Consider the following 72,089-nt stretch of genomic DNA (forward strand, 5'->3'; position numbering starts at 1 on the left):
ATGGATACACACGTTTAATGGAGATATCTTTCCTCTGGATCTTATGAAGTTAAAGAAATAGATTTTAAATCTTATGATTTGAAATCTCAGAAATAATTTTAAATTATTTTTTGTTGAAACAAGAAAGATTTGAAATAAATGTATTTAAAATTTTATATTTGGATGATAAATGAAAATGAAATGAAACTTAAGGATATACTAATATAGAATTTTATTTACAAATGTGTTAATTGAAAATTATAAAAATGATGAGATCAATTATGTAATTTATTTTGAGGTCCTACGAAATCCGACCATTTTAGCCAAAAAGTTTTAAGTAAAAATAAGATTCGAAATAATTTTGGATTCTAAAATTATTCTATTTTCTATCATAACAAACAATGAAATTCATTTGAAATCTATTATAAATTTAAATTACTAAAAAAATTTGAAAAAGTGCCTTTGGCACCAACGTTGAGTTGAGTTTGATGAGTTAAAATAACCAATCGACTCTTTAGGGGAACCAATAATTTTACTACCTCCTTATTCAGGTTAACTTAGTGTGACACCTCTAATTATTCTCTCGTATGATAGGGTACAATCCAACAAAGAAAAGGAAAAGGAAAGAAAGAAATGAAAAACTCAAACCAAACACCTATTCCAAACGAATCATTAAGGCAGCGTTTGGGAGAAGGAAAGAAAAGGACTAGTCTTTTCCATGTTTTGGACAAAAAATAAGGGGAGGGAAATGAATATAGTTAAGCCCCTTATTCTTTCTTCCTCTGAATCCTCTCTTATTCCTTCTTATTCATTCTCTTTCTTCTTAAAAGGTGTGATATCATTATTATTATTATTTTAAATTAAGAAATTTATTAATATTATAATTGTTATTATTAATATTGTTATTATTTTAATATTATATTTCAAAATAGAGTTGTACGATATCATGTTCGTCCTTTAACTACATTCGAAAAAAAAAAACATTTGTTTATCATATCTCATTTCGTTTCAATACTATTATGTTGGTCGTCATTTTTTAAATCGATTGTTAACGATACGTAATTTTTCGATATTATACTTACAACATCAATTTTAAAAAAATACATGTAATTTTTTGCACACGTAACGCATCAATTAATTTTTTGGCATGGAAAGCTTGAGTACAAACGTTCAAAATTAACATCGTATTTACAAAAGCCAATAAAATATGTTTTTCAATAAAAATTCCAGATTTCGGTAAATAAAATATGAATATTTGTATATTAGATTTACAATACGAATTTTAAAAAATACATTTGTACGAATTAAAAAAAAAGAAATAATAAATTTATTTAAATCAATTGTTAACAATACGCAATTTTCCGATATTGCACTACAACATCAATTTAAAGAAAATACATGTAATTTCTCTCGCACGTAGCGCATCAATTAATTTTTTGGCACGGAAAACTTGCATATAAAATGTTCAAAAGTAACACCGTATTTACAAAAGCTAATGAAAAATGTTTTCAATAAACATTTCAAATGTTGATAAATAAAATATAAATACTTGTGTATTTGATTTACAATAAGAATTAAAAAAAAAATACATTTGTATGAATTAAAAAAATAATAAAAATTTTATAAATCGATGGTTAACGAGCCAAAAATTTCTGATATTGCACTTACAATATCAATTTTACATGTAATTTCTTTCGCATGTAACACATCAATTAATTTTTTGGCACAAAAAATTTGCGTACAAAATATTGAAAATTGACATCGTATTTACGAAATCTAATGAAATATGTTTTTCAATAAAAAAAATTCAAATTTTGGTAAATAAGATACAAATATTTGTATATTGAATTTACAATATGAATTTTTTTAAAAATACATTTGTATTAATTTAAAAAATAATAATAATGTCATATTCCTTTCCACTTATTCTTTGCCCTAAACAAAGTTTATATAATCTCGCGTAATTTTGTTGCTTGTTTCTTTCCTCAAACAATATAAACATACCATAGCAATCAAGGATTTATAATCATTTCATTTTCATAATCTTCTCTTCTCCTTGTCCATTTGATTCTCCCAAACAACCGTCGTATCTAAAAACATCGACACAGAATGTTTTAAAATAAAGGGACCCTATTCTGTATTTTCCATTTGATTTCAAAGGGGACGTAACATTAACGTGGGAACTTCCCTACCTACCACACACCTTTCTCGGCCGTTCTTCCCATTTCCCCTTCCTGTTTGGCCGTTACCGTCGCCACTGGTCAATGATCATTCCTACTGCCTTCCACGCCCTCAAATCCTCAAGGTCAATATCTTGGTCTCCGGTACTCTCTCTCTCTTTCTCTCTCGCCATAGAAATGGCGCTTCTCTGACAACAAAAAAACTACTGAAAACAATTGAATGGAAGGTAGTTTTCATACTCACTGTGTGTGATCATTCTTGGTTGCTGCTTTGCTTCTTTTTGTTGTTTAGACGGGTAGGCTTCAGCAAACCTTGGCGGGATGTCTGGAGCTGAGTGGGATATCTCTGCATTCTGGGAAGGTTTCGAAAGTGAAGTTATGTCCCGAGTTTGCTGGCAGAGGGAGGTATTTTGATTTCAAATCCAACTTCATTCCTGCATCGATCGATTATGCCGAAGACTCGCCTCTTTGCACCACGCTTTCTAAGGATGGGTTTAAAATTCGAACTGTTGAGCATTTGCTTTCTGCCATGGAGGCCATGGGGGTTGACAATTGTAGGATCGAGATAACGAATGAAGATGCCAAAGACAGTGAAGTCGAGGTACGTGTGACCAGGGCAGTGAGTTCATTTTATCATCGTATTTGCGAAAATCTAGCTTGTCCCATATTGATTGATTTCCCTGAATGCCGGAAACACGATAACCTGTTCAGTTCTATTATCATTTGGTTATATATATTTGTACGTACTTATGTTACGAATATTTAAAGAACCAGCTTTCACCAAGAAAAGTGAAATACTGAAGAAGGGGTAAGCAAAAGCAGCCCACCAAAAGGTGCCTCCGAAAACCAATTAACCATATAAGAAGGGCACTTTCTACGACCTCTCAACATCATTTAAAATTCTCCTCTCTCTCTAGTTAAGACCCCTGTATGGGTGGCCATAACCGAGGGGAGGGTGGAAAAGTACGTTCTCCATTATAAACCAACAGTTTGGTTTTGAGCCAATTGAGCGTCAAAATTTCAAAAAAGAAAGAACGAAAAAAAAAAAAATCCCAAATCACATTGGCAAACTGATTAAGCGGGATAATGAGGCTAATTGGTCTAAACACCATTTCCCACTTGATTAAGCGGGAAGCCCCACCCTCCATACTTCTCCAGGAAATCTCTCCTAAGCTTCTCCATGATAACAGGTAACAACTAAGGGATAATGAGGTGGTGAACTTCCAGAAACTCTACAATAGCTTTATTAGGAATGGGGAGAAATTGAAATGAGGCGACCATTTAGTTAATTGGTCCAAAAGTCCAACTACCTATTGAATGGGGTCTGGTGTCAGCAATACTAGGCAAAGGATCCTCTCTTTGCTCACTAAATGAGTATATAGATTCTCTTTATTTCATTCACCAATGCAAATTTTCTATTACTAAAAATAGGTATGTAGATTCCATCTTGAAAAAGACATTGTTAAGGCTATAGTTCTTTTATTAATGACTAAGCTCAGGTCTGTTATGCCATTGTATGGGCTTTGGAAAAAATGATCTTCTTGAATATTGAGATGGTATAAGAGCCTTGAGGCTTTTTTTTTTTTCCTTTTTCTAGTTGGCCTTCATTGTCAATCAGGTCTACTCCTCATCTGCGAACATTTTCTTCACACCCATTGAACACAGTGCCCATTTTTTTATTGGAGGCTTCAACTTCTTTTTCACTTGTGTTGCACATCCCATTCGGGGGGTATTTCTTTCTTTGTCACCTTTTTTTCTTTGCATTATGACCTAGCCGTCAAACCAACATTATGTCAGACTCTACCAAAGTCACCAAAGAAGCTCTGCTGGAGGAAACCAATAAAAGTACAGCCATGGGAGATATTCAAAATATTCATCCTAGTTATCAGTTGGATGGAAAAAATTATCTCAAATGGTCTCAACTTGTTCGTACTTTTCTAAAAGGCAAAGAAAAGTTGGATCATATAACTGGGACTGGACCCAAATTGGGCGACCCAAAGTTTGATGCATGGGATAAAGAACTCAATGATTATGTCATGGTTGTGAAATTCGATGACACCTACAACTAGTGATACATGCATGTTTCTTTCAACTGCCAAAGCTATATGGGAAAGAATGAAGGAAACTTATTCAAAAGTGAAGGATGCTGCACAAATATATGACGTCAAGACTCGTATTTTAGGAACAAAACAAGGGAGTCGGACAGTGACAAAATATTCAACCATGCTTCAAAGCTCGTGGCAAGAATTGGATCATTTCCAATGTGTTGAAACAAAATATACCGAATATTTTTTAAAAAATTGATTGAAAAAGATGGAATTTACATGTTTCTTGCAGGTCTTAATGTTGAATGGATGCTGTTCGAATACAAGTTTTGAGTAAAGATCTTTCCTCTCTCAATGAGACTACTGGCATAGTCAGAAATGAAGAATCTCGTTGCAGAATTATGCTGGAATAAAGCCATGAAGTAGGAGGTATCAAAAGGAATGATCAAGCCACCCATGTTGAATCTAACAATTGGGAAGGAGGGAAATCAGGAAATAAGAACCAAGTGGTTTGCTCTTATTGCCAAAAACCGGGGCATACCAAGGATAAATGTTGGAAGTTGCATGGCAAGCCTACCAATTATCAAAATTTAAATCCAAAATTTGGGCCAAATGAAGGTTACATAAATAAAGAGTCTGGACTAGCTCATATTTCAACAACTCAGAAAAGTGAAAGGATTGATGAGCCATTTGAAAGAGGAGAGTTGAACTCCAATGAGATTGAAAAGTTAAGGAGTCTCCTAGAAACCTTGCAAAAGACTCCTAGTCAATCTTCTCAAGCTAAACTCTCTGCTTGGATTATTGACTCTGGTGTAACTGACCATATGACACATAGTAGTCCTAAATTTATAACCTATAGTCCCTGCTCAAGCAATAAGAAAATATCTAAAACAGATGGAACCTTAGTAACGGTGGCTGGACAAGGAGACATCAAATTGTTTTCAAACATTACTTTAAAGAATGTGCTTCATATACCACGTTTGACTGTTGACGTAATATCAGTAAAGAATTTGATCAAAGACTTGGGATGCAAAGTAATTTTTTCTCATTCTTCTTGTAGGTTTGGACCAAAGCAATGGGAAGATGATTGGACTTGCTAAAGAAAAAAAATGGACTTAACCTTGAAGACCCTGGTCAAATAGTGTTAGGAAAGATGCTCAAGTTTCCTTCACCTCACAAACTCAACTTTCTTCAAATCTACTTTGGTTATCCATTACTGACAAGGACATCCATCATTTAAATTTTGTTTCCTAATTTGTTCCAAAAGCTCAATTTTGAGTCGATTCAATGTGATATTTGTGAGTTTGCTAAACACAAGTGTGTACCTTTTCATGGCAATACCAAAAGATTATCCTTGCTTTCCTCTCTTAATTATAGTGATGTTTAGGGCCCTTCTATTGTTACAAAAGTTTCTAAATTTCGTTGGTTTATTGTTTTCATTGATGATTGTACTTGAGTTTCATGGGTTTATCTTTTGAAACAAAAGTCTGATGTTAGTTCTGTCATTCAAACCTTTTTCCATGTGATAAAAAATCAATTTGGAGTCCAACCCAAATGATTTTGTTTTGACAGTGCTTGAGATTACTTCAATAAAACCTTAACTTTTTTCTTTCAGAAACAAGGAGTCATCCATGAATCTTCTTGTGTAGAAACCCCACAACAGAATGAAGTGGCTAAAAGGAAAATAGGCCATATTCTTTTATGACTTGTGCACTTTTCTTTCGAAGATCTAGGCCACAAGTTCTTTATCCCATGCATCAAACATTGAGAAGATCTAGGGATATTTATCCACCTTCTAAAAGGAACTTTGTCATAGGCGATGTTACCTTTTTATGAAGATACTAGCTTCTTTGCTTCACTTTTATCTTCAAGAGGAGGAAATACTATTGGAAGATAAGGATTTGTCCATTCCAAACCTCACGTCCTTCATCTTTTCTTGCCATCAACTTTATTGAAACCTATTGGCATTGCCTCCGACCCATCTTCACCTTTAACTCCCATTAACATCTCATCAGAGCCATCCAACCCTCCCATTACAGTTTATTCAAGGAACGATGACCAAACTAAGTCCAAGAATCTGAACATACCTTTGGAATTGAAATTAATGAGAAAACAGTAAGTGATGAATCTAACATCATACTACCTATGAATGATGAGTTAAATATGGATTTGCATATTCCTTTGAGGAAGGAAAGGCAAAATTGTACTCAATATCCTTTGTCACACTTTGCATCCTATGACAAACTCTCAAGTAAGTATAGAAGTTTTGTGGTTAGTCTTACTCATCTAAATACTCCAAAGACGTATGCAGAAGCAGTGCAACATGAAGAAGGGAGACAAGCAATGAATCATGAAATGGAACCCTTGAAAAAAAAAACATGGGAGTTAGTCACAATGACTATAGACAAGAAAGCAGTAGGTTGTCGATGGGTATATATTGTGAAGTATAAGGAGACGGAACACTAAAAGGTACAAAGAACGGTTGGTCGCTAAGGGATATACTCAAACCTACGGGGTTGATTACCTTGAAACATTTGCATTTGTTGCTAAGATGAACGTGGTATGTTGCAGTAAATCGTGGATGGGACATGTTACAATATGATGTAAAAAATGCTTCTCTGCTTAGATGGAGATTCCACCTGGATATGAGCAAACAGGAAATATGGTTTGTAAAATTAAAAGACGTTGTATGGATTAAAACAATCTCCTAGAGCTTGGTGGTTTGGTAGATTTCCCTGAGTCATGAGGATGAGGATGATGGGCTACAAAAGTCAATGAGATCATACATTGTTTATAAAACATTTGGTTGTGGGGTAAGTTATGACACTAATTGTTTATGTTGATGATATTATTGTCACAAGAAATGATAGTGACGAAGGAGATCAGCTAAGAAAATGTTTGCTTAGTGAATTTGAAGTTAAAGAACTTGGAAAGTTATTTTTTTTTAATTTTTATTTAGGGAACAAGGATGTAAAGAAACAGAAACAACTTAAAGGCCGGGCTGAGACCCCCCCCCCCCCCCCCCCCAAAAAAAAAAAAAAAGCTAATGAATAAGAGCCTTCCAATTGTTAAAAATCATGGAAAGACCATAATTACAAAAGAAATTTGGTTTAATTTGTACACCACCAAGAGGCTGCATGAAGAACAACTGTCCAAAAAAATTAAAGGATGCACTCTTATCGTAAACGATTATGCTATTTCTTTCATTCCATAAGCACCAAAGTAAGGAGCGGGTGGCACATTTCCATAAAATTTTGTCTCTACCACCATGGCCTTGACAAACTGATCCTTCTATCATTCAACCATCAACTTTATTAGGAAGGCAACCAGTCATCTTGAAGATATTGAATAGAAGAGACCAACCTTTCTATTAGATATTATATTAAATTTACCTTCACTCACTAGTTTAAGCTTTTAGGTTGAATTGGCGATTTAAGATGGTAGGAGAGTAGGTTGCTGTAGGTTGTCCCAGGTTTGAGCCCCTACGTTTTTCTTTCCTCCCCATTTAATATTGATTTACACTTGTTAGACCTTTCTTCATATTTCAAGCCCACAAGTAAGGGGGAGTGTTAGATATTATACTAAATTTACGTTCGTTTACTAACTTAAGCTTTTGGGTTGAATTGGCGGTTTAAGACTTTCTTAGCAAAATCGCAATGCAAAAAGAGGTAATCTAGAGAATCATCACCATTCCCACGTAAACAGGAAATATAGGGGGGAACAAGCCATCTTTTGAAGCTTCCTTTGGAGCTTGTCATGCGTGTTTAGACTCCTATAGGCAAGGGACCATTGGAAGAATTTCACCTTTTTAGGGATTTTGGATTTTCACACAATACTAACCAAAGGAAAGGTAGGCCTAGAGGATCTTCTAGCAATAGTCAGAAAAACCGACTTCATCATAAAGCTCTATGTGGCATCATTCTTCCATTAAATACGGTTGGGATGTCAAAAGGGCTTCAAGAGTTCAAGACCTTAGGGATAGTCACCATGTCTCCCAGCTCTCTATCAAAAACTCGTCTTCTAAGCCCCAGATTCTAGGATTGGTTGGCAGTACACCAACAGTCAGCAATCATGACCTTATTGGATGATAAAGCATAAATTCTAGGGAATCTTGAGGCCAGGGGTTGAGAATCACACCATTTGTCCTTCCAAAATTTTAACCTCATCTCGTTGCCGACAACATACTCCGTATGAAGAATAAACTGATCTCCAAACTTGATGATAGTGGGCTGTGACCCATATTCTCGACTTCTTTCCTTAGGTTGTTTAGAGAACCAACCAAAGTTGTCAACCCCATAAATAGCTTTAGTAATAAGTCTCCAAAGCTTGTTCTCCTCTTGAGTATACCTCCGAAGCCACTTCATCAAGAGAGCAATGTTCTTTTGACGAAGAGAGCCAATGCCAAAGGCCACCAAGCGAGATGGGGGAAGAAGTCAAGCTTCAGTTAACATGGTTGGAGATTGGCTTGTGCGCACCCCTATTCTAGAAAGTCTCTTATGATCTTTTCCAATTGGTTGATCATATATAGCTCAGAGCTTGAAGAAGAGAGAAAAGGTAGCATTATTGTAACATTCTAGAACTACTTGTCTTGTTTCTGGTGAAATGGAAATTTTCTCTCTTCTCTCTTCTCTCTTCTCTCTCCTTTCCCACCCTTCCTTCCTTTTGTCCTTAACCACACTCCAACCCGTTTTTCCTCTTCCGACGTTCTCTCCTTCTTCTCCAGTGAGCTCCCTAGAGCCTGTTCTTCTCGTCCATCCCTCTTAAGTGGCAATTTGGTTTTTGGAGAAAATGGAGGTAGAAAGCTGCAAAGTAGTGAACACCCTTTACTGTATTTGGTTCGACAAAGAATACTTCCATATTGAAGATGTGGAAGCTTTGAAGATCTTGGTGTTATCAGACACTCAACTTAGACGGCTGTAGAAGGAGATTTCAAAATTCTTGCATGGCCCTAAGAATGGTTTTCTTCTTCGAAATGATTGTGATGTGTTTGGAAGTACAAGGCTCTTAAAATTTATGTCAAAAGTTGGTTGGGTTATAAGGTGTGTAGCTTAGAAGAGGAACAAAGAAAATGCTTCATCCATATTTGGTTGGGTGTCTCTTGACAAGGTTGGAAATCCTTTCACAAAATGTTGGAAAGTTTCTTGATGAAGCACAATTATTTGAATTTGTACAAAAAGCATCTCCAGACCTCCTCGCAGCTTCCTTCTAAGTCACTAAGGGCAAATTATGTTGAAATGGTGGAGCTTAATGGATCCTCTATTTAGGAGTTGGTAAAATAGAGCAGTTCTTCCTCTGCTCTGACCTTAGAAATTCAGAGTGTAACTCAACATTGGGTGATAAAAGATCCAGAAGTTCTACTTCAATAATCTATGGATTATTTTCGTTTGATGACGGTAAGGAAATTAGAAAAAACTTGGAGGATCTTTTTCAATAAAAAAATTATTTAATCCATTGTTTGCAGAGAATGCTTTGATTAAATTGGCAGAAGGTTCTCTAGAGGAGTTTGTTGGAAAAGAAAAGTAATGACAAGTAGGTTCTTTTCATCTAAAGTTTGAGAAAAGGAGTCAAAGTAAATATAGCAGACCATAAGTTATTGGAGGTTACGGAGGATGGATTAAAATAAAACTCCCTCTTGATTACGGGAGCAATAGAGTTCAAGGTCGTAGGAGATCATTTTGGAGGTCTAGAAAATATCGCTACTGAAGCTCAATCTACTAAATGTTTTCGAACCAAAGATTCAAGTAAAAAAAAACCAATGTGGTTTCACACGGTGAAAATAGAAATAACAGATTTCAATCGAGGGAATCTTACACTTTGGTGATTTTGAAACAGTGGAGCCTTTTCCATTAACCGAGGGTCGTCTATCAATGGAGGATTTTTCAAACCCATTTGACTTGTAGAGAGTAAACCAGGCTTTGAAAGATGGAGTCATTGAAGATTCATTCTTCTCGGAGGGGATGGAATATCCAAGATCAATCTAAAAAGTTCCTTCATGTACCAAGAAACCCTAGATCCTTTACTTGTGAGCCCTCCCTTTCGTCCTTCCTTTGCCTAGTCGGTACACAAATGCCAAGTCGAAGAAAAAAGCCCATCCTATTAAATTAGAGTCCTTCAGAAGGGCATCTTGCCTTTAGCATAAAAAAGGTCGACTGGGAATGAACTTTCCACTTCTTCAACTAAAAGTTCTTCTTAGCATGTCCTTTTGTTCATTCTATGTTAAATCTCACATCGAAAAGTGTACACAACGTACAAAGGGAACCACGCTGCGGGAGCCAGTTTCCCCTCGAATTTCTTGCTCTAGGAATGCGAGGAAGGGAAGTTGCTCTTTCTAAGCTTGTTGAAAGGCTTTCTATTGTTGAAAGATGTGGGAAGGAGAGGATGAGCTAAGCGACGTTCCAACCCCGACTGTGGAGGAGGTTATAGACGTGGCAGAACTCTCTCTTAAGTACATCTTTCGGATTGGAAGAAGGATCAAAGGAGCTTGACCATGAATGGAGCTGTTGACGAGTCATCACTCTGTCGAGACGAATCAAATTCTGCTTCTTCGAAGCTGTGCTTTACCTAGTTTTAAAGGGGGCCAAATCGGGCTTGAAGCTTTGGAACAGGGAGCTCAAGTACTTGATTTTTTAGATGGAAAATGTGCTCATTTTCAATCTATCAATTCATTCCAGCAGCCTTAGAGGCTAATTTAGATTTATTGGTAGTTAGTTGCACCTAAATTCAAGCCCCACTCCTCTTTCTAAGTCAATTTCTCATCATCCTCACTCTACCCAGTTTAAGTACTCTTAGTTATCTATGCCTAACTCGAAGGTTAAATTTTTTAGGGGCTCTTCGAGCAAAACTCCTCTCAATCACTCCAGCAAGAAGGGCGAGTCTTCTTTCGACTCTCCTTTCAGCGTCGGTATTGTGGAAGTGGAGCATTTAGGTAGGTCAACTGTGCTTGAGAGACAAACATTTTGAGCCTTTAGAAACAGATCTCAATGCCCTGTTTCAATCTTGTGAAATACCAGATCATTTAAAGTCAATAGTTGCTGATTGTGGACTTAATCTAATTTGATTCTTCGGCCTTTAAATGTATTTCTCCCGGATGTTGGACCAACTTGATAGAACACCAAGTAGTTGTGTTCTAATTTTGATTGTAAATACTTCAAAGATTATAAAGTAGAATTGTTGAACAAACAATTCTGAATTAAAACATACAGAAAACTAAGAACACGAAAGTAAAAAACTAACATTACCCTCTCTGCCTATCTTCTCTCTCAAGGAAGAGTTCAGAGAAACTACCCACAAACTGATCACCTCTCTCTTTCCCACTCCCCTTCTATTTAATTGCTCCTATCATCTAACTAACTGTAACTTCCCCTCACTAACTTTCTCTTTCTCCTTCACTAACTGATCACCCTCACCCTCAATAACACAGTGCACTATCTTTCTTCTTTCTTCTACTATATTGCAACACAATTGGAGGTCTAACACAAATTCAGTCTTTCTTGAATTTCTCTTTGTGGGTGGCAAGTGCAGCCTCTATGCTGACGCTGATGTTTCGAAAGACTTTTTCAAGCTTCCTCTGGATTTTGGATTACTATGGCAAGACAGTTACAAGGCAGCCGGTTGCATCTTCTTGCATGTTTTTAGATTCCAATGGATTCCTTATGAGAGAGATTTTTCGTTATGCTTTGTATTTAGATTTCTACTGTGGTTCTGTTTAGCTTCTGTTTAGCTTGATTATTTTCTGTTTAGAATTCGTTTTTTAGCTTGTCATCTCCTTTGTTGCCTAAGTTTAGCTTTTGTTGTAGTTGTTGACTGAATTATTCTCTTTTCTCTTGCTCCTAATATAACATTCTTGTACTTTGAGCTTTAGTCTCATTTATTAAAGATTAATAAAAAGGCTTATCTCCATCTCAAGAAAAAAGAGAGAGAGAAAAGTAGCAGGGGATGGTATTAAGGACAGATTGAGCAAGCATATGTCTGCCACCTTTGGAAAGGGAGGCACCTCTCCACTTCTCCTCCTTCCTTTTAAGCTTCTCTTCAATCAAAAACCGGGCTTCCTTGTCAGAATTTTTACCACCAATATGGAAACCCAATTAGTGGAAGAACTTGGAAAGTTGAAATATTTCCTTAGAATCGAAGTTGCCTATTCTAAACAGGGCATTTTCTTATCACAATTGAAATACATAATTGACTTACTTTTTGAAACAGGAAGGTTTAGTAGCAAACCAATGGGAACACAATTGATGAAAATCATAGATTATGTGCAGCCGAAGAGAGTCTTCCAGTAAATAAGGAAACATACCAAAGGTTAGTTGACAAACTAATATATCTCTCTCAACAAGACCATATATTGCTTATGCTATTGGAGTGGTAAGTCAATTCATGCATAATCCAAAGGAAGTTCACCTTGAAGCAGTGTCTCAGATACCTCATTATTTGAAGAACTCCGTTGGGAGAGTATTATTTAAGAAAGACGAGAAACTCAATTTAGTAGTTTATACAAACGTGGATTATGCAAGTTCAATTGATGATAGAAAATCGACTTCTGGCTATTGTACTTTCCTGGGTGGGAATTTGGTTACATGGAGTAAAAAGCAAAATGTAGTTGTGAGATCAAGTTTAGTAGCAGAAATTCGAGCAATGGCCTTGGGCATTTGTGAATTACTCCCGAATAAAAGTTATCCTGGAAGGCTTAAGTTTTCCATGGGAAGGAACTATGAAATTTATGGTGATAACAAGTCTGTTAATAGTATCGCTCATAAATCCAATTCAACATGATAGTACCAAGCACATAGAAATGGATAGACACTTTATAAAAGAGAAGCTGGACAGTGGTTTGATTTGTACTCCTTTTGTGTCGACAAATAATCAAATATCAGATATCCTCTCCTAAGGATTGAGCAACAAATTTTTTGAGCATTTACTTATCAAAATGGGGAATGGAAAACATTCATTCACCAGATATGAATGGTAAATATCCTCTCCAAAGTAATGTCAAATTATCATTGATAGCTGTCTTTTTTGTATTTTATTTCCTTATTTGTAATTAGCTCTTAATTGGTATGATAGACCCCTATCATTAAGCAATACAGCAGAAGAGGAAAGAAAGTCAGCAAATAGATAAGTTTGTTAACAGAGTCTGTTATAAAAGTTAGTTAGAGGAAAAAGCTTAAATAGTACCTTAGCCTGAAGGAATAGATAGTGAAATTTTATGAAAAGTATTCCTTTGTTCATTCTTGAGAGATAGAATAACAAGGAGAGGGAAGTTAGTTTCTGCATTAGAGTTCTATGATCAATAAAGCAATCTTACTTGATTGATTACAAGATCGGGTCCCATCATATTGGTATCAGAGACTGTTCATCCTGGGCAAGCAGCGGAAAATTGCAAGGAAGGTCAAGGAGAGATTTGAAGCTGTTGAACAAGAAATTATGAACATCAAAATAGAGTTGCAACGATTGTCGAAACTCAAAGCAAAGATCACAAAACATATGGATAAGGTCGATCTGCAGAATGAGAAGAATCAGCAACAACAACTAATTCTGAAATACATTGAAGGCATGACGAAGGAGCAATTGTCGACTCAAGAATCAGAAGGATCAACTAGTAAAATGAAAACAAAGGTAGCAGAACTGATCGATGAACCAAAATTTAGCGAAAAGGAAGACAAAGAGAAGAGTAGCGATCTGAATAAATTCAAAAAAATAGAAATGCCGATCTTCAATGGCAACAACCCAGATGCGTGGCTTTTTCGGGCGGATAGATATTTTCAAATTCACAAATTGACAGATTTCGAGAAGAAGATTGTTGCGACGATCAGTTTTGAAGGGCCGACACTGAATTGGTACAGAGCGCAAGAAGAACGGGAAAAATTCACGAATTGGTCAAACTTAAAGGAACGACTACTTGTACGATTTCGATCTATGAGAGAAGGATCCATATGCGGCTAGTTCTTAAGAATTCGGCAAGAATCAACAGTAGAGGAGTATCGCTCAAGAAAAGATGAAGAGCAGTGCAGATCAAAAGCGAAGAGAAGTAGAATACGTGGTGGGAGATATGGTCCTATTAAAAATAAGACCCCACAGGCAAGTTTAATTGCGAAAAAGAAGGAATGAGAAACTGTCCCCTAAGTTTTTTGGGCGCTATAAAATCCTGGAAAGAATTGGTTCAGTAGCCTATAAGCAGGAACTACCGGAGACAGCATCCGTCCACCCTGTATTCCATGTTTCATAGCTCAAAAAGATGTTGGGAGAACGCCAAGTAGAGTCGGTAGAAATGCCCTACATGACTGAGAACTACGAATGACGTGCAGTCCCTGAAGAAGCCTATGGCTATCTAAAGAATAAAGTTGCAGGATGGGATGCATTTCATCAAATGGAAAGGGCTACCTAGGAATGAAGCAACATGGGAAGACTATGAGCAGATCCAACGACGATTCCCCGAGTTTTACTATGAGGACAAGGTGAATTTGGAGAAGGGGTGTAATGATAGACCCCCTATCATTAAGCAATACAGCGGAAGAGGAAAGAAAGTCAGCAAATAGATAAGTTTGTTAATAGAGTCTGTTATAAAAGTTAGTTAGAAGGAAAAGCTTAAATAGTACCTTAGCCTTAGCCTGAACGAATAGATAGTGAAGTTTTATGAAAAGTATTCCTTCGTTCATTCTTGAGAGAAAGAAAAACAAGGAGAGGAGTGTTACTTTCTGTATTAGAGTTCTATGATCAATAAAGCAATCTTACTTGATTGATTACGAGATCGGTTCCCATCACTTTGGAAAATATCCTCTCCGAAGTGATGTCAAATTATAATTGATAGCTGTCTTTTTTATATTTTATTTCCTTATTTGTAATTAGCTCTTAATTGGTAATTGTTTCCTTGTATATTTTTTCCTTCCAAATTTGTTTTTCCTTGTAATCTCTATTTAAGCTTAGTCTTGTACCCTATTCCAATTAATTAAAAGAAGAATCATCTTCTTGAATATTGAGAAGTTCTTTTATTAAATTGAATCAAAGTATGGTGAGAAACATTTGAGCGACTGATTTTTGAACGACTTTTGGTGAACAAAGAGGTTGTAGGCTGATTTTCTGAAGCTCAGTTACAATATATAATTCTTGGAACGCCCCTCTTTCATTTGGTATCTTAGACTTAGGAAGATCAGGAAGATTATATGGAACTATTCCCAAGGAAGTTTTAAGTAGGTTAGGCTCCATTCGTTGGGCCTTCACCTATAGATTATAATTTAGTTGATTTGTATTTGTTGCTCTCTCTCTCTCATATGATTAATTTTGCTGGCTTGAAAGTGGAACACTTCTTAATTTTCTAGCCTTGGAAGCTTTAATCCCTAGGCATTGGTTGTTTCTTGTACATTCCTTTTGGATTGATAGTTTAGTACTTGGTCTGTTATCCAAAAGTTGGCATGTTTTCCCCCTAATTTAAAGGAAAATTGCATCAGATGACAAAAATTTTTACAAAAAACGCAGTCCATTGCACCTCTTTTTTGCATATTGCAAATATGACAAATATGATAAGTAATTAGATATATCAGACGGTTATCCAAGGGCTATCAGAGGGCTATCCAATTTTAAATTTGCTACTTTTGCAATTTAGAAAATGTAGCCCTATTATCATAATTTTTTTTGCTATTTTTGCAAACCCCCTAATTTAAATACCAGTTTTCTAGTTTCTGTGTGGAAAGTTAGTCTCCATGTATAATAAACTTGAGGAACTATTTTTTTAGCTTGAATATCAATTTTGTGACATACCTTTAGTTGAAGAATGGTTTAGTACTTGGTTTTGTTATCTAAAAACTGGTCACATTCCACCCTAATTTAAATACCAATTTTCTAATTTTTGTGTGGGAAGTTAGTCTTCATGTACAATAAACTCGAGCTATTATTTTTTTACCTTGAATATCAATTTTGTGTCATACCCTTAGTTGAAGAATGTTGCTGAAATATATATTCAGGTTCCAATTTTTGATGGATCTGCGGGTAAATGGGTGGATGCAATAGAGGAGATTGGTCTTAAGTTGGCTATAGACCAGTGTGGCAACTTCTGTGAAAAAATGGCACCACATGTAAATCAACCTGTCCATGTGTGGAGGAATGACTGTTTTCTTATTGCTTTTCCAGCCACAGCAGTTCGTATAACTTACGGAATCAACTTTCCTCAGGTACAAATATATTTTAAAGAATGGTTATTTACTGCATGCGAGGTGACTTGAAAATGTGGCTCCTTTTTATTTATTTATTTATGTGACAATTTCTCTGTTCTGTTAGCATCATATGACAAGAGTCGTTCTCCAGGAAACTTATTTCTGCACTATGTTTGATTCTTTGACATGACCACTAAGAGCCTCACTGAGATTAAGAAAGATCATTAAAAAATGATGAAGTTTAGAAATTATTACTATTTTGCATATGGAAGTTGTACTGCCAATTTCTGAAGGAGCCTATGCCAATCGTCATCTATACTTCTTTGAATTAGTCCGAAGTCTTGTGTTACTTAAAAATGGATTTCCATTTATTAAAAGTAAGTCAGAGATTGGGATTACTGTTATTTCTTTTTGCCAAATGTTTTTGGCCGCAGGTTTACCGATGAGAAGTTAGGTAGAACTAGCATATGGCAATTACTTTCATACTATCGGTTAAATCTCTTATTATCCATTGGTATTGAGTGATTTATGAATATTTTCTTACGTGCTAGGTGCCTGAAATTGGCTGCCAGTGGTTTTTTACTGCCCCTTTGGACAACAAGTTCTATGCTGAGCAAATAGCCCCATCAAGAACCTTTTGCATTTATGAGGAGGTTGGTGTAAGTTTGTTATTGAATAATTTTGTTTGGTGAATCTGTCGATATTTCATCATACAAGAAGTGGTTATTAGCTAAATGATTGTTGGCCTGTAAGCTGTAGCAGACATGTTGGCACATCTATTTACGGTATACTATTGGGGTGGTGGGGGGGGGGGGGGGGGACTTGGGGGTGGGTCTTTAGAATGTTATACGAAGACCAACCTGGTGACTAAATTAAGACAAAAGCTTGTGGAACAAGGATTTTTCTTTTGGGGGTGGGTTAAGAATTTATGCACTTTACTGAAGGAGAAGAATGGAAGTAAAGAAGAAGAGGAGCCGAAGCCGGACAATTCCACCACTGCCAATGGTTTGCAAACCATTTGAATTTCAATCACCTGATGGATTGTCTTATTTGAGTCTACGCTGATGGGATCTACAGTCTTTTCCATTTGGTCGCACTCACTCTCTTGAGCAAGCCTAAAAATCATTCTCGAGTATCTCTCTGAAAAATCTATGGATGTTTTCCCATTTGTGAAATTTCTATATTATTGAACAAAACATAATAGTTTAGAGTACGTTATGATCTTTTACGCAGGGAATATATAGACCTCGAAGAAATCACTAAAGGAAAATTTATAAATGGAAAGTACCAAAAAGGAAAATAATAATGGAAAATACTAATAATTCATAAAACCTTAATTTTCCTTCAACAGCATTCAATTTTAAATTTAGAGTTCGGAGATATGTAATATATACAAGGAACTTATTCAGACACATTTTATTGACTACTGGGACAATTCAGTCCAGTGTGTGAAATCCTTATTTGGCTCAAAATGAGAAAATGTTGAAAAAAGTTCGAAGAAAATGTTGTTAGGTAATCGATATAGGGAGATGTAAGGAGAATTAGTTTACTCTTTGGGTAAATCCTGGTTAATTCCTTTTACTCCCCTTTTGTGTAATATTTCCCTATAAATAGGGAGTCCACCCCTTCATGTATGGAACATCTTACATTTTAATAAAGATTATGAGTTAGATTCTTGGAGAGTTCTCTTTTTCAGTCTTCAAGCTACACCAATTTGGTATCAAAGTGTCCAGCTGGGCCAAAGCAGGTTGCTGACGGTGGAACCTCATAGTCTAGTGACCAAATAGACACAAATTTCAAAGTTTAGGGACTGACCTCTCCCCAAAAGAGAGGTAAAGGAATAGGAAAATAAAGAAAGAAGAAAAGAAGAAATGAAGAAAAAGGAAAGTCAGGATTATCTATTCTTGCTGTATCGCATTAAATATTGAAACAATATTTTCAACTTTTGAGATGCACCGGAGCAAGTTGCCTAGTCTCAAATACTTTAAGGGTCTTTAATACTGAGTATTTCTTTAGAAAATTTATTGCATACATACTGCATAAACAAGGGCGTTATTTACTTCATTTCAGGTAGAGCAAATGCGTAATATGGGACTCATTAAAGGAGGCTCAATAGAAAATGCTTTAGTTTGCAGGTTTGTTGTTTTGTTCTTATATCTTCGATTGAGAAGTTATGTTCTTTTGACTGTTGGTTTGTTGTTTTGTTGCCTGTTGTTTCGTTGTTTTTTGTTAATTTGTATTGTCTCTTTGGTTTGCTTCCTGCACTACAATGATGGATATTTTGTATTAAGATGACGATGAGGTGCTATAGCAGTGTCAACATAGTTTGATGCCTGGTTATACCTACTGATCCCAAGTTTTTTGTTCTTGGATTTGGGGACTTAATGATTCAATTGTTATTTTCTTTGTACCTTACACATCAATCTCATTCAATATTATAAAAATTAAGTAAAGAAGAAGAAAGAATAACGTGTATACGTGGAAACCCTAGTTTAGAGAGAAAAAACCACGATGAGTCTTTTGTATGTTTTTCTTATTATCAAAAGAACACAAGGGATGAAATATTTATAGGCCATAATGGGCCTTGACAGAAAAGGAAATAAACAAGCGAGATTACATAAATACCCTTAGTACAATTATTTTCAACACTCCCTCTCAAGTTGGGGCATAGATGATAATTAGACCCAACTTGCTAATGCATGAGTTGAAATTCTGGTTGAGTAACACTTTAGTCAGATCATCAGTAATTTGTTGATTTGATGGAATGTATGGAATATAAATCCTACCATTGTCAAGTTTCTCCTCAACAAAGTGTCTGTCAATCTCTACATGTTTAGTTCTGTCATGTTGAACGAGGTTATTAGCTATGCTGATAGCGATTTTGTTATCATAGAATAGCTTCATGGGTAATTCACCATCCTAATGAAGGTCAGATAGGATCTTTTGTAACCAAATATCTTCACAAATTCCTAAACTTATAGCTCGGTATTTAGCTTCAACACTACTCCCAGCAACAATCCTTGCTTCTTACTCCTCCAAATTACAAAGTTGCCCCATACAAAGGTACAGTATCCCGAAGTAAACTTTCTGTCAGTCACTGATCCTGTCCAGTATAGGCCTCAATGCATCTTTTGCTGAGTCGGTACAGTATCATGAAGTAAACATGGAAGTTGAGTCAGTATAGGCCACAATGCATCTTTTGCTTGTCGTCCTAAACATCAAACCTCTTCTTGAAGTAGTTTTCAGATATCTCATAATATGGTTCATAGCTTCCATGTGTTCTTTATACGAAGCCTGCTTAAACTGACTACTATATAATTGCGTAGGAAATATCGGTCTAGTATGGGATAAACAAATCAATTTTCCCACTAACCCCTAATACTTTTCTTTATCAATATAACTTTCTAGTTTTACATTGAACTCCGTAGGGGTATCGGCTGGATGACATCCAGTTATACATGTGTCCTTCAATAGGTCAAATGTATATTTCCTTTGTGAAACTGAAATTCTTCAACATCCATTTGTTGCTGGAAATCCATTTGGAGGCTTGCTAGTTGTTGAATCATGGCCGGGGAAACACCATCCTGGCCCTTGATGTTTCCTTTTGAAAAGGAGGCAAGTTTCTTTATTAATAATAATACTCAAAGTACAAGAGAATTGAGAATAATAGAGAAGCCTAGAAAAGGGAGAGAGAGATAGAGAGGATCAGTAGGTGCACCCGAACATCTTAACTAAACCCCATAGCACCCTCATCATATTCGAAAAAATGAAAGATATTCAGGTCATGCTAAGATCAAAAGTAGCAATAAGTAGCAATAAACACTTCCTAACAGTTGACAGATGCGAAATTGAAAATATCTAAAACAAATGTAGGAATACAAAATAATTCCAGCAACACTACAAAAAGCAAAATCTGATATATCAATCTGGAACATAACAGTCTTGATTTTCTTCAAATGAAGGCCGTCCAGTTGAGGCAGATGTCCTGAATTGAATAATCTTTAAATTCAGCATTCGAAGAACATCAGGCAGCTGCATTTCTTTTAGAAGCTTCTACTATGTCAACCCAATCCCTTTTCTTATCATGGAAAATACGTTGGTTTCGTTCAAACCAAATCTCTGCTAGTAGCACTTTTATCAAATTAACCCATTGTGTCTGGTGATGTGCCACAAATAAATATACCCTTGTGATGGGCAGAACATTCACTACTCTTTACTTCAGGATAATACTCGGTTGCCAGGTTAGAGAAATTTGTCGGTTCAGTTGGGATGAATGAGTGATGACTGTGATGGGCATAAGTCGGAATCACAGCTTTCAAAGGATATGTAATCAACAGAAGGCCTGCCGGTGAGAAGTGGGTCGCCAGAGAAGGGCTGGTTGTCAACGAAAAAGGGAATCTGCTTGCATGGGGTTTGGTTGTCGGCAGAACTAGGCTGGTCATTGATAGAAACGACGCCAAAGATACTTGTCGACAACAGCTTGAACGAAGGTGGTGGCAATTCCGACAAACAGTCCAGCAGCAGCGATGGTTGTTATATTTGTGTTTTCTTCTTGTGCTTCTTCTTCCATGATGACTAGGGTTTTTCCATCCATGGCTCTAATACCATATAAAATTAATTAAAAAAGAAGAAAGAATAATACTGGGTATACGCGAAAAACCCTAGTTCAGGGAGAAAAAATCATGATATGACTCTTTTGTATGTTTTTCTTATTATTAAAAGAATACAAGGGGATGGAACATTTATAGGCCATAATGGGCCTTTGACAAAAAAGGAAATAAACGAGCGTATAAAGATTACACAAATAGCCTTAATACAATTATTTTCAACAATTATATTAATAGACTTGTTTCCAGAAAAAAAGATATCAATGAATTTCCTATTGAAGACTTCTTTCAAAAGCATTTGAAATTCATTAGTTGGTTGATGATAGAAGAAATTCAGCTGAAGTTTTTGATGTAGCCTATAGAGATAAAAGGAGAACTTTCTCAAAGAATCAAATCAAACTTTTTATTATTAATCAAAAGTTATTTTACAAGGGAAGAACCCTCTATTTATAGAGAATTAAATGTAAGATAGGATCCTAAAAGGATAACTAATAGGAAACTAAAAACTAATTAGGAAACTAAAATGTAATTAATTCAGGATTAACCAAGATTAATTTGAATTTACTAAATTATCCGAATTCTATTACATCAGTTTTGCAATCAACGACATCAAGAGTTTGGTACCTTACAATTGTTCCCTACTTTCGTTCTTTGATTGAGGTTGGTGAACTACGGATGAAAGAAATCATGCCTCAATCGCTCACCAATTAGGATCAAATTGTGTTTCAGTAGTCTGTAATATTTCTCTCACAATATGTAGTTCTTTTGGTACTTTCGAGGCTTTGGGGCTTGTGATCTTTTTTGGTTTGACTATGAAACACATATATAGATACAAATACGAGATACAAGTACAATAAGATACGACGATACATCAATTTCTAAAATACTAAGATACTGATATGTTTATTTTTCTTTAAAAAATCAAGGATATAGGTAAATGTAACTCACTAAATCCATGAAAAATTTAAAAAAAATGTCAAATTAATGACAATGGAACGAAATACAATACAAACATTGAAGTACAATAGGAAAAACATAAAAATTATGGAAGTACAATAATAAATAAAATGCAATAGAAAAAAGACATAAATTTATCAGAGAAGAGGGAGAAAAATATGAAGATAGACAAAGAACTTCTTCATTAAATTGTTTAAGATATTCAAAAGGGCTATTATTAAACCACCAATTCACCCAAAAACTTAAGCTAGTGGTTGAAGGCAAATATATCATTAACACTGTCTCTCACTTGTGAGCTTGAAATATTTAAAAGACCCAACAAGTGGAAATTAATTTTTTAATTGGGAAGGAAACGACAATGCAGGGGCTTGAACATAAGACCTCCTCGGACCACTTGCTCCGATACCATATTAAACCACCAATTCACCCAAAAGTTTAAGCTGGTCGTTGAAGGAAAATTTAATTATATAACACTAATCGTTATATTTTATATAACACTAATAGTTTAAGCTGGTGGCTCAAATGTGATGATGACGATCAAATGATTCTAAGGTCTTTTATTTATTTGTCCTTTGGGCGACGGAATGAACATTTTAAATAGGTTGTTTAGTTTTGAGTTGGGAAACATTAGATGAGTTGCTTATTTTTTTTTCTTTAGAAAGAGGTCAGCATAAAAATTGAAACGTTGAATTGTGTGTTCAGCGCAAAAACAGATATGCTAAATTGTGCATCAAATACGTATCTGAGAACACTGTTTTCAGGGCGACCCCAAGCGCGCCCCTCAGGCGAGAGGCGAGGCGACCTTCGCTCATTGCACCTTGAAGGCAGCTAGGGAAAGCACCTTCAACCAGGCGCTCGCCACGTTGCACCTTTTATCGCCATGTTGCGATTTCAGCATACAGGCAGGCAAGCCCCTGTCATTGTTTTTTTTCTGCTCTTGTTCTTTTTAGTATCTTTTGTAACTGAGAAATAAAGGAGTTGGGACTTGAGAGCAGAAAAATCATAAAAGGAAGAGAAGATTTGGAGGATTAGGAAGATAGAAAATGGTGAAGAATAAGAAAGAAGATACAAGGGAGGAGATTTAGAAGAAAAGAAGAAAAGTGAAAAGTATTAGTAACGAAGAAGAAAAATTAGAAGAGTTGAGAAAGGTTAAGAGGGAAAAGAAGAAGAAAAGTTGGAACTTAAGAAAATAAGAGTTAGAAAAAGATGAAAAGTCAAAAGATTGGAGGAAAAAAAAGAAGATGAAAAGTCTAAAGATTAAGAGGAAAAAGAAGACGAAAAGTCTGAATTTATGAAAATAAGAGTAAGAAGATGTAAAGTCTAATGTTATGAAATTAAGAGGAAAAAGAAGAAGATGAAGAGTCTGAAGTTATGAAAATGCACCTTCAATAATGTCGAAGCATGACACTAATCTTACATGCTGCACGCATTATCTCTCCTTTCCAGTCAATGTCTTGGTAGTATCACTTGTTAATCAATTTTTTTTTATCTTTGGGGTTGAAGAATAGAAGTCTATTAAGAAACAATTGGCATTATTTAAAGCATGTCTTTTTTAATTGTCATAGGCTCACTCTTGTGGCACAAATATGTAAGTTTTTTCTGATGGTGTAAGTCTAAGTTTACTTAAATGTTACATGCCTTAGGTTAATATTTTTGTGTTTTGAAAATTAAATACTCCTTTTCTTTTGCGTACAATAGTTTTAGGTAATGATAATTTTATTATTTTATTAATTGCGCCTTGTTTCACTCGGGGATGCCTTTTCGTCCCCTCTCGTCTTGAGACGACTAAGAGACTTGTCACCTTAAGATGCACCTTGCGCGTTGGAAACACTATTTAAGAAGTATATAGAAGTATCGGTATGAGATACGTATGTGATACGGATTCTTTTCCTCACATGGAGTATTTGTGCTTCACAGCAGTTTCATTTTGAAGTTCGAAGTTTAAAAGTTGAAGTCTTTTTTGGAAGCTATAGTGCCTTTTATTTTGGTGGTTTGGTGTTTAGCGTGGTTGAGCATTTTGTCATTTTCCAAGATCTTTGTTCTTCAGTTCCTTGGCGGTCCCCTTTTCTAGTCTAGTTTGCTCAAAGCTGAACATTCTTGGTTTTGATTTTGGTGTTTTGTCTGGATTATTATTTTTGGTTCTTTTCATGGAGGCCTTACATTATTTGAATTGTTACTTATTCCTTTTGAATTTCTTCTTAATTGTTCTTTTAGTACTTCAAAGCATTAGTCTCTTTTATTCTTTCAATAAATATTTTTGTTTCTTGTTTTAAAAAGAGCTTAATGGACTCCGACCTCAAAAGGTGAATTGTAAATGAGCTCTCCAGTTAGAAATAAGAGAATATTAGATCCTTTTGTAACTATCCTATAGGTTCTATTTTGTATAGTTGTAGTCCATTCTTTCTTCTATGTTTCTAGTTAAGATCATTCTATGGTTCTTTACAAGTTGAAGTGATCACCCCAAAAGATGCTTGTGTTTGAAGTCTTATCTTTATCAGTCAAAGTATCTTTTCGTTTTAAGCTAGGATTTTTGCTCTCCTTCCTACATTATTTTGGAGTTACATTAGTGAGCCTCTTTCTTATCCAGACTTTCATGGTTCATTTTCTCTCATTAGGCTTTCTGTTGATAGATTTCCACTTTCCTTAGAAGTTTTTGGATCAAAATTTATGAGGTTTGGAGGATTGTGGATTTTCATGCTCTCTCTATATTCAGCGTTCGACTGCAGCAACTAGAGGTTTTGTTAAGTAGTTTTTAGCATCTTTGGGTGTTTTTTTTGGAGTCTTGCTTGGAAATAAATATATGTATCTTCTTCTTTGGCCAGATCGTTTAGTGTCTGCTTGATTAAAGGCCTCCTCTTTTGGTGCTCTTCTCAAGCCTCTCCTGGTGATCTTTTCAGGATACATGTTTAATTTGGAATACCTTGATTTTTTTTTTCTTTTTTTGCTTTCTCTCTTGTGTAGTTGTCTGTTGGGCAATCATTAAGTTTCATTTTTGGTTCAAGAAAATAGTCATTTCATTAAGAACATATTTTCTTATCAAATGTTTAATGTGAACGCTACGATGGAAAAGTATTAGAGAGTTGCCAAGTTGTTTGTGAAAAGACAATGGCAACTTTGACTAGTTTGGTTTTTGTTTGAATTGGCTTGCCTTTCCACTCCCAGCCCGCTAGCAGAAGTTCCCTAGTCCTTGCATCTTCCCTTTAGTTAATTTTTGAGTCACCCTTGTCCCAAGCCTTTGTTTCGAGTTTTGTACTCTATGTTGACTGTTTTGTTGATGGTTATGCTGTTTTTTTTTTCTGTATGTTTTGATTTGTTGACTATGTTGTGTCCCTTGGTTTGTAATCTTGGACACAACAAAGGCGCTGTAGAATATCAACCTCGTTAAGATGTTTGGATGCACCTCTTGATCCTTTGGTCTTTTTATTTTGCTCTTTACAAAATTCTCTTGTATTCTGAGTTTTAATATTATTAATAAAGAGGCTCGTTTTCTTTGCAAAAAATAAAAAATTGACTGGTTTGGTTTGAATCATGTATTAGTTTCATGTAAGTTAAGTTGTAAGTGACTGATGTATTTTAGAAATATATATGACTGAACTTGATTTGTTCTATAGATTGTACTACTGTGTTCTTTGAGTTCTAAGGAAATATATATATGTGTTTATTTTATTAATAGAAAAAACTTTCTAAATTAAAATAAATCGAAGTTAATCAGGTCCCCATTTTCCTATCTACTTCAGTGTCAGCAAAGGTTGGATCAATCCCCCCTTGCGTTTTCATGATGAACCTTGTCGTCACAAGGTTTTAGATTTAATTGGCGATCTGTCACTTTTTGCACGGTTGGGCAGTCAAGGGATTCCAGTGGCACACTTGGTGGTTTACAAGGTAAGTTCTTTGTGATCTGCTTCTCTAGCATGTGGTTGTTTGATATGATTACAGTTCCAATCAGATGATAAGAATTATTTGGAGCACAATCAAACATCATGGGCTGACCTAGTGGTAAAAAGGGAATATAGTCTCAATAACTAACTAAGAAGTCATGGATTCAGTCCATGGTAACCGCCTACTTAGGAATTAATTTCCTACAAGTTTCTTGGTATCTAAATGTCGTAGGGTTAGGCAGGTTGCTTGTGAGATTAGTCGAGGTGTACACAAACTAGTCCAAACACCCACGAATATAGAAAAAATTATTTGGAGCACAATCTAAACTTGTTCTGTTGTTTCATATGTGCATGTCTTTTATTATTCCTCATTCATGTCGATGCCTGCTTTATAAGAGGAAGGTGTTGATGATTATTTGAGTTGAAAGAGAGAGGAAGCTATTTATTAGGGGTGTAAATTGACTTTGATTTGAAGGTATTGATGATTATCAAAGCCATGAATTACCATTACATTTATTAGTTCTGATTTTAAATTGATTTAACCCCAAATATCAGGGGTGTAATTTGAAAATTTCTCCAAGTTTTATTAAGTGTTCTATGCTCTTTTGGTTCATCATCCCTTTTGAAAGAAGTTATACTCTGGCGTGTCTTGATTGAGAGTGTATGCTTGGGAAGCTCAAGAAAGAAGAAATTTTGGTTTGTTATTTAATTCTTTGGAGGGTTTCTTTTCTCTTCTTTTCTTAAGGATATAGATCAGATTGCTGGATTTATCTTGATGCAGGGTGGTCATGCTACACACGCCAATTTTGTTCGCTGCTTATTGGAAAACATTTAAGTGGACAAACAGCTGTTTTCCCTTGCAAAAGTGTAAAAATGTTCTGCAATTGAGGTAATGAAGTCTGACATTTCTCTTTCAGTTGCGTGACGAAAGAACCTTTAGGGGCCGTTTGGAGAAGGGTTAGGTTATGGGGGTTAGTTAGGGTTATGATAAACCTAGGATTATGATAAGATGTGTTTGAGGGAAAAGTTATGGAGGAAGTGTAATAATAATGTGTTTGGGAGAAGGGTTATGTGGGTAGGGTTATGATAATATTATGATAAGATAGATGTGTTTGGAGGAAAAGTTATGTAGGTAGTGTTAAGAAATTTGATATATATATATATATATATATATATATATATATATATATATATATATATATATATATATATATATATATATATATATATATATATATATATATATATATATATATATATATATATATATATATATATATTAATTCATATTATAAATTCAATACATAAATTTTGTATATTTAATTTTCCAAATCGTCGTAGTTTTCGTAAAACAATTTGCCTTAATTTCTTTACATACGACGTTCATTTTCAACATTTTTCAACTAATCGTTACGCGCAAATAACTTTTTTGTTTTTAAAATTCATATTCTAAATTCAATACACGAATTTCGTATATTTAATTTACCAAATAGTCTTAGTTTTCGTAAAACAATTTGTCTTAGTTTATTTAATTACAATGCTCATTTTCAACCTTTTTTAAGTATACGCTACATTTCGATAAATTGGTTTTTATGAATGTGATATGCATGCAACCCATGAACATGTAAATAAGTGCAAATAACAATTGGAAATACGAAGTATCGAAAACAGAAAATAACAATTAACGCGTTTACCAACTATAGTGTTTTCTAATGAAAAATTACAATGAATCTAGTTTTAGGTTTTTCTTCTATTTATTTTAGTCTACTTTTAAATTACTAAACTTTTATTTTTATTTTTTTTACGTGATTTATATACTTTCAAAATATTTATTTTAGTCATTCTGTAATAATTATTGGGTTAAAAATTGATGAACCTACCGCCTCTATATCAAAAGATTTGTTATGTTAATTTAATCAAGCTTAATTTAATAACCAAAATAACATTATGCAAGTGAGAAAATATAGACAAATCGCCTCTAGATAATAGGTTTGTTGAAATTACAATCCAACTAATTTTTAATTTAATCAAATAGTCCATTTAGTTTTCTAATTGTTGTAATCAATTTATGGTAGTTTGTTAAAATGTTACAGTTTGTTAAAATGTTTCCATCTTTTTTATTGAATTGACATTCCTTAAATATTTAAGTTAATCAACAAAATGCAATGAAGTTGAGATTAATATCAAAATTTTAATTTCACAAATATATTGATATGAATTCAAACATAGAGTTGATTGAAGGTAATTAAATTAAAATTTTAATTGTGTAATCACAATAAATTACCTAATTTTTAATAGTGTAATTGTACTAAATTCATAACTTATAAACAAGCTATGATTTTAAAATAAAAAGATTAAAATTAACAAAATTCATAAATATAAGAATTATAAATGAGAAAAAAAATGATTTAGGAAGAGTTGAAGAAGGATCGAAGAAGGGTTGAAGAAGGATTGAGGAAGGGTTGAGGAGGTAAAACTAGGGTTATATAACCCTTCTTCCAAACGAAGGTTGGATTACATAATTCAACTTTCCTCTTTATAATCCTTCCCCCAAATATGCCCTTAAGATTTATTTTTGATTCTGCTGTAATTTGGAAAAGAAGTTGTGTGAAGTCTTCAAAGGGTAGACTTTCTCACAGTAGCAGTAATTTTGTTTACTAGTACCATATGTTGGAGGAAATTTTGTGTTCCTTTAAGCCAATATCCAAAATGATGTGAAGATTGATTTACATGTGTATTTTTTATCTTGTATTCTACTATCTTTATTCCATTAGATGTATAATTACTTGGCTCCTGATGAAAGACAAGTTAGTTCTTAACCACCATAACCAACCAACTTCTAAGACTCAGCAAGCCCCTGTTTTGGCATCAATAAAACAGAGCAACATTTATTCGAAAGAACAGAGCATTCCATCCTATTGGGTTCATAAAAATAATGATGTGTTTAAGAAAGATTTTAGCAGCATGTGGGTTATCTCAAGGCTCTGTGTATAACAAATGGAACGAGGTCACTAAACCATCGGAGTACTTTCAAACCAAAGGCATCATCGATCTTCTGTTCGCTGATAAGGCATTGATCAAAGTCAATGCCGGAAATTCGGAAATTGCCGAAAGTAGACTAAAAATGGAGGGTTAAAAGAATTTTGGGATTGATTTTCAAAAAATTGATTTTTAGGACAATTTGAAGGTGAATTACCAAAAATAGCCATCATTAAATTTTCCTTTCCCTTCCCCTTCTCTTCCACATAAAACAACACCACCTAAATAAAAAAAAAAAAACAAAAAAAAAAAAAATCAACCCTTGCGTTCTTCTTTGCCAAAACGTTTGAAATTTTTCACTTTACTCTGGTGAGAACTGAAGATACTTCGGTGCCGTTCGAAAATACTCCAGTATTGTTCGTCGCTCCTCTGTTTGCGAGTTCAAACCCATTCGATCAAATTTCAGAGCATTTTCACTTATTTTGGTGAGTTTCATCTCTAACCCACTTTCAATCGACCTTTGTTTTGTATTACCCACTACTTAAGGATATGATTTTGTAGGTTTAAAGATAAATCGATCACCATCTAACCCAGCGGGTAAGAATGCTCTGAACTTCTTTTGTATTCTTTTTAAAACTCTTATATTGTATTGTTGGACTGATATCGGACTATTCAAAAAGTTTTCAGCAAGTGTCTAAATCTCTTTTAGTAAGTTTTGAGTAATAAAGTTTGGTTTAGGTCTTTTTGGAATCGATTTATTCGCTGTAAATTAGTTTAGTCCTTAAAATCTCTGTAGCTCAGGTCTAAAATAGAGGGTTCAATTGAGTTTTAAGCCTCTTAGAAAGGGCACATGTTAAGCAAGCTCTTATGTTATGTTGAGATTTTGTGAAACTATATGAATGCATGATATCCATGTCAAAATCAAAAAAATGTTTGTCGTTCTTGGGCTGGAAACATGATCTAGAAAGCAAAGTTTGAGTTTATATTATATGCATTAGTTTGGAGCGTTCGTATGTATGTTTAGTAAGCCTTTTAGGTCCTTATATTTTATCTCACACACATCTCGCACATTCCAAACTTTCACTATTTATTTCGAAATCAAATTTCTACCCCTCCTAATCCATTTAGGGTGATTCTATGCATTTTTAGTAAGTCTCTTATGCAATTATATTTCATTTGTTCTTTTTTTGTTCAAGCTTCAGTTATGACATCGACATCAACTGACGGAACAATGTACAAGATTAATCATTCCCATTATTTTCATGCCCTAGTAAGTTATTTGTCTCATTTAGAAAATACAACACGTAATATTAAAGCCAAACTTAAATCAGATCAATTAGCCTTATTTAGAAAAACAAAGTTTGGGCACTTTTTGGACCTAAATATTGTCTTTAATGGGTCACTCATCCACTACTTATTGTTAAGGGAGGTGGAAGATGAAGGGAAGATCATATAAGTTTCTTGTCAGGGGGTGTTGTGTGTACTTTTGGTATGAGGGAGTTTCACATCATAACGGGTCTATGGGATCCTAAAAAGGAGTATTCAGTTGGTTGGAAATAGTAGATTGTTGAAAAAGTTCTTCAAAGACAAAAAGTGTATTTATGTAAGTGACTTAAAGGACATATTTTTGGAATACAAGGGTGATGACGATGATATGGTCAAATTAGCTTTGGTGTACTTTATAGAGCTATCCTTGTTAGGAAAAGATAGGCGAACCAAAGTGGATCGAAATTTTTTCAAGATTACTGATGATTAGAACACATTTGACAATTATGATTAGGGTAGGATTCTTTTCGGACGCATGCTTAGTGCCTTAAAGAGGCTTGGACGTGCAACATATCAAGGGAAAGAAGAAGTCAACTAAGATGAAATATACTATCATGGAATTTCCGCATGCGTTACAGGTATACTACTTACATTTATATATCTATATATATCTCGGGTCACTCCCTAAACTTGTTTGTCAAAATATGGAATAGGTTTGGGCTTATGAGTTTATACCAACCATCATTGGATGTGATGTAGGTAAAGTAAACGATGATGGCATACCATGAATATGGAATAGGTTTGTGCTAACAATCACCAAAGTCTCAAACTATAAGCCAGGTGTTTGACTCGCCAATAGTCAGTAGCAAGCAATAGTAACTAACTTAAGGATCGCATGATTTTGTGCTTATTTATTTGTCCTAAATACATTTGTCTTTTCTCTTTCTAGTTGATAATTAAGGCTGTCATTGAGATGACACCTGAAGATGACCCCTGTTCATCTAACATTGTTCAACTGAAGAATGGTGGTTCAAAAAGAGCAAGAGAAGTTAGTAATAACGAAGGTCACTTCAAAAAGAGTAAGAAACTGTAACGACCCAACTTTCCGGACTAAGCTGAGGTCACTACTCAATACCAAAACTCGACCACACAACGTAAAATTCATAACGGACCGGTTACGATTTCTTAAAACGTTAGAAATATTACAAAAAAACAGTATTGGGCCCTATTTTAAATCACAGTCACAAAAGTTTCAAATAAAAACTCAGGTCATCAACTCAAAATCACAAAACCACATATTCTAACAAAAAAAAAACATCAGCGGAAGCAATAAGAAAACCAGACGCGTCCATATGGCCTTCACGCATCCTTCCTGCCTCTCGTCGGTCTGCCCCTCGCTGTGCCCTTACCTGAAAAGTTAAAGAAGAGAAAAGGGTGAGTATAAACATACCCAGTAAGGACCCACTACTGGGCCCGTTAGGGAACAACAGTTAACTTCCTATTTGGGGGTACCCTACATAACAGTCTAGTGGTTCCGTAGAACGCACATATCAGTCTAGTGCTCCCGAAGGATGCACATATCAGTCTAGTGCTCCCGAAGGATGCACACATCAGTCTAGTGCTCCCGAAGGATGCACCTATCAGTCTAGTGCTCCCGAAGGATGCACATATCAGTCTAGTGCTCCCGAAGAATGCACACATCAGTCTAGTGCTCCCGAAGGATGCACATATCAGTCTAGTGCTCCCGAAGGATGCACATATCCGTAAGGCACACTACCCCATAGATGAAGCTAACCGTTACCCCTCAGTCCATACTAAACCGTCTACAACAGTCATACCCCAACGGCATTCATATTACAGTTCCGCCATAGGCTTTGTCAGTCAGATAGTATAGGTTTAAACAACTACACCCTCAGTTGCTATACGCGTTTCCAATTCGCACACCATTATGGCAACCCCTAGACCCAATCAACTAATCAATCAAAATCGGACTCACCGTCCTTCCCCGACCAACTCCATGATCAATGTCCAGACCAATGACTACCACGTAACTAACCGTAAACTTCAGGGTCCATCGACATAAAATCCCAATCTACAACGTAGCCCATTAACATAACCACCCTATATCGAACATCCAGCATCGGGGTCTATCCGCAAGCAACTCCTTACACCCGATAGCACACAAGCTACAACTAGCGGTCGCGTTACCTTTACATCAGACAAGAGTATAGCAACAATACTTAAAAGTCAATCACACATACATTTATTCGGTACAGTTACTAACGTGTAATCCCCTGTGGATTATTACGTTTCCAGCCTCGATTCGAGGTCCAGTAGTAGGAAAACCCTTACCTGAAACTTGGTTATGCCCCTCGATCGAGTCCACGCTCAACGGATCCACCTAAACGAAAACACGAAGGTTTTAATCGATGACACTAGTAGAAGTCATTTTAAATGGTCCTAAGCGACATCCGTTGACTTACCCAAGGAAAGGAAAGCTATCTCCAACCAAGCCTGTCGCGGAAAATCCGAGAACTTAAACGTCAACTCCTTAATGCCTTCAAGGGATGGAAGATAGGACCAAAGCTTATTCCAATATTCAACTCGAATCGGATATAGCAACATTATGGAAAATCATCAAAACAATCCTTACCGAAAGCTCACCGTGACCCGGAGTGGAGGAAGGAAGGCTTAGGTGGCTCGGCTCGGCTTGGCTCACTTTCGGCTCGGCTCGGCTTGGCCTCGGCTCACAGCTCGGCTCGGCTCGGCTTAACTCGGCTTGGTCCTCGGCTCGGCTCGCGGCTCGCGGCTTGGCTCAACTCGGCTCGGCTCGGCTTAACTCGGCTTGGTTCTCGGCTTAACTCAGCTTGGTCCTCGGCTCAGCTCGCGGCTCGCGGCTCGGCTCAACTCGGCTTGGTCGCTACTCGGCTCGGCTCGTGGCTCGGTTTTCGGCTCGGGTATGGATGGTGGCTCGGCTAGCTCGGGTCGGGTCGGGTTTGCAGCGCGAAACGGGGCAACCACGAGCAACGGATCTCCGACGTTCGACGACCGTGAAGAATGGCAGCTTGGAGGCGTTCGACGACTGGCTTCGCTTCAACGCGACGGAGAGCGACCGGGCGTCGGCGGAAGGAGGGGCGCACGCCGGTGGCTGGCGTCGTGAGCCCGAGAGGAAATCAGAATAGGGGGGGCCGCGGCTGTCGAACGTTGAAGCTGGAAGTTTCGACGATGTGGATGGAGATGGACGACTACCACAAGGACGGAGACGGAGAGGATGGATGGCGAAGAGACGAAGGCGGCCAAGGAAATCGTCGGGTGAAGAACGGACGGCTGTCGGGTGAGGAAGGGAGAAGAAGAAGAAGAAGAAAAATTCACGGGGGGGGGGGGGGGGGGGGGACGGCGCGCGCGGTAAGTTAGGGTTTATTTTTTTTAAAAAAAAATATATATATATATATATATATTAAATTAAATAATAATAATAATAATAATATTCAATAATAATAATAATAATAATATAATTAATAATAATAATAATGTAATAATAATATTAAATAATAATAATAATAATATTAATTAATAGTAATAATAACAATAATAAATTATAATAATAATAATAAATAATAATAATAATATAATTAATATCATATTATTATTATAACAATTTACAAAACATTAAATTCAAAAAAAATTTCGTATCCCCACAAAAGATAAAATTTACCTTGAAAATTCGAGGCGTTACAGAAACAGAAGTCGAAGTCTAAGATGAAAGAGACTATTCGGAATCTCTAAGATTGAGTAGCGGTTGTTCAAAATCAACTTACAAATCTAAAATAAGATATTTACGCAATGAAAGGCATGATGTCAACCATATTGAACTTCAAAAAAATGTTAGGAATCAAAGTCTTGTTTTTAGAAACTGTTAATGCTCCTTTGATCTTTGTATTGAGTTTAGTTGTTTGATACTTGGTAATTACTCATATGTTAAGTTTCATGTTCTTGTTAATCTTGATGTTTACTTTCTATCATTATCCACACTAATGCATTTTGAGCTTCCATAGGTGACGAAGAAGACTGCAAGGGGTTTGAAGGCTTGGTAGATCATAAACTAGAAAGTGAAGAAGTGGATGCTAAGACTCAATATGTTGACACAGTCGGTACCTTTCTTGGTTGAGGATGCCAAAGGAGGATGACACAAGTAATGGGATGAAACACATTGAACTTAAAAAGAATGTTAAGAATTACTCATACGTTAGGTTTCATGTTCTCGCTAATTTGATGTTTACTTTTTATCATTATCCACACTAGTGCATTTTGAGCTTCCATTGAGTGAAGAAGATGTTGACATCGTCGATACCCCTCTTTGGTTGAGGATGCTAAAGGAGAATGAGATAAGTAATGGGGTGAAGGTGGGTGACGAGCACCAAACGAATGCATTAGACAGTAAGGTTAATATTGAGTTAGAGAAGCCATCGACATGTTGGAGAAAAAGGTTCAGATTGGTTTAGAGGAGCCAATAGACATCATTGACGACAAGGTTGAAATTGAGGAAACTGAGAAAAAACTTCTTACTCATTTGGATTCATACATCACAGAGATAGAACCAATTTCCACTTAACGACCACAATTCGGCCAACACATAGGAAGCGTGCAAGTGTTTACATCTCAACCCCATTCACAACTCTAACTAAATGGTCTACGACATCAACCACCACTACCTCTCAGTCTTAACCATTAGTTTATGATCCCATGCACAAAATACTTGACGTCGATTTAGATAGATTTAGAGCTTGGATTACAGACAAGCGTACAAACGATAAGGTACATGAAACTTTTCATGGGAAGAAATCGAAGATATTTTTCAGAGATTGTTTATGTGTCACTGGTGGTTGGCATGTGAGGTAAGGGTTTATCTTACTATTTATGTTATTATATATTTTTTTTTATTTTTATGGTTCTATACGTTTAGTGCTTACTTTTGTTTCTATTAGCATTTGGATACACTTTTTCTTTTCATTCGCTTCAAGATTAAGGCAGTCGGGATACCTTCTGCTCAAAACTTCATAACTATAGACACAATCTTCATGGTTTGTAATCATAGTGTTACTAAGTATGTATTTTCGTTTTATATTTATCTTTTGGTCTAACATAAATATATATACATATGTATTTTCTTCTTTGCAACGACTTTTAGGTGCAAAGTAGCCCGGATACAAAGAGTGTATTAAAGAGAATCGGCCATTTGACTAAAAGGAAGAGTATAGGTTGCTTGACTATGTTGTCGGGTCGAAAGAGGACTTCCAAAATCCTTGAGCAAGTGTTGATTACGTTTACTCTCCATTCAATGTCCATGCCAATCATTGGGTTCTATTATGCTAGGATTTGGTAAGTTGTCAAGTCAAGGTATGGGATTCGTTTCTGTCGCTTACAAGTGCTGAAGAGATGAGAAGCATGTTACTACTAATTCAAGAGTTGGTGTCAGATTTGTTGGATAGTACTGGATTCTTTGCTAGATCATTGGCACACAAGCAACCTTGGCTACTTGTCATTGTCGACTCCATTTCACTGTGTGGCGTATTCACCATTAAGTATTTTGAGTACGTAGCTGTTGGTTTTGATTTAGATACATTATGTCAAGAAAACATATCCTACTTTAGAAAACAATTGGCATTTCAATTATGGACCAACACTACTATGTATTGAATTTTGTTGCGAGATCTGTAGGAGTTGTATATCATGTATGTTGCGAAATATGTACATAAACCGTTTGATGTAATGAACATCATGGAATTAATATCATTGTAATTTTTAGGCATATGAATCTAAATGACATAATTTTCTTTACTTACTGTGCGATCAGATCACCAAGTGCGAGATTGGATATTTAAATGTAAGTAATACACAAGGAAAAAATTGAGACAAACTTTCCGGGTGGGATATAAATAAAATTTACAAGCTCTAAAAAAATGATCAAAAGCATTCTTCACATTTTCAAACCAACATAAGACACACAGTTTTGTTCTAACCACATCTCAATTCTTTACTTATTTTCATTATCTTAATGAAAAGTCAAAACTGCAAAATTCTCAAAACTTGGATAGAGAAAAAAAATCTCACTCCTCACATCTCTTCCAATAGTATCTCACAAAATAAATAAAATTCTCTTGGAGAGCCAACAAAAGTTAAACCTGCGAAAGAATGCTTCCAAACTGATTGAAAATGGAGAATTTCTTGACGTTCATTATCGTTGACGTCCATTATTTTAAAATTATTTCCAAATATATAGATGCTAAATCTCTTTTGGCATCCAGCATTGCCAAGGACTGTAATTGTACCCAAATGGAACTTCTTGAACCTGCAATGCACACAACAATTAATTGTACCCCAGATAGAAAGGAAGGCAAAACAATGGTGACCTAAATAAAACACTAACATCGAGATAGAGAAGGAGAAAACATAGACCTAAGGGAAATTGGACTTGCTAAGCATTCAGCAACAAACAATCTAGCCAAGAGTTCCAAATGCTCTCTCCAAAACAGTAAGGTAAGATTACATAAAACAGTAATTGGTTACATAACTTGTAGACAATGTCAAACAAGCCAATACACACCAATCATAGTGAAATGTTCAATTCACAGTAGTTCAAAATTTTAACAAATTGAACTCCCAGAACTGAAACTTTATATAAGATCCATGGAGCACTTCTTTAGATGTCTCCTTTAAAGACAAACAGTAACTGAGTGGCTTCAATTAACCAGCAGACAATTACTTCATGTCATTGCATGGAAATATTAAGCTAAAAAATATGCTACATTAAGATGGTGAAATCATCCCAAATTTGCCATTGACGATAAACTAATAGCCATTTGAAGTTCAAACCTTGAACCAAAGTTTGCCAGATACAACAAGGTGTATAATAATTGAAAGCTTCTTTACTTGTAATATCTTAGAAGAATTAAATCTTATTCATAGAACTTGAGTAGGCTTATATTATTTGCAACAGTACTTCATAAGTGATCCAAGAGAGTGAAATAAAAGTTTTAGCAAAACAATTTTGCAAGATTTAGTTTCCTAATCAGCATGAAAATGAACGATAGAGATTGATAGAAGAGATTTGTCTACAGAGGTGAATTTTTGTGTAGAACAAATATTTAAATCCTAAACAAAACTATTCAATATCTAAGGCCTCTAAGATATAGATGGAAAGTAAAACAGGGAGTTGAGGTAAAGGAACAACAAAGGTAACGATGATTTTGATAAAATTAAATAAAAAGAAAAATGAAAATGAGAAAATATAGATTAAAAAAAAACAAGCAAACAGAATAATCTCCAAAACTACAGCTCTTAACAAAAGAGTCAAAGAACTACAAAATTAAACTATTTGAAAATGATTACCCAAAACTACTAATAATGATAAGAACAAGGCAAATCTAAAAAAAATCTAAAAAGGACAAAAAGAAAAAATGAAGCACAGTAGTAATCAAGGTTAAAAATCTTGGCTATACACAACCCTACTATAAAACAGATAGAAAGTTACATTTCAACTGCAAACTATAAAGACATAGTCTTGTTATCATAAACAAAACAACTTCTCAAAAGTAAAATTTTACATTCATGTACCTGATGCATAATACCAGACCCAGAGGAACAACCAGCATTAGACCTCCATTTTAGGAAAGCAAATCTTTCCTTGTTCCTTGGAAATTCAAGCTCCATATTGGCCTTAACTGCATTTTTTGATATAGCTACATCAACTTGAACTTAATGATCAATCACAAGGTATATAGGAATCGACATAACAAAAGAAGTAACTTGCATGACATATGTAAATTGCAACAAAAGAATTGATAACTTGAAAAAGGATATAGTAACTACAACATATATTCCATTTGAGCTTTCAAGAATAAATTATGAATTATGATCACAGTCAAACACCACTAACAATGATGAGAGTAGGGGGAGTGAAAGCCATTTGTATAAACTTGGTGCATTCAATCTAGTTGTTGTCAAAAAAATTTTGGAATGCCTTCAATCTAACAAACAGTTTGAATGTTACTCTAAAGTTTAATGTTAATAACTATATGAAATAACAAACTAAAGCATGTTACAGTCGGAAAAGAAACCAACATTGGCATAGAAATTTCTAATCTTGTATGCTTGACTTCTCGGTGTATGAAATTGGATTGGTACACGTTAATCTGTCATGACCTATTTCTTTACATCGACCACACTTATGCAATTTTGGAGCTTCATCGACACTTGGAATCATCTTTTTCTTCAGTTGACCAACTCTTTTGACTACTTTCGAAGGTAAGACAATCATATGCACGTAGTCTTCACTTGTCTTCCAATTTGACTGATTCCCAACTAAGTAGACGGCCTCCTAGTATGCTGCCAACAAACATTCATTAGTGTAATAATTAGCACATAAACTATAAATATTTATATAGTGATCTCGTGCTGCAGCAATGACATGTGAACATGGTAGTTGCTCAGCTTGAAACTCCTTGCAAATGCACTCTTGAGAGTGAAGATTTACAACCTCCTTTTAGCAGAGTCCAAATATTTACAATTTAGATAAGGAGGAGGTTATAAATCTTTGACATGAAATTGGTAACAGTCAATTGGGTTGACCTTCATTGTCAAAGCTCGTTCTTGTTTCTTTTATAGAACTAACTCTACCAATTTAGTCAATGTGGACGTCACTTTCATGTCTTCTTCTCGACGCTCCCATAACAAACGCTGTAGCAAAGCTCGAACATGTTCAAGGAATGAACCAATAGGCAACTCTCTAGGTTCTTTCAGTATAGAATTCATGGACTCTGCTATATTTATTGTCATCATGTTATATCGTCTTTCCGGGTAGTGAACATGAGACCACTTAGCTATTCCAACGTTGTTTAAATATTTTCTTGAACTATTAAAAAATGCAAGAATACTTCTCCACGTTTCTAGAAATATTGATTCACAATATGTTCTCGATGCATTGTAAAATAAAGTAGCAACCGCGTCATTCTTATATTTATCATGCAAATTTTGAGTCAAATGTTGGACATAAAGGTCATGGAATGCGAAGGGGAAAACAGATGAAATATCCTTGGAGAAGTATGTTTTTTTATTTGTCACAAAGCCTAGATTAGGCACCTCCCCTATCACCTTTCAATTTTTCTAATAACCACTTTATTGAGACATCTGTTTTTCTATCAACTACTCCAAAGGCAATAAGATAAATATGATTATTACCATCTAAAAAAACGGAAACTATCAACTGACCCCAATATTTGTTCATAAGAAATGATTCATCCATGACTATGATCGATCTAATGCAATTTAAGAATTCTCGGACACATGACCCAACAGCCATAAAAAAGATATTTGAAGAAACGATCATCTTCGAGTTCCATGTGAAATATTATACCTGGATTTGTAAGTTTGAGTGTTTCACCATATCTATGCAATAGATTATATGACTCTTCAGGAGACTCTCACACTCGTTCATATGCATTTTCTCTAGCACGCCATGCTTTTTCATAACTCATATTTATGTCATAGTCTTGCCTCATGCCATCTACGATATCACGAGGTTTGCATAGGAGATCGACTCCTTTAAATTTGGACTTTCTTAATTCTCCAACAATCCAAGATTTTGTTTGTTTATGGTCACGATTCAAAAACTCAAGAGAACACAAATGAACTTTTACATATTTTTTAATCTTGAATATATTTGAACCCTTCAACCTCACCGCTCGCAATCTCCAACCACACTTGTTTTCAATGCATCTAACAAAAATAACCTCTTTTGTATACTTTTTTACTACTAATGGAAGAAAAAAAATTCATTGCCAAGACACTTAATCTCATTAACAAATCTCTCTTGCAAGAAAATATTTGTCCTACATCCAACTCCTCACTTGTAGAGCTTTCTTTGGATCATTCACTTCTTTTTGTTTTCAACATTCAACTAGAGAAGTTGTAGTGACCTTTAACTTTTCCTTTGCAATCTTTTGTAGGAGTATCTCTTTGTTGTGGGATGTCAAATGATTCATTGTACATCTCAACTGACTCTCATGTAAAAATATCATCTTTTGAATCATATGACTCATATGATTTCCATATAGCCGAAGTGGTCTCTATCATGTTATCACACAAGCCAACCTAAACTTCACCAATATGAACTTCATCAATATGAACTTCCTTCTCATCTAATGTATCCTTTGCAATTGGAGGATGAGGGTTTAAGTTATGAATTTGGTTGCTCTCGGATACTGAATTGTAATCTTTGTTTAACACTTTGTTGCTTTGATTGCTTCTAGGCTCAAATGAGATGTATAGGGGGACCTTCAATGGATTTTCACTAAGAATATAAAATTTCAAATCACGGTCATTACTTAACTCAAATGGAGGAGCTTCATTTTCCACTTTTATCTCATATATGCATCTTATCTTTATGTCGAACTCTGTAGAGTCAACTTCTACAAGGTCATATAATTAAACCTGTAAATCTTTGTGTGTTGTTTCTTTACTAACAACAATGCCTTTTAACATGTCTCTTTCATATTTTCTTCCTCCTTCATCCCATACACCACCTTAAGCTTTTTAGTTCCTACAAAAATTGATTTGAACTTAGAAGTTGACATATCACTTAAAAAAAGTGTATGACTTATTTGTGAGATTAAAAAACAGTAGCTAAAAACTAAATAAAACATGCATAGTCCCACTCTAAATAAGTATATGACTAATTCAACCTCATTTAAAGTTTGGAAGCAGCAAGATGTTTACGAGATTGCGATATGCAAAAAATAGTAGCTAAAAGCACCATAAATCACATAAGCACAAGTATATAATTCATATGAGATTAGGCATTTGAACTTAAGAACCTGTGAGATGCCTGCGAGATAAAAAAATAACAAGTAACCTGTTGACATGCTTTGAAACAACTCTGAAACAACCATAAACCAACTTGAAACAATTAAAAATTATATTATGTTTATACATTTAAGATTCAAATGTTCTACCAAAAGAAGAGGAGAAAAAATATATATATAACACAGCACAGTTCGGTAGGAAGAAATAACCAAAAACAAAAAAAAAATCTAAAAACTTACTGGACAGCACGAGAACTTGATGGAGCGACGAACAACACCGGAGTAGCACGATATGCACTGGAGTAGAAGCAAGGATAGTTCAGAGAAAAATGAAAATAGTTTTGGTGTTGGTTCTTCTTTTTTGCTAATAAATGGGATAATACGTGAATGGGTTTAGGTTTTTTTTTTACATAATGGGATTTTTTTAAGGTTTTCTTTACGTAATGGGATTTTTTTTAGGTTTTTTTCTTTAGGAAGATAAATTTTAATGAATGATATTTTTGACAATTTTTCTTCAAATTGTCCTAAAATTTAACTTTTTGAAAATCAATCCCAAATTTCTTTTAACCTTCGCTTTTTGGCCTATTTTTTACAATTTTCAAGGAAATTTGAAAGAGTTGGTTGAAAATCCTGGAAAGTGGTAGGCCTTTCCATCTCCTACTTGAAAAATGGAACAGTTTAAAACATGGCAGGCCAGGCTAAAAGTAATACGAGGCCTTGGTGGATGGACCTCCAGTAAAAGTTTGTCACTTGATTACTAGAGTATAGATGTTTTTATCTCAATTGGAGTATATTTTGGAAGGCTTGAAAGCATTTCCTTAGACACCTTGAATATGATTAACTACTAGCAAGCCAGAATTAAGGTTAGACAAAATCTGTTTGGTTACTTGCCAACAACAATCGAATTGAAAGATGAAATTTGTGGCAACTTTTTCCATAACTTCGGAAATATTGAAACTCTAGAAGAACCTTTAGCTGTTCAAAATGCTTTATTTATTAAAGATTTTTCAAATCAGATTGATTTAATAAGATTATTAGATCATGTAGATTTATTGTATATTTATTTTTTCCTTTTATATTTTTCTTTTGTATTAATCTTGTATTAAGTTTCAGTTCAGGAAATAAGAAAATAAGTTTTCTCCTAAAACCTCATGGTATCAAAGTCCATAAAACCCAAACGAGTATTTGGTCCAATAAAATGAACTTTAATTTTAATCAAGATTGGTGAACCCAAAGAGGCATTATCTTAAGGGAGCATGTTGAGAGGAGAATCTCACATTGGAAAAGGCAAGGGTACTCAAAATCCTCATAAGATAGATGAGTTTTTCCTTTCATTATCAATTGGTTTTGATATGGAATCCTATACTATTAAACGTGGTAACAAAAAAATAAGTGACTAACCTTAATTTTGATGTCGTCTTTCCTTCTCCGACGAAGTCTTCCTGTCACACCCCATCCTGGAGCACCTCCTCACTAGGCCCAAGATGTGCGTGAAGTCGACCGACATTGTTCTCCTCTTAACAATGTCAGTCAACCCGTAACTCTTAGTAGTCTCTAATTAAATAAACTCAGACACAAAAATGCAGAAATAAAAGTCTAATTTGAAAACAATCATTTAAATCTTTGCAAAACATTCTCAGGTTTACCCAACGAATAGTCAACCTGCTCAACAACCTTATATGAACAAAATGGAGTTCAGAGTCCCAACTAGATAACACTAATACAAAACTTAATTCACAAAATAATACTAGTCTATTATAGATAACGACAACTAGGTCATCTCTTTGCTTAAATACAAATGATCATGCATGCATGAAATGAACCAAATCTAATCCACTTCTTGAAGAGTAGACAGAGGCTTTAACACGAGTCAGAACCACGATCTCTACCTATAAGGGAATTTAAACATTGAAATGGTGAGTTATTTAGCCCCATGAGTGACAACTTTTAAAACCAAGCATGATAATGAAAACTTTAACAAAACATACATAAACTTAGAAAAGCACATTTTCTTTTCAACTTTTAATTTTGAACTTCCTCGTTTTTTTCTTTCTTGCTATACCTTGAACTCTTTGTATCTACGAGACATAACTCTAGGCATGAAAGCCATATCCCTTGATACAATTCCTACAAGACAAAACTCTAGGTGCTGCTAGCACCCTATCTAGTTATTGTCATCATGAGATGGAAAATCTAAGCGTCCGTAGAGGCCCTCATCTCTTACCTAGTCTATATGTGATGGAAACTCTAGACATCTACTAGATACTCTCATTGCACGACCTCTATAGGACAATTTCCCCTATAGGATAGCTATCAAATCAAGACATCTCGGTATAGAATTAAACATATTCAGAAATTTCATGTTAAAGCTTAAACTTACTTAAGTTAGCATGCTTATGAAAACTCTTGCATTAAGCAAGTCTCAAATCTAACTTTGCTTTAAAATCATCTCTTTGCTAACATTGACAGAAGCATAGCATTCAAACATATTCTCATAAATCTCATGTTTCAAGAAAACATTTCTCAATTTGAATGCTTAGGAAACTTAACTCAATCATAATTTCTCATAACTCTTTTCTAAACTTGGAACTCATGCTTTGTAGATAAATTTCATAAATCTAGTACATTCAAATGCTTAACTCAAAGAATGCTTAAAAACATAATGATGAAAATCGAAACAAGCGCAGTGGAAAAAGATCAAATTTCACTCTAGATGCAACTAAGTAACTTTAGAGATTAACATGCATATTTACCCTAATTAAATCAAATTAAGGTTAATAGAACATATACCTTTGTAGTTTCCCGATTCCTTGATAATCTCCTCATAAACTCGAACCGGGACCTCCACAAGTGTTGACCCGCTATTCTCTAAACTTAGAACCGGGTGGTGGGACCCAATATGTGAAGGAAATTTAGAGAGATGGAATTTGGAGGTGAAATTTTTGGTTGAAATTTTTGGAAGAGAGAAAAATATTTAGTAATTCAAAATACGAAAATTGGCAAAAGATCTTAACAAATTGAAAAATTAACCTTTAAATAGACTAATTACAACATGTAATTAGTTTCTTAAATCTCAATACCTAATAATCAACTCACAATTAGTGGAACTTAGTGGGTTAGGTATTTACATCTTATGTAGCCACCTATCCCACTAAGTGTTAGTGTGATTATGTAAAAAACGTTGGATTTTTTCACTTAGTCCAAGGCCAATATGATTATTTGACCATTTAAGTAAAAGTCAAACTTTGACTTTTTATCATTTTGTCCGTCTTGACAAATTTTGACCTCCCGAGCATGAATCCACATTTATTTTTTTGAAATTCAAATCATATTTGAATATAAAGCTGGTCAAAGTTTGACTTTTCAAAGTCAAAAAGACAACATTTTGATTTTTTACAACTTTGACCATTTTCATCAATTTCGAGCTTCTGAATATGAATTTGTATTCATATTTCTAATATTTAAATCACATTTAAACATAAAGCTCTATATCCGACGGTTATCTCACATATATTTGTTGGTTTCTCTCTCTCTACCTAATTCGAACAATTCGAATTATTCCAACATATTGTTCTAGGTTAATTATATATAAGATAGTAGACCAGGTGTTGTGGTTGTTATCTCTTATTTCTAATTACTCTTTTAATCATGTTTATGTTGTTGTTAACCGTGTCCCTTCTTATTCATCAAATTTTTCTATTTCGGATTCCTCATCAAGCACTACAAGAGACGAGGGTACTCCCAACGTACAAAAACGTCGAGGAAAGTGAAAAAAACGTCGAAAAAGGATATGCCGACGTTTTTCATGATGTCGGAAATAACGTCGAGAGAAATGAGTCGAAAGAGACATTCCCAACGCCGTGTTGGTACGGCGTCGGGAATGCCTCTCCCGACGCCATGACATGTGTCGGCCAAAGTGGCGTAGGGAGTTCCTCTCCCGATGGACCTTATGTCGACCCATGACACGGCGTCAGGAATGCCTCTTTCGATGTTTCTTTTCGACGTCTTTTGTATGTCGGGAATTCCTTTTTATATATATTTTTTTAAATATGTAATTTCTAATTTTTTTTCTCTAAAATATTTTGCTCAAACAATTCACAACGACATTCGAATTGCTCAAATATTTTTCCCGACGTTTTGGATTAAATTAAAACAAATTCAATATAAATTAAGAAATTAAGAAATACAAACAGAAATTAAAAAAAAAAGATATAAAATTAATAATACGAATAAGTTAAAAAAATATTAGTAAGTTTAATACAAAAATTGTAGTTCTCATAAAACAAAAAAACGCAAAACATAACAAAAAGTCTTCCAACGAGGCGCGTACGCGTCATTCTACACCTTCGGTCCTACAATGATATAAAAGTAACTAAGTTTAGTACATATATCCATATGTTCACTATATACTATCATTGCAAAAACTTAAGAATAATGGAAACATATATACGTACCGCGAAACATAGCGTCCGTCTTCGTAAAATTATTACGTGGGTATGACGATGACATAATGGCTGTGGACATAGAAAACAAACATTCAATAAGTTATTCAACACAAACAGACTACCATAAATGCAAGATAGCCAAAACAAATCTTAACACACATATTACATTTTCAATTCAAAACATAAACCCCCTTCAAATTTGAATGCAACCATAACCCCCTCCCCCCTCCCCTTCAAATTTGAAGTCAACCATAACCCCCTACCAAAATTTCAATTAGCTAGTAATCCCCCTTCAAATTTTAGTTTAAGTATAACCCCCTTCAAATTTCAAATGAACTAAACCCCTCTTCAAATTTCAATTCAACTATACCCCCCCCCCCCCCCCCCATTTTCAATTTAACTATAACACCCCCCTCCAATTCAATTTTCAATTTAATTATAAACCTCCCCCCCCCCCCCCCAAATCCAATTTTCAATTTAACTATAAACCTCCCCCCCACCCCCCAAATTCAATTTTCAATTTAACTATAAACCCTAAACCCTTCAAATTTCAATTTAACTATAACCCCCTCCCCCAAATTCAATTTTCAATTTAACTATAACCCCCTCCCCCAAATTCAATTTTCAATTTACCTATAAATCCTAAACCCTAAACCCTTCAAATTTCAATTCAACCACAAATTACACACATTCTATACAAAAATACATTTAACAAACAAAAATCTATTCTAAAACAAAATCCTAAAATAATTTTCTTAAAAAAAACCCTAAAACTTATATTTAAACTAAACAAACCTTTATATTTAAACTTACCTAAGGTGGCAGACGGCGGCAAAACGGCGACGGACGGTGGCGAGGGCCGACAACGATGACGGAACGAATGGCGGCAAGCTACGGACAGCGATGAATCTTTGTTTCTCTCTTCTCACTTTCCCTTTCGTTTTCAGTTCTGTGTAAAACAGAATTGAAACGTCTATAAAGGGGATCTCCCGACGCCGCACGAAAGTGTCGGGAATAAGGGTATTTCCGACGCGCAATAGTGTGTCGAAGAAACTCCTTATTCTTGACATCGTTCCCGACGCACTGTGCATGTCGTCGGGAATAAGGTGTATTTTAAATTTAATTTGGCCTTATATTTTCGACGCTGTTTGGCCGACGCGTGCTTAACGCGTTGGGAATATCCTTTTTCTTGCGCATTGTGCGTGGCGTCGGGAATAGGATTTTCTCCGACGCGGCTTTCACGACTCATCTGTTCGGCATCGGGAATATCCTTATTCGCGACATTCTTTGTGCCAACGTCCTTTTTGACGTCGGGAAAGCCTCGATTTCTTGTAGTGAAGAACTTCCAATTGCACATCTAATTTTGTTTACTTAGACCAGGTGGATGGGTATGGACATAGGGTGCAAGACAGAGATTACTCCTACCCACTTTAGGATTAGTAGAGTGATCTCTGTCTTGTACCCTATGTTCCTACCCATCCACCTAGTCTAAGTAAACAAAATTAGATGTACAATTGGAAGTTTTTGATGAGGAACCCAAAATAGAAAAATTTGATGAACAAGATGGGACATGGTTAACAAACAACAGAAACATGATTAAAAGAGTAATAAAAAATAAGAGATAACAACCATAACACATCTTTGCCTTTCAACAATAGTAATGACGTTAGGATTGCTGCAACCATCACGATACAATGTAACTCTGGAAATTAAATATTTAGAAGAGAGAAAAAGATTAGATAAATTAGATCATAAACAAATTGGCTGAAAGATGTGCTCAATGGGACATGGACTTCACCCAAAATGAAAGTTATGATAACGGTTGTTTTCATCACATCTACTATTGAACAATACCCTTAAAAGTTTAGGGTTCATGACAGGAAATTAGTCAAATCGATAGGATGAAGACATATTGACTATTTTTTAAAGATTCAAATTTAAAAAATAAAATAAGATCTAATATGAAAACTAGTTTTAATTTCCTAATATAACTAATTAAGATTATTTTGAAATAAAATCAAGAAATTGAGGTTGAACTAATAAAAAATAATAATTTGGTTATTTTGAAATTAGTAAAATGGAATAAAGTTATTAAAATCTTTGACCAATTGGTTGAGTCTTGAAATATATCAGAGAGAGGTTATGATAGGTAGGGGTGTAAGAATAACCTGAGCAACCCGACAATCCGGACTACTCAACCCATTGGGTTGGGTTAGTTTAAAATGTGGGTTGGGTTTGGTTGAAAATTTTGATTTTTTGTGTTGGGTTGGGTTGCGGGTTGAAGGGTTGAAAAATTAGGTTCAACCCAACCCAACCCGAATTAATATAATAAATATAAATATTAATAAATAAATATATATCATATTTCATTATGATTTATTTATTTAATAAAAGTTGCTTGAGAATGTCTCCCAACCCAACCCGTTTACACCCCAATGATAGGGGTTGCTATATTTCTAACTCGTTGAAAATAATTACAGACTCATAAATGCATAACACAAATTAATTACATTGAAGAGACAAAATAATTACAGATCGGGCACACAAAATATCATGCACGTGCCATAAGTGTCATTTGCTAAAAATCAAAAGAAAAAACAATTTTATCATTTTTCAAAATGATCCCTAAAAATCTTGCAATATTCTTTAGTATCTCCTGAATCAAACTGCTTTGATTGAATAGATAAAATTTCATTTTCTATATTTTGTATTTTATTTTTGGTTTTAAAAAAATTGCTATAGAAAATCTACTGCAAAATATTTGAATCTTAGATTTAAATAAATAATGTCAGCAAGTACGAAGATAGTTCCTTGAGAAAAGAAAAGTAGAACAATAATTTAAATTAATATAAATATAAATTATACAGTTTCACCTGGAAATCCTGCATGAAAATGGAAGGGGGACTGAGCTTTCAAACTGTCTAATATTTTAAAAAGTAATAATAAACATAAAAGGGAAAATAATATATGAGATAATGTAGGCTCATGATCAAGCGAACAAAAACTACGTACCCATGTGGAACTTGTTATTTATTAATACACAATAATAAATGAAACAATCTGTCAGACTTGTTTGAGACATCGTGGTGATCACTTATTACTTTGGAAATGGTGTTATGGTGTTGTGTTTTTTTTATGACAAATAATCCAGAAATTCAGATTTGATTTACTTTTTGAGGTTTGACTCACCCTTAAACAATGCTGTTTATCTCGAGCATTATATATTTTAAGTAAAAGCCTGTCTACCTCTCAAAAGTAAATGAACTAAACTTTTTCCTTCCCGTCTCTTTGAGTTTGCATCTTGCTTTGCATTTCGGTCTTCAATCTAAAATTCATCCAAGTCCAACTAATAGTAGTAAAAGAAACGAGGTTGCAACTGAACAAAATTGTTAAAAGGAATAGAGACCACAAAACAGAAACTAGATTAGTGAAAGACTGAATCGCAGAACACGCTTTTTTTAAAACGTTTCGCGGTTCTGCTCTGAATTGTGCAAACAGAATTATGTCTCGTCATCCCCAGGATAAAACATCTTTTTTTCTTCGTCTATTAGTTTTTCACATAAACTAATTGGAACCAAAAACACACAAAGATTGTCACTCGGAAAACTTTTGAGAATGAGATTGTAAGAAGATTGTTTGTTGTGTCTAGAAATGAAAATTGAGGAATGTCTATATAGTGGTGAAGGATTAGCCACGATCAAAAGAATTTAATTGTGAAACTTCACAAATTTATTATAATAAAACGTTTACAGTCAAAAAAATTAATTTGTAACATTTAATGGTAAAAAAATTAATTTTGTAACGTTTAATAGTCAAAAAATTAATTTGTAACGTTTAACGGTCAAAAAAATAATTTTGTAACGTTTAACAATCAAAAAATTAATTTGTAATAAACAACGTTTTCATAATTTTTACAAATTTTTCATTCAATACTGTCAAATCTTAACAGTATATATATATATATATATATTCAAGATGGATTGGGATTTGGGAAAGATTTGGAGGGTACTTGGTTTCACAGTAAATAGAATGGTGTTGTTTTGTATATTTTCTTTTAGCAGAAAAAGGGTTGGGGTTGGAGATTTAAATGTGAGATATCTTCGGGAGAAGTTACCTATAGCTTCAATCTTTTGTCTTTATTTTTGTACTTTACTCGAACTCTGACTCTAGTGTTCTAGTTTCTTTTTTGTAAGGAAGGAATGTTTATAGTTTCCAATGGCGTTCAAGCTTGTGAACGTGTGTACAAGGCTTGTATGTGCATCTATGAATAAATTGATTGATAAGGTCTAGTTTTGAAATTTCTTAGGTGTTAAAATAAACCTACCTAGCAATTTATGAGTGAGAATCTCATATTGACTACCCTTATGGCTTTTACAACTAAGAGAGAGGGAATGTTGAAAAGGAGAGAGTTTTGTTATTCTTTTTTAGAAAAAAAAATAAAAAAAAAAAAAAAAAACTAAATTGCTCGTTTAGGTTTAGATATAAATATTATTTGATACAAAATGGTGATTTCATTGCAAGATTATTTTAAGGTATCTGGAGAAAAATTGGTTGTTGGCAGCTTTTCATAACTAATTTTTCATAGAGTAAAAGAATATAGTGTATTTTATACTTTGTATGATGTGGAGGTTGGTAATATATGAGCAAAGTTTCCAATAAAGTTGGACATTTGCCTTTTATTTTTGCAGTCTTTACTTGTGGAAGGAATTTTTGATCAAGGTGTGAAATTGTCCCTTCTTCTACACTCCTTTATTAAGTGGACCTTTTTGTTCTTAGTTTACTTGGCAAGCTGGACAAAAGAATTCCTAAAAGAAAAAAAAAATTCCACAAAACAGATTATATATGTTCATTATAGGATATGCTAATGTTTGAACCAAGTGATTATATTGTAATTTTTTCCGTGGCCGTGGGTTTACCCTACAGAACTACCTTTCTTATTTCACTTCATGTATGTCAAAACTAAAAAATTGAGGTAAAATACAATTTTCTTGAAACCAAATTCGACACCATCTTAATGCAACTCGTCTATGCTTTGGGCGTAAGATAACTTTTTGTTAAGAACAAAACTAGGAGAAGATGATGTCAATATTTAATTTCTTTCTCTACTATGGGAGTTAACCGACCCTTCACCCTCTTTGCCCAAAATCAACATAAATCAACATAGCAAAACAGTTGAAGTGGGTGCAGACAGCATTTATTTTTATACGAAAGAAAGTGCAGTTTAATGAATTGTTATTTATATTTTAGAAACTATTTTTATTGTTTATCTTCTAATCTTTCAAGAGATTTATTATGTTATAATGGAAATGTCGATGAACCTTTTACGTTAATGTTAAATTCATAAAAGAAAAATATGATGATATTTATAAAGATGTCGACAATATTATTCTAAAAAAAATTATTAACAACGTTGTTTTTTGTGGTTTGATATATTGACAAGTTAATTAAATAGCTAGGACAATTTGCTAATGAATACTACGCTTCTCTGTTTAGGTAGGTGCATTTATATTATCTACCTTAATATCTTAAATAGTAACCTAATTGCTTCGATAAAAAAATTAGAAATAAAAGATGAATGCAAACTAGTGCATTTTAAAGTTAGAATTGTTGTGTTTAGATCAACCACGATTGAAACGAAATATCTCCTTTGGAAGTTGTGCATCTGAACTTATTAAAATTACGTAGGGAGTTCTTCAAAGATGTCATTTTCGGATTTATAAGAAGAATCACACACTTATATATAAACAAATTGAAACTGCTCTTTTTCATTGAAATGGAAGTAGTAGTAGATGTACCAATGCTTGTTCTACTTAGGTTTCGTCTGACCTATAGGTACAATTAAGTATGTAGATGCTGTTTCATTCAATCACATACCACAGCACAAATTATGTCCTGTTGCCAGTTGCCACCCCCATCATTTTATTTTTCATCCTTTGTGAAATTTAGTTTTATGAGACTCAGTGTGAAACTAATTCCCCACGTAGGATTCGTGGAACTAAAACTTTCAATTAAAATTCTTTAATTTTCCTCTATGAATTCTCATTTAAGTGATCCATCCTTATGATTTCACCTTTAAATCGCTAATTCATCATGCAAAATCCTTTGACCTCTCTTAAATCAAATAAGTTTTAATTTTATATCAAGTTTTTTAAAGTAGTTTTTTCGAAAATAAAACAAAGTGCGAAAATATTTACACCGTATAGAACAATCTTGAAAAAGAAAAAAAACCCACAAATTAGCCCACGTAAAACAACAAAAATACCCCATGATTAATTGGTCACACACACGTGAAAAAACGATTTTGTACTCAGTCTAAACGATCTTTTACCCTTGTACCCTTGAACCTAGTCTAGACGATCTTGTACTAAATATAAACAATCGTATCTTGTACTATTGTACTTAGTCTAAACGATCTTGTACTCAGTCCAAACGATCTTATACCAAATCTAAATAATTGTATTTTGTACCCTTGTACTCAATCTAAACGATCTTGTGCCCTTATACCAAATATAAACGATATTGTACTAAATCTAAACGATATATTAGTGATAATAGTCTATCCATGCCTATCTGGAATAGACAACTAATAGTTTAGATTTTATACTAATAATGTTTAGATTTTGTACCAAGAAGAAAAAAGAGAAAATGAGAGAAGACGAAGAAGAAAGAAATTCTAGAAGAGGAAATAAAGAAATTTTGGAAGAGGAAATGAAGAAATTGCCAACAAGAAGAAATGGGAATATGATAAAGGAGAAGTAATAATACGAAGAGGAGATAAGTAGCAAAGAAGAAGAAAAATAAGTGTCACAATATTCAAAACCAATAAAGGGCAAATTTAGATTATAGAAAAATAACGGTGATTTCATGGATATAAATTGTTACACAGGCTGTAAATATTTTTGGATTTTATTACATTTATGTAAATTATCCGTTTTTAAGTATTTATACTTAAAAAAGTTAAAATATTTCATACTTATCAAATCCTTCGTACAATATCTTTAGGTTAATTTTCATAAATATAACAAAACACCAAAATATTTACGACTCATGTAACAAAATAAAAAAATTCATGATATTTTCAAAAATTCCAGGTTTTTCCTTGAATAATGCTTAGACTAGGTAGAATGGTACAAGATCATTTAGACTTAGTACAAGGGTTCAATATCGTTTATACTTGCTATCAGATCGTTTAGACCAGATAGAAGGGTACATACAGGATCGTTTAAACTTAGTACAAAGGTACAAGTTCGTTTAAACTTACTACGAGATCGTTGCTAAGGGATTATTGCTAAGAGATCGTTGCTAGGAGATTGTTGCTAAGAAATCGTTTAGACTAAGTACGAGATCACTTAGGCTGAGTACAAGATCATTTTTTCACGTGTGTGAGTGATTAATTGCGAGGGTATTTTTGATATTTCACTTAATGGACTTGTGAACTTTTTACTTTTTAAAAATTGTTTTATACAATGTAAATATTTTCGCACTTTGTTTTATTTTTGAAAAATCTTCATATCTTTATACGAATATTGATATAATTATCCTCGCATAAACATATTCATATCTTTGTATGTATATACATACAATTGTTTTCTAAAAATAATGAACATGTATAGAATAGGAAAGGAAAATTGTCAAAAATAAAATATTTGACAAAATATTTACACTTCATAGAACAAACAAGTGTAATAAATTTTGTTTTTTAGTGATTTATTCCATGGAATGTAAACAAATTTTGTTGAAAAAATTGACACATACATTTAGTTTAACTTTCAAGTGTTTAATTCTAGAAAATGTTATTTTACAAAAAGAAAAATTAAAGTATTTGACAACCATTCAAAATAATTTTTAAAATACTTTTGAAGTTTATTTTAAACAATATTTATCAACGAATTTAAATAAAAATAACTTTTTAAAAAATACTTTTTCTTGAATCAATCCATCCAAACGAGTTTCACATTGTAATATGGGCAGAATTTTGTTGAAAGTTTGAGATATAAGACTCCTCATATATAGCAGAGAAGGAACAAACGTAGAAACCCCAACCACCTTCGATGGTCAAAAAGAAATAAAACCCAAAACTGCCCCAATCCACTGCCGCATGAACACGATAGTGGGAAGCTTCATTTGCCCAAGTGCTCACACCAAACAAAAGAAAAGACAAGACACGGACAACAGAAGTCAGACAGATCAAATCAGAACAGGCATTAATAAACTTGCAATGAACGCGAACTTGGCAAGAAGCTCACAAAGACCCTTGATCACCCTAAAAGCCTCCAGATTCTCTTAATGGCCTGAGACTCGAAAACTCTCATAACCGACAAGGATAGCCCCACAAAGTCACACACAATCCAATCGATACCACCAACCCCGAGATCCTCCACCCATGAACCATCAAAGTTGAGCTTCCAAGCTAGCGAAGGTATCTACTTCGCCCATCTCTTGCAGGGTGGTGAGTCCCCGTTGGACCATAAGGAAATTAACCCATGACAAACAAGACTTTTCAATGCAGAAACACAGCATACACCAACATGCCTAACCAAATTAACCCTTTCAAATCTATCACGTTCACCAAGTGAAAAACTCTTACAACATATTAGCAATCCATTGAAGAGAATAGCTAGAATGCATCTTGAGAGTTGGTACAGGCTTACAAAAACAAGCAACTACTAAACTCAACTTAGCTATAGATTGAAGACCATTGAAATAAGAGTGTCACAGACACTACTGCGAGATGAAACATCCTCCCCTTTCATTGAAAAGACGCAATGACTCCAACTGTCTAACCTACCAAAATAATAATTAAAAAGAAATACTTGTTGATAAAATGTTTCTTTCTTTTTACTTGTTGATAAAATGTTTTTTTCTTTTTAAAAAGAAAGAAAGAAAAACCGTTGATAAACTATCATTTTCTTTAGTATAATGCGAGCTAAAAAGATTTGAAATACAGACCTCTTGATTATCCAACTATTTAGCTATATTCAATTTGGCATGGAACACCTATCATCATTTTGGCAAAGATTCACAAACGACCATGCAGATAAAACAGCAAAGGACTAAATGGAGCATAAAAGAAGAGAGTTTTGTGTGATAACAAGAATATATTAACAATACCTGAACCAACAACACACTCATTGCAGATTACATCATATCATATATCAACTGAATATGACAATAGAGGAAACAAAAGTAAAAATTCAAATAAGTAGAGCGACTACCTATACAAATCACACAACCACTGGTTCACTCAAAAACAAACCTGACAGAAGGTGGTTAGCCAGCAAGTCAACTATTCTTCCTTTTTTAACTTTTTCTTTCTCCCCTTCTTTGCTGATCTCTAAACAGAGGGATGACAATCCTAAGTCAGATGCATTACCAATTAGCTCCTCATGAAGCGTCATCTTTCCAAATCTTTCCCCTTTCTATATTGGCAACAATTCTAACGAACATAAGGTGATTGGCATGCGGGTTACACTACTACGATCAATCATGAGGAAGAAAATAGAATAGAGTAAAAAAGAACAAAGATCATAAACTATGTGGAAACTATTGGTTGCATAAATGCAGATTCGGCTTCTTGTTATTGCGTGCTGCGATTCAACCCACCTCGTCCAACATTTCTGGAGAATATGAAAGACGTCAGTCAACTTTTCAGGTAAGAAAACAGTCTAGTCTATTAAAGAAAGGTTCAAGAGTAAGAGCAAATTAAAGTTAAGGGCAGTAGGGTGCAGTAAACACAGATCGACAAGTGATAAGAATTCTCACAAGTCTTTGAAGAATGAAATTCTTGTTTCTTTCTTTTACACAAATAATCATCATAAATCAAGAAAACTATATTGTCTATGTGAGTTAATCATGTTTTGAAATGCCTCACTCAAGAGCTGTGGAAGAAAGGCAGCATTATGTCCTATCTAGAAACCTACAGTAGTTCAATCTTTTTTGTAACTCTCAGCGTGGTGGCAATGACAAGATGGTTGGGATCTCAATCCAATGGCATGTGCTCTGTCTTCCTTTGTGTTGGATGCATATAAGCTACTACATATGAGATATAATCTGATGGGAAAATGGGGAACAAGCTCTCCACTTCAGTTGTAGTAAGGACCATTATTGATGCTTGATCATGGTCCTAGCAAATAATTGCAAGTCACTTGTTGAGGGCAGTCTGATAGGGACCCAAGGAGCAAGCTGTTTAGTTTAGTTGAGGATCATCCCTATCATACTCCACGATTGATGCTATTTTGTAGTTTAGTTGATAACAGTTTTTGTGGTAGCTGGGGTGTATGCTATTTTGTAGGATATTTGGGGGAGAGGAAAATCAGAGCGTTTGAGGGACCATGGTCGATGTTTGGTCCTTAGTGAGGTTCATCTTTTGTTTTGGATTTCGGTCTCAAAGACTTTTTGTGGTAGCTGGAGTGTGCTATTTTGTAGGGATATTTGGGGGAGAGAATATCAGAATGTTTAAGGGACCACGGTGATGTTTGGTCCTTCGTGAGGTTTCATCTTTCGTTTTGGATTTCAGTCTCAGACTTTTTGTAATTTTTTAGAGGGGTTTTGTGGACTTGTTTTTTGTTGCCCTTGTATTCTTCTATTGTTTCTAAATGAAAGTAGTTGTGTCTATAAAAAAAGGGGGTATTTTCCCTTCCTACCACCAAAGTAAAATTGTTTCCGGAATCCGAAGCTCCAAAACAGATCTACTTCATCACCAGGCTTGTTGCACGAAGGAAATTCATTTCCTATTGCACTCAAAGAAAGGCAAATCTCCTAGTGAACCAAAAGAGTTGTGTTTAATGCCAAACCCAAAGGATGCTATTGTTATTGTTACTTATTTTGGATCTTTTACCCTTCTTTTCGGATAATGGTTCTGAAAATTTACCTCTGCTGGTCGGTAACCAACCTGGAGGAGATTATCCAAGGGACCCCCATAGCATTAAGAACCACAGGGTCTTCTGGAAAAACAGTGATCGCTATTTTATCAGAGATCTGGAAGTAAGAATGGAAATTTTCAACAGGAAATCAGGACAGAAGGTGCCCGAGATCTGGGAATGAGTTCATTCTGTAGTTTCTTTTTGGTTTCTTCTATTACCGATATTCTTTTAATCTTCTGGCTGATGGAGATTTCTAATTCCATAAGGACATGGTTAGGATTCTGTTCATCTTTTGATCACTTTTAGTTAATACAAGGGATTGCGTATCATCAAGAAAGAAGATAGAGAGAGAGAGAGAGAGAGAATTCCTCAATAAAAGAGCATCACAATACACGTCCATATACGCAACATCTTCCAGGACGTCAAGGAAAAGGACATCTTAACAAAGAAACTGAACACGTGTGGAATTTAATACAACTTTCCATTCCTTATCAATTAAATCCAAATATTTCGTGCATTGCATAACAAAGATTTGCCGCAAATTCCCAACATTTAACCCCGTACATAGAACATATTAACTTGAAAACATGAAATATAATGAATTACATAAATTAGGGAGCATATTCTAATCAGCTCTCTAAATTACATAGTTTAGAATCTCCAACCACCCTCCACCCCCAAAAAAAAGGGAAAAAAAAATCAGATCAGAGATATGCACTCAAAATACAATAATTGCGTACACTTCTAGTTTCTTGATGATAACAGGGTTGATTCATTACTAGTTTTGTACATGACAGAAATCAGAATTTACCTTCCAGGAAGCAGTTGTGCTGCACTAACGGGGCCTTTCGTGCTACCACCAAATCGCTTTGCCCTGTTCTCCTGCTCTTTCTCCACACGCATAGCTGCTACCTCCTTCTCCATGGCAGCCACTTCCCTTCTCATCTTCCTTGCCTCAACCTCCATTGCTTTGGTCAGCGTCTCTACCTTCTTTGCTAACATCTGAAAACCGAGCACCAATACCAGAAAAGAAGTCAACAATCTATAAGACTTGCCGATAAAGAATAAATTACATAAATCATAAATGTAAAGAAGCTTGTCAAGAATAACAACCTCAATCGCGTCATCCTTATCTTTAAGGCTTTGATCTTTCTCATGACCAGCTTTTCTCAAAGCTATAACCTCCTTTTGAAGTAAATCATACAATGTGCCCGGAACACTGTCTTCACTCTCAATTGTTGGAGACTCATTTCCTTTTTCATCAGGATTACTTTTCCAATCATTATTTACTTCACTGTCCTTCGTAGCATCACAGGATTGATTGAATGAATAACTGGGTAGAAGTCCATTTAATGACACCTTTCCTCGGTCCAATGACCTCGTGCCTCCATCAAATGATTTTGACGTGCCTTTAGCATGTTTCAACACAGTGCTGCTGCTTGAGGACAAAGACCTAAACTGAGAACCTGGTGTCCTTTTGGATAAAAATCCATTGGAAGTTAATTTTGAAATGTTGTCAACACCACCCAGGGATTGTCGACGAGAAGGGCCATTGCTTATACTTCTCCCTTCTGGAGTACTTCGATTGTTACCACCAGAAGACCCTCTTAAACTCTCTTCAAGCACTCTAAGTCGCAGTTGATACTTCTCCTGGAAAACAGCAGCAGAGTTTTTAGTTTCTAGCAATTGTTAACATGTACACAATGACAACCATTGAGAAAAGATTTTATTACTTTCAATTGTGCTTCAGACTTTGCGGTCCGCTCAGTTATAGCAAGTTTATCACGAAGTTGCTGCATTTCTCCCTGAAAATAGAAGTAATATGATGGGACCCGAATATGTATATCAAGTAAGAATGCTTTTATTGATAGTAGTACTCTTGCACGAAATACAGAATGACCCTTCCTGTTATTCTATCTTTCAAGAATGAACAAGGAATACTTCTCTCAAATTTTACCTGCCTAACTCCTCAAACTGTTGTGCTATTTATGCTACTCTCCTAAATAACTTTTCTAACAGACTCATTAACAGAATTATTTACGGGCACTTATCTATTTGCTGGCTTTCTTCTCTCTTCTACTGTATTGTGATAGGGGGTCTATCATTACACCCCTTCTCCAAATTCACCTTGTCCTTGAGGTGAAACTTAGGGAATCGTTGCTGGATTTCATCATAGTCTTCCCATGTTGCTTCATTTCTAGATAACCCTTTCCACTTGATTAATACATCCCATCCGGCAATTTTATTCTTTAGGTAACCATAGACTTCTTCACGTTCTGCACGCCATCCATGGTTCTCAGTAATGTAGGGTATTTCTGCTGATTCAGCTTGGTGTTCCCCCGTCATTTTTTTGATCTGTTAAACATGAAACACAGGGTGGATGGATGCTGTTTCTGGTAATTCTAACTTGTATGCCACTGGACCAATCCTTTCTAGGATTCTATAGGGCCCAAAAAATTTTGGAGAGAGCTTTTCATTCCTTCTTCGTAGTGAGACTTGTCTGTAGGGTCTTATTTTTAAGAAGACCATATCCCCAACCGTGTATTCTAGTTCCCTTCTCTTTTGGTCTGCACTTCTTTTCATTTTTTCTTGAGCAATTCTCAAGTGATCTTTCAACGCCCCTAAGGCCATATCTCTCTCCTTGAGCTGCTCATCTAGTGTGGAATTTGGGGTGTCTCGGTCTCCATAATATATATTAGAGGGGTGGTAAACGGCCGTATACTGCTTGAAAGGGTGTTATCCCCAATGATCCTTGAAATGTGGTGTTGTACTAGTATTCCGCCCAATGTAGCCATTTAGCCCACTCTTTTGGTCTTTCTCCGCAGAAACAATGCAAGTACGTCTCAACCCCTCTATTTACTACTTCAGTTTGCCCGAAAACTTTTTTAATGAATATATAAGCCACGGTTTTTTCAGTGTAAGGGTGTTTCAATGTCAAGAAATGCCCTTACTTACTGAACCGGTCTACTACTACAAGAATAACTTCAAACCCATTGGATTTAGGTAGACCTTCAATGAAGTCCATAGAGATATCACTCCACGCACAGTTTGGAATTTCCAATGGTATCAATGGACCTGCAGGGAATAGAGCTAAAGACTTGTTTTTCTGGCAGATTAAGCATTGTTCACAATACTTTTTCACGTCTTGCTTCATGCCTTCCCAGTATAATTCTCCAGCCAATCTTTTGTAGGTTCTTAAGAACCCTGAGTGTCCCCCGAATACCGAGTCGTGATAGGTATGTAATATTGTCGGAATTAATTTTGATGCTTTGGAGATGACCAGTCTTATCTTTATATCTCAACATCTCTTGCTGGATGGAAAATTTACTCTCTTTGTTTCCTCCTTCCTCCCTTAATTCTGTCATTACTTTCTGCAGATGCTCATCTCTTTCCATCTTCTTTGACTATAAGTAAGTCAATTAGTGTAGGTGCTGTTAGATTGTATAAATGCACTGTAGGGGGCATTCTTGAGAGTCTGTCTGCCGCTTTATTCTCTAGTCCAGGTTTATATACTACCTCAAATGTGTAGCCTGAAAGCTTGACTATCCACTTTTGGTATTGAGGCTGGATCACCCTTTGTTCCAATAGGAACTTTAATGATCTTTGGTCGGTTTTTACTACAAATTTTCTACCAAGCAAACAGGGTCTCCATCTCTGGACAGCTAGGACAACAGCCATGAGTTCTCTTTCGTATACTGGTTTGGCTCTATCTCTTACGGCCAATGTGTGACTGAAGTAAGCAATAGGGTGTTTAGATTAAGTCAACACTGCTCCTATTCCGTAGCCTGATGCATCTGTCTCTATTTCAAAGGTAGCACTGAAATCCGGTAGAGCTAGCACAGGGAATGTCATCATGGCATTTTGCAGCTTTTGGAACGCTTCATAGGCTTCTTCACTCCATTTAAATCCTCCGAGCTTCGGTAGTTGTGTTAGTGGAGCTGCTATTAAGCCATAATGTTGAACAAACTTCCTGTAATATCCAGTTAGGCCTAAGATTGCTCTAATTTTTTTAGGGTCCACTTCTACTCCTTTACCTGAGATAATGTGTCCCAAGTAATCAAACCTTGTTTCGGCAAAGCTGCATTTCTTTTTATTTGCAACTCATTCTTTCTCAGTATTTCTAATACTAGCCCTAAATGTTGTAGATGCGCTTTTATATCTTTACTGTAGATTAGGATGTCGTCAAAGAATACCAGCACAAATTTCCTTAGATATGGCCTGAAGGTTGAATTCATCAAGGATTGAAATGTTGAGGGTGCATTGGTCAAACCACAAGGCATGACCATGAATTCATAGTGGCCTTCATGGGTTCGGAATGCCATTTTCTCAATATCATCCTTGCATAACCGAACGTGGTGACACCCTACCTTTAGATTAATTTTGGAGAACCAGGTTGCCCCATTTAGTTCATCGAACAGCTCTTCAATCACTGGTATTGGAAATTTGTCGGGTATGGTCACATTATTTAGTGCTCGATAATCTACACAAAAGCACCAATTTCCATCCTTTTTTCTTACTATCAGAGCTAGGCTGGAGTAGAGACTGTTGCTAGGGCGGATAACTCCTGATTTCAGAATCTCATCCATGAGTTTCTCCATTTTAGTCTTCTGTTGAAAGGCATAGCGATATGGTCTCACATTTACTAGGTTGGTGCCCTGTTTGAGGTGGATGTGGTGTTCTATGTTTCTTTGTGGAGGTAGTTCTTTTGGCCATGTAAACACTTCTTCATATCTCTTCAGTACTACCTTCACTGATTTCTCAGTAGTTAATACTTCTTCGATTTCATTTTCACTTTCTTCCGAGGATGTAGTCATTCCTTCCATGGATCGGCATTTCACCAAGAATCCTTGGTCAGAATCTTACCACGATTTTATCGTGTTCTTCAGGCTTACTCTTGCCTTAGTTAGGCTAGGATCTCTTTTAGTGACTATCTTCTTTCCTTGATGTAGGAAAGTCATGGTTAGGTTTCGCCAATCAACTTATGTGATACCTAGTGAGTATAGCCATTGCATTCCTAACACCACATCTACTCCCCCTAACTCCAATGGTAAGAAATCAGCCACTATCTTCCGTTCATTCAATATTACTTCCACGGCTTCACATATTCCTTTGCCTTTTTATCACTGCACCGGATGGATTACTCCATAGTGTGAAGTATTCTTTTGGTCAATTGTACTTCACTGGTCAACTTCTCTAAGATGAAATTGTGGGTGGCTCCACAATCTATCAGTATCACCACATCTTTCTCCTTGATTTTCCCTCTTACTTTCATGGTATTTGGGTTGGAAAGACCAACAACTGAATTAACGGATAGTTCAATTATGGTTTGATCTTCTTCTACTATCCTTACCATTTTCAATTCTTTTTCTTCATAATTCGTATCTTCCACGATCTCGAATTCTTCGTTATCATCCTTCACTACCTACATTCTCAATTCCCTCTGCTCCCTGGCTTTACACTTGTGGTCATGAGAATATTTCACATTGCAGCGAAAATAGAGACCTTTTTCTTTTCTGACTCACTCAATCTCTTTGATGGACCTTCTTTCTTTCCTTCTCCAGTCGAGTTTCCTCCAAGAGTAATTGTTCTCATTGGGAATATAGTATTCCCTTTGTTGTCGTTTGAATTGGGAACGGTATAGGACTTAGTAATAGATGAAGAAGATGCAAGATACTTACCTCCACTATAGCTTTTGAGGTTGGCTTCGTTTCGAATTATCTCAGGGTTTTCTAAGAGCTGAGCCAACTGCATCATTTGGGCTAGACCGACGAATCGACAGAATTCAACTTCAGCCTTAATCCACGGTAGTAATCCATTCATGAAAGTTTATTCAATCACCCGATCTTGTGGATCTGATAATGGCGCCATTAGTTTATCGAAGTGGTTTCGATATTCCTCCATTGTCGATTCTTGCCGAATTCTCAAGAATTGACCACAAATTGATCCTTTTCTTACCGAACGAAATCGTACGAGTAATCGTTCTTTTAAATTCAGCCAACTCGTCAAATTTTCCCCCTCTTCCTGCACTCTACCAATTCAAGGCTGATCCTTCAAAGCTAATTGTTGCTAGAGCACCTTTTCAAAATCTATCAACTTATGAATTTGAAAGTATCGGTCTGCGCAAAATAGCTACGCGTCTAGACCGTCACCATTGAATACAAGCATTTCGACCTTTTTGAACTTATTTCAACGGTTGTTTTTCTCTTCGTTCTCATTTTCGTTACAGTTTGGTTCATTGATCAACTTTACCATCTTCGTCTTTATTTTACTGGATGAGCCTTCGGATTCGCGAGTTGTTGATTGTTCCTTCATCATTTCTTCAATATATTTCAGAATTAATTGCTGCTGATGTTGATTCTTTTCATTCTGTAAGTTGATCTTCTCGAGATGCTTTGTGATTTTTGCGTCAAGTTCTGGTAGCCAGTGCAATTCCACTTGAATGTTAACTATCTCTTGTTCGACAGCTTCGAATCTTTCTTCAGCCTTCTTTGCGATTTTTCATTTCTTGCCCAGGATGAACTTCTCCGATACCAATATGATGGGACCCGAATATGTATATCAAGTAAGAATGCTTTTATTGATAGTAGTACTCTTGCACGAAATACAGAATGACCTTTCCTGTTATTCTATCTTTCAAGAATGAACAAGGAATACTTCTCTCAAATTTTACCTTCCTAACTCCTCAGACTGTTGTGCTATTTATGCTACTCTCCTAACTAACTTCTCTAACTTTTATAATATACTTTTCCAACAGACTCATTAACAGAATTATTTACGGGCCTTTATCTATTTGCTGGCTTTCTTCTCTCTTCTACTGTATTGCTTAATGATAGGGGGTCTATCATAATAGAACAACAAAATGCAAGCAACAGATGAGTCTAGAGTACAATATTGGATGCAGAAGAGTTATGGAACTCGATTTACCTGCAAGAACCTTCGTTCTTCAAGCCATTGTTTAACTGGCATAACCTTATCATTAGCATCTTTCCATTCATTTGCTACTACAACAGCCACTCTGTTGGCTGTTACTTTTGCACGAGCCAACTCTCTATCAAGAGTTTTCCTTTCCTCCTGAAGAACACAGAAATAAACCTCAATAATTTTGGTTATGCACTCCAAGATGCAAATTAGTACATGTCAAAAAAGACATTTCTAATTCAATATTCGACACGTTACATTCATCTCTTGAACTTTTCGCTGATAATCCCTCACAGCATTTGCTGCTGCACCACCAGCAAGAACAGCCTCCTCCAGCTCCCTCACAGTTTGTGTTAATTTTTCAACCTCAGCAACTTTCTGTCTGTGCATCTTATCCAAGATTTTATTTTCTTCCTAAAAGAGATCAGTAAACCTATAAATTTCTCCTCATTATAAAGCTTAAAAGTTCATGTTGGATGAAATGTCTCGCATGCTCAGATGTTGAACATCACACATCAGAAACATTACCTGGCAAATCTCAATCTGTTTCATTAACTCCTGATTTTTATTCTGTAAATCATCCACCATAGAGGCCTTGGCCAAGGCACTTTGAACAGTCCTCTCAGCATCAATCAAAGCTGCTTCCTTTGATTTGGTGAGACGATCCAATGCTTTATTGTCATCTTGAAGCTTAGCAATCTTGAAATCAACCAAGAAAACACATATAAACTCAGTAACTTTCTTTTCACTTGGTATGTGTATTAGTAACTATTGTAGCATATTTAATGAATTACCTCCTGTCTTGCAAGCTTGAGCTCAGCCTCCAAAGGTGCAAGAATGGCTTCGATTGGAGGCATGTCATCATCCTTTTGAGCAGCATGTACTCTTCTAAGAGTGGCTTCAGCAGCAAATTGAGCTGCCATTGAAGCCTTCTTCTCATCATTGATTTTCTTTATTTCAAGATTCTGCAAGATATTACAAGATAAATTAGCATGATATCAAACAAATGGTGTACAGAAGGTTATGAAAGAAAAATGAGGGCAAAAAGAGATATAGTGAATACCTTGCTTTCAAGAAGAGATTCTGTCAACTTTAATTTCTCCTCGACCCTTGATAATTCGTCAGTCAGCTATATATCAATTAAAATCCAAATCAATCATTTCCATACAATAAATCTCCAGAACTTCAATGCATAGTCAGTTAACAAATGTCACTCGAATATCATAATTGTTGCTAGGGGGAATACATGAAAAGGAAATCCAGTAGAGCTTCACAGCATAAAGCCAGGTAGGAAAGTCAGAAGTGACGAAGAAACCTCATGAAGAAGGATAAAGCAGAGTAAAAATAGTTCTAGGATCAGGAGTAGGAGCCCTCCTCCCCCCACGTCAAAGAAAACAGAAACAGTACCTCTGTCGCTAACTTTAAAAAGCTGATAGGCTATGGGAATACATAAAGCTAAAGGAGTGTATTAGCATCATTTTACAGAAAAACCTTAAGTTTTAAAAGTCCATAATACCTATAGTTGTAAACATTTGAAATTGTGTCATTTCTGAAGAAGGATTAATATTAACAGCTAAACTTCTGGACGCTTGGAATTCAAAATGATAATTAAAGACGACTGATTGAAATTACAAAAATAATTCAAGAAGTTAAAAAATAGATATGTGATTAAAACTTATACATCGAAAGAGGCCAAAGGGTGAACAATTTCCACAATGACCCATGCAGCAAAACATTTTGTTTTTCAAAAAGGGGGGCAAAATCCAACAAAATGGAAACAAACATGACATACAGTTATGCTAAATTCACTATTCCCCTTCCCAACATTATTAGTAAAATTTTCATAAGATTAAGCATGAATGTAAACGAAAAATCTTTATGCTGCCCTCAAACTAGAGAGATAGGAGAGGTCAAGGACCACAGAATAATTCAAGAGAATTGTTCTGAGAGAATGAATAGAACTTGAAAGAAGCATTAGTCAAAATAAAGGGAAAACTTAAAAAAATCAAAAGTATCTTCCCAGAATACGTAGTTCTAGAGATTTGGGATAAGGATGTACTTCTTCCCCACTTAGGATTGATGGAACTTACCAATCCACATTGCTAAAGAAACGCACATATGAAACAATGGAAAGTACCCATCGACAAGAATCGAAGGAATGCCCACACAATAGAAATAAGAATAATAAGAGGATTTTAATTGAAAAGTCTAGATCTCAACTATACGAAGAGTAAACCCAACTGCTTGAAGAAAAATGCTCCAACCTACACTCCGCGAACTCCACAGATGGTTTTGTAGAGCTCTCCAATTATAAAGGGGTTTTGAAATCACAATTCAAATCCCATCCCATCTCACACAAGAAAAATAATTTGAAGTAATTTCTTTAGTCCTTTAAACTAATCGACAAGAATCTCCAGAATTGACAGCATATTAGGAAGTCCCAAAACATTCAAATGATAAAACATTAACCTCTTCAACTGCCTTTTCTCTAAGCCGCTCAGACAACTTCAAAGCCTTGATCTTTGCCTGAGCTTCCCCGAGTTCTCTATCCTTATCTACAAAACAAACAAACAAACATTACAGAAAAATCCAGCTCAAATCCCTGTCAAAAAAGACCAGATCGAACCACATTTAGCACCTCGCACTTCATTCTCGAGGCGATTGAGCTCCACCTTCACCGGATCCGAGCCGTGCAACAAGTTCAAGAAGTCGTCGGCGTCCATACTTGGCCTGACCGACGTCCGGCGACGAGAGGAGCTTTTCCCTTCCTTAAAAGATCCGGACACCGTCAAGGGCGTGGGACTGGGTGCTGTAATCTGCGTCGGCGTAGCCTGAGAATCAACCCCACGTCCATTACTGACCTCCGGTAAAAACCCACCTCCATCACCAGAAATCTCCGCCATTACAACCTGATCTACCAAAATATCTCCCCCTCTACCTTCACATTCAAATGTAAGTCCAAGCCAGGATCCAAAGAAATTGTAGGGGTTCAAATCTCAGAAAGGGTACATCACAATGAACACAAAATGAAATAAAAAAAAAAAAAAAAAGAAAAGAAAAGAAAAGAACAGAGAGAAAAACAGAGGAATCGAGAGAGAGAGAGATTGAAAAGAAGAATTGGGTTCGTTAAAGAGAGGGAGATGAATAGAGTCTCTCTCTAAAAGAAGGGGTATAAATGAAATGAAGAAAGAGAGAGAGAGAGAGAGAGAGGAAATTGGGGCCGTTGTTGTTGTGGGTTTCTCTCTCTAGGAATTTGGGACTTGGGAGGGTGTGTCAGCATGTATTTGTGGGAGAAGTCTGTTAGAGAGAGAAAGAGACAGATAGAAAGAGAGTGAGTGAGTGAGTGAGTGAGTGAGAGAGAGAGAGTGATTATTCTTTTTTATTATCTAAACAAAAAATATAATTCGTAATTTGATTGAATTAGAATTTTAAAATAGGTCTGAGAGAGAGGAAGTAATTGTAGGAGACATTAAATATTTTATAAATATCCCAAAATTCATCATCTGTTCTTAGATCAGCCTAACATTGAGTTGATTTAGTCACCCTAAATCCTAAAATTTTTTTATGTTTATTTGAGGTCTTTTCAAAAATATAAAAAAGTTTTAAACTATTTACTATATAACAATTTTAAAAATGAAAAAATTCAAAGGTCCACACGTAAAATATTAAAAATGTCACGTGCGACTAGTATATTTGGTAAAATGTACACAATCGTTTACATTTGACTAATTTGTTACATGATCGTTTAATTAATGGGGTCACACGATCGCTTAGATTTTGCTATACAATCGGTAAAAGTACGAAATTTTGAAAAAAAAAATCTAAACACCAAATTTAAACGATTTTTTTTTTCAAAATTTGTATAAACGATTTTTTTTAATGAAAGAAGAAATACAATACAATTGCATGCACAAAGAAAAAGAAGAAAGAGAAGACAGATGCACGCATTTAAGAAAAGAAAGAAACACGATAGAAACAAATAGATTTAGTTACCTAAATCTAAAAACACAAACAATACGATTAAAAGATGGAAGGACAAAACTGAAATATTTGAAAAATGTGCTAGTTTGTTATATTTAGGAAAGTTTTCCAATTTATTTTACTATATCTAAAACATCTATTCTTTAAAAAAAATTAAGATGGAGGTATTTCGAGTTGACACTTAAAAATGTTATTACAATTATCTAAGTTTTAAATCAGATATTTTTTAAAAAAATATTATAAATTTATAAGTAGATATTCTTTTAGTACAACAATTATGGAAATGGGATGAGGGACCGACTCTGGAAGATAATGTCAATTATCATTGAATTAAATTCATTTTCGCTCTAAATAAATATTTTACCATTTGAAAATTTGGTGGTATTTATGGGTTATTTTGGAGTATTGATGGGTTATTATAGATTATGGTTATAAGCATATTTGAAGTAAAATACTATATTGATCTGATTTATAATAGTATGTCTTCATGAACTATAAAGAGTAAACACTTACATTATATAATATTTAATTTTGATGAAATTTTTAATGATGATAGAAGGATCTATTTCAATTCACTTAAAAAAAGAATGTTTTTTAATCAAAAAATATATTTAAAATGCAACTTAAAATCCTATTTTGAGTGATTGTCAAACACTTTAATTTCTTTTTGAATGAGTTATATTTTAAATTAAACACTCAAAACATACCAGAAACTAAATTGTTAAAAACTAAAAAGCACGTGGATTAAATTAGTATACTTAAAATTTAAATATTAATTTGTTAAAAATTTGAAAAGACCATGATTAAATGGTGAGAAACTAAAGTTTGAAACTAAATTATGAATCAATGATGTGAAATATACTATTAAACTGAAAAATACGATGTATTAAACTAAAAAAAGACTTGGATGGGGTCGAGGCACTTTTACACAACATAACTATCATTCTAGGAAGGAAAAAAAAACCCTTTTATAGTGAACAAAATACCAAATATTATTCCTAAGATATAGTTGGATGAAGTTGGCGCTTTGACTGATTGAACCATTTATTCAGTGTTTTGTAAAGAAGAAGAAAAAACAAACCAACAATAGGTAGAAAACAACTATTTATTAATTTTCAACAAGATTATTCCACTTTTTATTTTATATACATACTTTCTTTTTCAGTATGATAAAAATTTACATTCAAATGAATAAGTGATCTAAAAACAATTACAAAGTTGAATAAAAGAATAGAAAAAAAATAAAAACAAATATATTTTCATTCAATTGTATGGAAAGATATTATAATAATTTTCTTTTGTTTTTTTCAAAAATTGAAAAATTGACAAACTATTTATACTCTATACAACAAAATCATTAAAAGACAAAATTTATTAGTTGATTTTTCTATGAAGTGTAAATATTTTGTCTAATATTCTATTTTTGACAATTTACCCTTTTTTCTTTTTTTTCAAAATGGCTTGTATTACTAAAAGGAGAGATGGATCTCACATTCCGAAGTAAAGCATAAACAAAACACAAAGCACCAAGGCAACAAAACAAGCAAATTAACAAAGGAAAAACAACACACCACACAACTTGAGAAAAAAAAATCCACATGGTTCCTCACAAAAGAAGCCCCCAACTATTGAGAACAACACATAAAAATCTCAATTTGAATTTCCAGACCAATTACACAAGAAGGTTGCAAAGAAGCATCATGGATACCCTGGTTATTCTAACACCAAACAGAGTAGATAACAACACACCAAGTGACTCTTCAGACTTTATGCCTTAGCCGTTATCTTTGTTTAAAAGGAAAATCCAAGCCAAGCTCGGAATCCTAAAACAAAATCCGGTAAGAGTACCCTCTTCACAGCAACGTATTCTCTTGATAGTCTTATTAAAAGAACATTCAGAGAACAAATGATCCTTAGATTCTACACCAATGGTACAAAGACACACAATTACTAGGGATATTAGAACACCACCACCTAATATGATCACGAGTTTGCAAACTATTTCGAATAGCAAGCCCAGGAATGAAGGCATGCCTAAGAATATTACTCCCAATCCAAAAAATGTGAGGCCAAGACACCGCTGGATGCTTAGGATGTAATGACTCCCCAGCACTCGAAATAAAAACACACACTAGAACAACAAAGGAATCAGTTAAAACGATACTCCCTCCCAACTCCAGATTAATCAGTCTATTTGCATGGAAAGGGAAACCAAATTCCTAAAAGTGGAAGTCCAACACCAAATTCCATCCAGACAAAGGAAATCTCAAAGGTCCCTAAGGTTTGAGTCTAGTTTCTATTTCGCCCTCAAATTTTTTAAAAAAAATTACATTTTTAGTATTAAGTTTGAATTTGGTTTCAATCCTTGTTCATAAGTTTCAAAATGTCACATTCTACTATTAATATTCATTGTTTCAATTTAATTTGGTATCAAGATTTATACTTTTAACAATTTGTGGTGCAAAGTGAGTACATTCTTCTTTCAAAAGGATGAAATATGGTTGGTTTTTAAATATATACCTCTTTTCTCAAATTTATTTTTATAGCATTTTTCTCTTATCATATTTTTTGGCTTATCAATTATTTTTGTTTTTGTGTATTTTAAGTAATTTGGAAGAAGTCCATCCATGTTAAGTTAAATTGGAAAAAACCTCCCACTTCTAACATAGAAAATAAAAAAATAAAAAAAAAACAGAAAAATAGTTGAAATTTTAAAATAAAAAATACAATAAAAATGAAACTCCCAAAAAATCACAAACAAGAAAGAAATTTATTATGTAAAAAGTTGTTAGGACCAACGTAGAATAATTTTCTCTCTCTCGACCCCAATTACAAGAATACTCTCTCAAAACTTTTGGTTACTCACACATTTTTCTCAAGCAGAAGTTGATTCATCTATCAAAATTCTCCACATCAAACTTTACTGGACTGATAAAGCTTGACACACATTTGCTCCATTCCTAGCAAATCATCAAATAGGGAGCAACTCACATTATTAAAAAATATCGCAACCTATTTCAAGTATTTTCTTTTCTGATGCGGAAGGTTAGACAATGTTGCAAACATAGACAATGCTAAGAAATTAAAAAAGCTACAAATCTAACGATGTTATAATACCACTTGTTGAGAAAAACCTCTCACTTCCACGGTAGAAAATGCATAAAAATAATTGAGAAATTATTTAAAAAAAGCAATAAAAATGACCCTGAGAACATAATAAATTACGTGGAGAACTCCAAATTTAGAGAAAAATCACGAACATGAATCTATTGTGTGAAAATTTATCACAACTTACAATCACACGAAATAATTTTAGCCCAACCCCAATTACAAGAGCACTCTTTCAAAAATTTTGAGTGCTAACACTTTTTTCACTATCACAAACTAGAGAGAACAAAAGAAATTTTAGAGTGAGCTAAAAGTGTTTTTGATAGGGGCAACTTGAAACTTAAAGGCATAAGCTCTTTTCTATAGGCTTGGAGTCCATCCCCATTCTTCAATGGAACCAATGAAGGACAAATTACACTTTTGTAAAAAATCAAACACAATTGTGGTGCAATGTACTTAATACATTTTTTTTAATCCCTCTTTTTCTCAAATTCAATTTTTATGGGATCGACCTCATGTTTAGTCGACCAATTTATTTTTTTTGTACTAGTAACTTGGGTAATTTTGTATGGATAACTCGGTAATCTTGGAGAAGTCCACACTTGTTTTAGTTGAATCTTGGTAAGTCATTTTCACTTGTGATTTAATACTTAAAATATTTTTAAGATATACTTGTTTGACGTTTGTGCATTTGCATCTTGAGACTTTTGTCTCATCAATTGTTTCACTTCAAAATTTCAAACACTAAAATAATTATTGTTAAAAATTTTAAAAAAATCTTGAAAAATAATATAATTTGGATATTTCGATCTCAAAGTTGAAAGGAAAGGAAGAAGTGACTGATCAGAATTCAAACGTAGTTGAATTATAGTGCTTAAATTGAGAATAAAATAAATTTAACTCTGATCCCCGAGCTTTCATATTTGTTTTAGTTTTCTCCAAACAATTTCATTAATTATATTATGTATCTATTTTTATTGGATAATTGCTAAATTATTTTTCTCATCTCTAACTTTATGTGACATGAATCATGTTTTTGTTAATATACTGATACAATTACCATTATTTTGAGCTCTATTATACAACATGACATTTTTGGTTTATAACATAAAATAATCCATACAATCACTTCAATATTTACAAAGTGAAATTTAAAATTTTTGTAAAAAATATTTCTCGATACAAAAAAGTTATCCATATATTTACATATGACATTTTGCAATGATTTTCACATTTTAGAGCTTGGGTTAAAAAATAAAAAGAATTTAAGAGAGGTGTGTGTGAGTGTGTGAAGAGAAGAAAAGAGAAGAAAAGAGAAGAGAGAAGTGTGAGAAGAGACGAGGGGATATTTGATTTGGGAGTTTATTATTATTATTATTATTATTATTATTATTATTAATATTAATTTTGAAGGGGGGTTTGTTAGGACACTGCGGATGCGGATGAGGCGCAATGTGGATGCCAGCTGGACCAATGAAGCGCGTGGGCTCTTTCACGTTCCTTCCTCCTAATTCCCAATTTTCTAATTAATTCTCTAAAATACCACTTCATCTTCATAACCTATCCTTAAATTGTATATTAAACTAAATGTGTTCTGTTGGTAATTAAATATTATATTAAGGACTGAATTAAATAAAAATTCATAAAATGAAAATCCTATTTAACCCATCCATCCATATCTACTTTCAACTTCATATGTCACCACAATCACATTAACAGCACTTTTTTTCAATTCAAATTTATCTCTGTTTTGGAAGAGTCTGTTTATTTATTTACCTCAATTTTTTGCTATATTTAAATTAATTTCACATATATTTATAAATTTTTATGAACTTTACACAAGCTTAGAGAATATAGATAAAAATAAAAACCATTGGCTATC

The 72,089-nt window shown here is 34.7% G+C and overlaps 2 protein-coding genes and 1 long non-coding RNA gene across 8 annotated transcripts; 2 read left to right on the top strand and 1 right to left on the bottom strand.

The window, feature by feature from the left end:
- Positions 1-2,011: 2,011 nt before the first annotated feature.
- LOC103493448 (probable UDP-3-O-acyl-N-acetylglucosamine deacetylase 1, mitochondrial) lies at positions 2,012-26,949 on the top strand. 6 transcript variants are annotated; one of them, XM_051091423.1, is made up of 7 exons: positions 2,012-2,284; positions 2,452-2,760; positions 16,159-16,365; positions 16,899-17,006; positions 18,418-18,482; positions 25,649-25,793; positions 26,535-26,949. In XM_051091423.1, the coding sequence occupies exons 2-7, from the start codon at positions 2,689-2,691 to the stop codon at positions 26,622-26,624; spliced, it is 687 nt and encodes a 228-aa protein (XP_050947380.1). In that variant the 5' UTR covers positions 2,012-2,284; positions 2,452-2,688; the 3' UTR covers positions 26,625-26,949. The 6 variants fall into 6 exon arrangements, 4 of the variants coding, with proteins under 4 accessions (XP_050947380.1, XP_008452401.2, XP_008452402.2 ...); XR_007824492.1 differs by lacking the exon at positions 26,535-26,949 and adding an exon at positions 22,673-22,817 and having other exon boundaries at positions 2,014-2,303; XM_008454179.3 differs by having other exon boundaries at positions 2,014-2,303; positions 26,535-26,948.
- A 1,181-nt stretch (positions 26,950-28,130) lies between these two features.
- LOC107991217 (uncharacterized) lies at positions 28,131-35,817 on the top strand. The gene is made up of 4 exons (XR_007824494.1): positions 28,131-30,038; positions 34,090-34,929; positions 35,020-35,115; positions 35,223-35,817. It is a non-coding gene; the product is annotated as an uncharacterized LOC107991217 (long non-coding RNA).
- Positions 35,818-54,416: 18,599 nt separating this feature from the next.
- LOC103493449 (microtubule-associated protein 70-1) lies at positions 54,417-66,438 on the bottom strand. Its single transcript, XM_008454183.3, has 11 exons — positions 65,757-66,438; positions 65,588-65,673; positions 64,182-64,247; positions 63,913-64,083; positions 63,647-63,817; positions 63,377-63,532; positions 63,125-63,271; positions 57,934-58,005; positions 57,314-57,850; positions 57,012-57,202; positions 54,417-54,955 (listed from the first exon to the last, which is right to left on the bottom strand). The coding sequence occupies exons 1-11, from the start codon at positions 66,019-66,021 to the stop codon at positions 54,916-54,918; spliced, it is 1,902 nt and encodes a 633-aa protein (XP_008452405.1). The 5' UTR covers positions 66,022-66,438; the 3' UTR covers positions 54,417-54,915.
- Positions 66,439-72,089: the final 5,651 nt, after the last annotated feature.

The sequence above is a fragment of the Cucumis melo genome, chromosome 10 (genome assembly GCF_025177605.1).
Source record: "Cucumis melo cultivar AY chromosome 10, USDA_Cmelo_AY_1.0, whole genome shotgun sequence".
Taxonomy (NCBI): Eukaryota; Viridiplantae; Streptophyta; class Magnoliopsida; order Cucurbitales; family Cucurbitaceae; genus Cucumis; species Cucumis melo.

Coding starts and splice junctions, on each gene's coding strand:
- LOC103493449 (XM_008454183.3), bottom strand. CDS start 66,021: ATGGCGGAGATTTCTGGTGATGGAGGTGGGTTTTTACCGGAGGTCAGT. Junction 57,851..57,933: donor AGTCTGAAGCACAATTGAAA/GTAATAAAATCT, acceptor GCTGTTTTCCAG/GAGAAGTATCAACTGCGACT. Junction 54,956..57,011: donor GCACAACTGCTTCCTGGAAG/GTAAATTCTGAT, acceptor CATATTCTCCAG/AAATGTTGGACGAGGTGGGT.
- LOC103493448 (XM_008454179.3), top strand. CDS start 2,244: ATGATCATTCCTACTGCCTTCCACGCCCTCAAATCCTCAAGGTCAATA. Junction 2,761..16,158: donor CCAAAGACAGTGAAGTCGAG/GTACGTGTGACC, acceptor ATATATATTCAG/GTTCCAATTTTTGATGGATC. Junction 18,483..25,648: donor GAAAATGCTTTAGTTTGCAG/GTTTGTTGTTTT, acceptor TATCTACTTCAG/TGTCAGCAAAGGTTGGATCA.